The 72,089-nt window shown below is 31.6% G+C and overlaps 5 protein-coding genes across 5 annotated transcripts; 2 read left to right on the top strand and 3 right to left on the bottom strand.

Annotated features, from left to right (window-relative positions):
- Positions 1-24,565: 24,565 nt before the first annotated feature.
- LOC115695993 (WRKY DNA-binding transcription factor 70) lies at positions 24,566-26,775 on the bottom strand. Its single transcript, XM_030623110.2, has 3 exons — positions 26,042-26,775; positions 25,722-25,826; positions 24,566-25,228 (listed from the first exon to the last, which is right to left on the bottom strand). The coding sequence occupies exons 1-3, from the start codon at positions 26,545-26,547 to the stop codon at positions 24,682-24,684; spliced, it is 1,158 nt and encodes a 385-aa protein (XP_030478970.2). The 5' UTR covers positions 26,548-26,775; the 3' UTR covers positions 24,566-24,681.
- A 22,025-nt stretch (positions 26,776-48,800) lies between these two features.
- On the top strand, positions 48,801-50,866 carry LOC115724557 (CASP-like protein 2C1). Its single transcript, XM_030653864.2, has 3 exons — positions 48,801-49,062; positions 49,203-49,329; positions 50,472-50,866. Exons 1-3 carry the CDS (start codon positions 48,902-48,904, stop codon positions 50,733-50,735), a joined length of 552 nt encoding a protein of 183 aa, XP_030509724.2. The 5' UTR covers positions 48,801-48,901; the 3' UTR covers positions 50,736-50,866.
- A 3,595-nt stretch (positions 50,867-54,461) lies between these two features.
- Positions 54,462-55,886, top strand: LOC115694819 (nicotianamine synthase-like). The gene has a single exon (XM_061116894.1). The coding sequence runs from the start codon at positions 54,819-54,821 to the stop codon at positions 55,653-55,655; it is 837 nt and encodes a 278-aa protein (XP_060972877.1). The 5' UTR covers positions 54,462-54,818; the 3' UTR covers positions 55,656-55,886.
- A 1,019-nt stretch (positions 55,887-56,905) lies between these two features.
- LOC115725615 (xyloglucan endotransglucosylase protein 7-like) lies at positions 56,906-58,587 on the bottom strand. The gene is made up of 3 exons (XM_030655199.2): positions 58,177-58,587; positions 57,884-58,077; positions 56,906-57,529 (listed from the first exon to the last, which is right to left on the bottom strand). The coding sequence occupies exons 1-3, from the start codon at positions 58,519-58,521 to the stop codon at positions 57,112-57,114; spliced, it is 957 nt and encodes a 318-aa protein (XP_030511059.2). The 5' UTR covers positions 58,522-58,587; the 3' UTR covers positions 56,906-57,111.
- An 8,302-nt stretch (positions 58,588-66,889) lies between these two features.
- Positions 66,890-69,113, bottom strand: LOC115725617 (xyloglucan endotransglucosylase protein 7-like). Its single transcript, XM_030655201.2, has 3 exons — positions 68,667-69,113; positions 68,392-68,585; positions 66,890-67,506 (listed from the first exon to the last, which is right to left on the bottom strand). The coding sequence occupies exons 1-3, from the start codon at positions 68,964-68,966 to the stop codon at positions 67,101-67,103; spliced, it is 900 nt and encodes a 299-aa protein (XP_030511061.2). The 5' UTR covers positions 68,967-69,113; the 3' UTR covers positions 66,890-67,100.
- Positions 69,114-72,089: the final 2,976 nt, after the last annotated feature.

The following is a 72,089-nucleotide window of genomic DNA, read 5'->3' as shown; positions in this document are numbered from 1 at the left end:
TCTTCATGGGCTTTCTGCCAGAGTCGAGCATTCCTATTCCTCCATATTTGGTACAAAAGAGCAGCACAAGCAGCAGCAAAAACCTGCTTCCGGAAAGCAGAGTATGATCTTTTTTCTATTACACGCACCAAGTCCCATAAAGATGATGCTGGTGTCTTCCATCCCAGCCAGTTCTTGATCTGTTGTAAGCAATCTGAAGAGAAAGGGCATTGAAAGAACAAGTGCTCACAAGTTTCAGCATTCCCCGAGCAAAGCAAACATGAAGGATCTGTGATGATCTGAAATCTGAGCAGCCTATCTCTGGTCTTTAATCTATTTTGAATGGCAAGCCAGAAGACAAAGCTGTGCTTTGGGGTATTCAAACGATTCCAAACTTCATTACTCCAATTGACCCTTGAAACCGTGGGGCAAAGCCACTTGTAACCATCTGCAACAATGTATTTTTTCAGAACAAAGGTTGTAGGATCAACTAGGTTCAATAGTAGGCCCTTGAGAGCTACAATCTTCCTCCAATACCAACTACCTGTTTGAGGAATCTCATAGCTCCACCATTCTTTATCTTTAATGTATACACTGTGTATCCATTTTACCCACAAGTTATCCTCTTTTGTTGCTATTGCCCATATATACTTAAACATTGCAGCTTTGTTCCATTCAGCAACTTTTTTGAAACCAATCCCCCCAGTAGCTTTTGATTGGCAAACATGTTCCCAAGCAATTTGCCCAGCTCCTATCATCATGTGTTGACCCTTCCATAAGAAAGCTTTGCAAATATTTTCAATCTCTTTGATCACCTTCTTTGGAAGAAGCATTACCTGGCTCCAATAAGTGTGTATTGCCAAGAGAACTGAGTTGATTAGAACAGCTCTACCTGCAAATGAGATATGGCGAGTACTCCATGCTCTGATCCTCTGTGTCATCTTTTCAACCAAAGTAGAACATTCCTTCGGTGAAAGTCTCTTAGGGCTGATGGGAATCCCTAAGTAAGTGAATGGAAGCTCTCCTCTCTGGAATCCTGAAGCATCCAGGACCCTTTGCATCTCTGAATGATGCATACCATGGCAGTATATAGCGGATTTAGAAGGGTTTGGTTGCAAACCTGAGGTCTGTGAAAACAGTTTGAGCCCTTGAAGCAAGTAAATAATGCTCTTGTAGTCTCCATTGCAAAATAAAAGCACATCATCCGCAAACATGAGATGATTCAACTTCAACTCTTTACATCTATGGTGAAAAATGAAATCTGATTTCTGCCCAATTTTCCTCATGATTCTTGTTAGATATTCCATACCCAGTACAAATAGTAAGGGAGACATGGGATCTCCCTGTCGCAGACCTCTTTTAGCTTCAAAATACCCATGTGAGGATCCATTTATCATCAAAGAAAATCTGGGGGTTCGAATGCATAACATCACAAGTTGAATGAACTGAGTAGGAAATTTCAATCCTTGCAACATTTCTTCAATGAACTCCCACTCTATTGTGTCATAAGCCTTTTGCAAATCAAGCTTGATAACACAACTTGGCTTTGTCTGCTTCCTTCCATAATGTCGTATCAGATCCTGGCATATCATAACATTGTGTGCAATGAATCTCCCTTGGATGAACCCTCCTTGGTTATCAGCTACAAGTTGAGGAAGCAAGCAGTTGAGTCTTGAGCAAATCAATTTGGTGGCTGCCTTGTATATCACATTACAGCACGCAATGGGCCTATAATCTCTCACTGTGTTAGGGCATTTCAGCTTGGGTACAAGTGTGAGAGTAGTGTTATTGATTTCTCGAAGTAATTTCCCTGTTTTGAGTAAACTGATTATTGCTTCCGCTACATCAGCACCTATGATACTCCAGTTTTTTTGAAAGAACGAACTCCCAAAGCCATCTGGACCTGGCGCCTTGCAGCTGGGGATGGCAAATATTGCTTCTTTAACTTCCTCATGTTTGTAATCTCTCAAAAGAAAACTCCTCTGTTGTTGTGTAAGAGTCTCTCCTTCTCTGATTATTTTCTGTTGCACCCTCTTCCTGTCGTGTACCTTGCTGCCCAAAAGTGCTTGATAATACTGAATAAAAGCTTCAATAATAGCCTTCGGATCTTCCATTCTTACACCTTCAGCATTCACAATAGTAACCACTTGGTTATGTCTTCTTCTCTCTCGAATACTATTGTGAAAAAATGCTGAGTTTTCGTCACCTGCCCTTGCCCAATTCAGCTTGGCTTTTTGCTGCAAAAAAGACATATAACTCTTGAAAACATTAGAGTAATGACTGCTGAGTTCCTTCTCCTGCTGGTGTAGATTTTCATTAAGTGGTTGCTGCTGCAATAAGGCTTGGCACTCATCTAATTTTGCTTTGGCAAGGCACTCCTGCGCACAGATGTCAGCATAATTGTTCTTATTCAATTCCTTTAAAACATTTTTGATACCTTTAAGCTTGGAAACAATTCGGAACATCAAAGTGCCACTGTGATGTTGTTGCCACTGTTGTTGAATAAGTTCATCATATTCGGGATGCGATTCCCACATGGAGAAATATTTGAAAGGCTTCCGTCCACCAATTACATTATTGCGAAAATTGAGGACTGCTGGAGTGTGATCGAAAGCAAGTTCATTCATAAAAATGACTTCAGCAGTGGGGTGGGCAGCCATCCATTGTTGGTTTGCAAGCACACGGTCAATCTTTGAATATATTCTATCATCCCCAAATTGCTTATTGCACCAAGTATAGAAACTCCCACTGAATTTGACATCCTCCAACCGGCAGTGAGCAATACAATCCACAAAATCAGTAGAAGTTGAGAATCTAACTCTCTTACCAATTCTCTCCTCCTTTGACAAAATGTCATTGAAATCCCCCATTACTATCCATTGCTTCAATGAATGTAGCTCTTGAAGCTCATACCAGAGCTTCTTCCTTCCATTTTCATCATTAAACGCATATACAAAGGTAACATAAAAAGATTCCTTCATATCTATAGTTGAGACTTCTAAATGAACCAATTGACTAGAGCACTTCAAGATATTCACATTATAGCTAGTTGGTTTCCAACTAACTACAATTCTCCCACCCGGGTGCCAAGGATTATTCGAGGTAAAGCACCAACCACTAAATACACTTGAGTATAAGGCCCCAAGTTTTGAGGCCTTAACTCTAGTTTCGAGGAGGCCAACCAAACCAATTTTTTGAGAATGAATAAATTGCTTAACCATTTGTTGCTTTTGTTGGTTGTTGACTCCTCGAACATTCCAACTAGCAATTTTATCCATTGGGAAGAGGAGGTTCTCCCCCTCCTCTAGTGTTCCCAATGATCTCTTTACCTCTTTTTTTTTCAAGCAAAACATTGTTCTCTCCTTCAACTTCCCCATCACTTTCCTCTTGATCAGTAACATGTTGCAGTCCACCAAAGGTATTAGCCACTGCTATAACCTCTGGTTTTTGTGATTCAGGTAGTTTCTCCTTCCATATTCTCTTTGGTAGAACAAAACCATCCTCATCACTGATTGGTTTCACTCGAGCCTCCACAGCAGGTTTCTTGATCACCCACTCAGTTTTGTTTCCTTCTTTCTTCCTGCAATTGATAGCTACATGTCCAACACCTTTGCAATGAGTACACACTGTAGGTTTCCATTCATATTTCACAAAAACTGAAATGTCATCTCCATATTCATCTTCAAACTCAATTTGTTCAGGAAATTGTTGATCTAAAGAAACTTCAATAAGGATTCTCGGATAGTTCAGTTTCTCCTTCGCTTTGGTAAAAGAATCAAGCATTACTGGGTCACCAATTTGCCTTATAATTCGGAACAAAACATGCTCACCCCAATATTTCAATTCTAATCCCTGCAATTGAACCCAAATCGGTACAGAATGAATATCCTCTTTCCTGAAATTTTTGTTTGGATCCCATGCCCTCATGATCACTGGCCGATTGTTGAAGAAAGTGTATCCACCAGACAAAATCTCATCACGATCTGCAATGGACTTAAATCTGACCAAGAAAACACCATAGGAGATCGTTCCTACCTTGTCAACCTTGTCTTTCCACACCCTTCTAACATATCCATCTAAAATTGACATTGGGGGATTGGCCCCAAGCACATAACACACAATAGAAGGGGTCCAATACTCAACTTCTTCCTGTATATCTTCACTAGTAATTTTCACTTTTTGTTTTGAGGTAGAACCAGAAAAACGTGATTCTAAGTTTCGGATTATGCTACCAGATCTCAGTACAGGGGGAGTAACATTCATACCTCTTGCAACCTCAGTTGCTGAATGCTGCTGAGCCTCTCGAAATTGCTTCATTTCCACCAATTGTGCGAAATCCTGCCTTATACTATCTCGTCGTGCATCCTCTTGCCCTCTTTGAATCACATAATCGTGCCCAGTATCCTGTTCCTCGTCACCCGATTCAGAGGCGTCCGAGAAGAGTATCGGTTCAATCCCTAATACCTCATCCATAGACTTGGTTTTCTTCACTTCGGAAGAGGAACCAGGTCCACGCTTTTTCTTCTTCTTCGCCGGAGTCCTTGGCTTGCCCTGCTTCGTCGCCCTCGTCTTCGCCATAGCAACCGCTCAAAGAGCAGAGAGAAAGCTAGAGAGAGAAAGCCTTATTCTTTTTAGGCGATTATATAAAGTATTATTGAAAAATTATAAAAAAAAAATAATTAAAACAATAAAAAAAAAATACATATATAATTTAGTGATTAAAATGAATTGTAAAAAAAATGTAAAAGTAAAGCCCTATTCCACCCATATATATATAATAAAATGATATGATTTCCATTTATATAAAAAGGGCCTGCTTGAGTAAAGTATGGTATGAGTCTGAGTCTGAGCACGGTACAAAAATATAGGCTTATAAACTTACCTTTTAGAATATTGGCACGTTACGGTATGGTCCATGTCTTTTTATATGCCAGTACGACACGATCTATATTATTGCAGGTCCTTCAATATATGGGTTGGATCGGTACATCACGCACGTATTTACAGTTATGCCCTAGCCTAGGTGGGCCCAAGACACAACCTTAGCCCATTTGATAATACCCAATATATTATAATTAGTACATTTAGTCTTATACATTTTGATTTAATACGTAATATATAAGAGTGTTAATTAATTATTCAGCATCACATCTTTTTGGTATTAATAAATACATTAACGTGCGAAATAATAATGTTGTTATAATATGCATATGCATGTTTCTAACACATGCATACATGTATTATATGAGAGCTAGCTTCCAAAAATTGTTAAATCTAACTAATGCAGTAGCAATGTGGGTAAGGTAAGCACTAATTAAAGTTAATTTATAGCCCCAACAATGCATGTTGGCCAACACAAATAATTAATATACATGTTATATATAGCTTAGCAAGTAAATATACCTTAAGATTTTGAGAATATATATATCCACCACTCTGCTCATGATATATTAATTTTATTACCAAGTTTATAATCATATACATATTGTGTGATAACTCTTTTGTGATAATGTTTCTCTTGGAATACCCCACTACTACTTCCACTCATGATGTAAAAGCCTCCTAATTCTTCATTTCTAATCAAAATCTCCAAATTTTTGGTATACATCCATTAAATCAAAGTAAAAATATATAATTAATAAATATAAAAGTGTTTATACTCATATATATTTATATATAATTAATAAATATAAAAGTGTTTATACTCATATATATAATTAATAACTTTTATCCGGCTAAAATACTCATTATTTTTATAAATATTGTATATTTATATTTAGATGTAAAAATACAATTTTTTTAATTAAAACATCATTTAAAATTTAAAATATTAACAAAGTGTACTAGTTGCTAGAGGAAAAAAAAAAGGTGCTAAAGTAAGTATATTTTAGAAACATTACATATTATTAGTAGCTACAAAAAATTAGAAACAAATGTAAAAAAAAAAAATATTGGCTATTTTGAGTTGTATTTACTCTTTTTATATATGATTAACTTCACCATTAAGTGACATAATTTCACAGGAAATCAATTAACACCTTGTAAGGATCAATTAAGGTCCTTTCAACTAATTAATGTTCGAACTGAAATATTGTCTTCTTCTTAGACAACAAAATAAAGTTTTAACTGTAAATAATGATAATAGATAATTTTTTTTGTTTGAAAAGTAAAATCGATCATTTTATCATATCAAACTTCAATTGCAATTTATTTACACAGAAACACATCTAAACTTGTATACCCTTGCACCCCATATACCGTAACACTATAAAAAAAAAATTACTTTTAGTCAAAATAAAATTTGTTATTAAAGTAAAAAAATTATGATTAATTATAAATTATCTCGGAAGTGACCTCTGGAATGACATTAATGATAGGATCCATATGAGTAAGCTCATACTAACCTTATTGACCAAGTTTGTGCAGAAGCAAAGTGGAGCTATCTCAGACTTGAAAAATGAAGATCTGAAACCGTATGTTAAGAAGATCATAGAGGCTCCGCTACCTGAAAACTTCAAAATACCACAAATGGAGATATACAAAGGAAAAATAGACCCCATGGCCCATTTGTCCAAGTATAACCGGCTAATGCAAGTGACTAAAACTAGTGATGATGCCAAGTCCTCTATTTCTCATTGATGCTAATCAAGTTCGCTGAAGATTGGTAGAGAAGTCTCCCATGCGGATCAGTTCATGGTTGGAAGGATGTACAATCCACGTTCATAAAGTAAATCATCACTACAAGAGATTATGATGGGGAGGCCGGATCCTTGACCAATATTAAACAATAAGAAAAGGAGAGCCTTAAGAAGTTTATCCAAAGAATAATGGAAGCAGCGACCAAAATGAAGGTGAACAATGACTTAAAACTCGTGGCCCTTCAATTTGGGTTAACTATTGGCTCTTCTCTCTAGAGAAAAATGCAAAGAAAAGGGCTAAAACTCTACCATAGTTCATGTCCAAGGCCCAAGGAATTATTAACCTAGAAGATGCTTATGTTCAAACTTTTAGAGTTGCTCTGGCATTAACTCCACATGTTAATAACACGAATTTTACTTTACATTTCTCAGCTCTGCCTGTGTTAGCTGCCGAAAGTGAGTACATAACTCCTGCAGTCTACAGACCCAACGCCTCAGGGTAAGCACCTACGTAGACTAATTTTTTAAACTATGGAGTGGTACAAATGTTAGGCTATATTTTTAGCCTAAGTTTTGGGTCACTTTTTAGTGTTGTTTTCGCCCTTTTGTTTTTACTTATAGGACGATTTATGCTTGTTTCTCTCTGTTTTAGGTTCCCAAGGTGTTTGAAGAGAAAGTTTATTAAAGTTCGAAAGGACAAAGTCAGAGGAAGCGAGATGAAAATTCCAAGCTGAAATTGCAAGCTCGTCGCGACAAGCTTATCCCTAGTCAATTGTAACTAATTATTCTCGTTGCGACGAGCCTTATTTGTCGTCACAGCGAAGAACTTTCTAGAACTAGCATCTTTAGGCTTTAAATAGTCACCACGACTAGACATTTCGTGGTCGCAGCGACGACTCCAGTGCAAAGTCGTGGGCAGTTTTGTAAATTTGAGATTTTTAAGTTGAAACCGATTTTCTTCTGATGAGGGTTGTGATTTTGGAGTTTTTTATTCAAAAAATTAGACCTAGAAACAAATGAGAGATCCTCTAGAGTGACTTATGGCGATCCGAGCGATATATCCACTAATTTCTTTCTTTACTCTTTTGGATTTCTTATGTTGATTTCTGTTTTAAGTTTAATTTTGAATTTGAATATGGAGATTATGAACTAAACTTTCTTTTTAGGGATTTGATGAATGTTGATTGAAATTATACCATGAGTTAATATTATCTGTTATTTCTTCTTTTTTGATTGTGAATTTATTCATATTTGTGCTTAACTACATGTTTGAGATTGATCACCTTAGGCATGATTCATGATTTCAATACAAAATTTGAAAAGTGAGTATTAAGAATGCTAAAATTGAATACATTTTAGTCTTTTAGTTATGATGTGAAACAAGAGTATTTACATAGCATTTATGACATTTAGATTATTGTTTAATGTGGATTGTATGTTAGTCTATCTCGGAAATACAATAGATGGCATATGATTTAGGACCTAAAAGATTTTAAAAGAGTTAGGTTAATTTTATAATATGTCATTCACCTAAAGAAAGAGGAATAGTAATTAGCATTAACAATTGGGTAACTGAAACAACATGATTTGTGTCCTAATTTCTCATCCTTTGATTAAACACTTTTATTGCTTTATTTTATTTTCTTGTTATTCTTTACTTTTATCTTTATCAAAATTATTGTTTACCAAATAGAAAAATAAGTCTAATTTAGTGGTATTCAGTTCAATTTCTTGTGGGTTTGATTTCATTTATGTGAGTACTACTTGATTATGCGCACTTCCGTAGTTGTTTATAATTTATGTAACAACAAATCGGATATAGTGTTGCTCCCAGACAAACGAATCAACAAACAAAAGTCCTGGAATCCAATGTGAGCCATTCATATAGCAAGAGAAGCGAAAATAATCAGTTATGGAGTAAGGCTCTCACTACAAGAATTTCCATCAATAGCGGCGGGCCTATTAGCGGCGGAGCTCCTCCGCCGCTAATAATGGGGCTATTAGCGGCGGAGCCCCTACTTGGCCGCTATTGGGTGGAAGTTTTTTTTTTTTTTTTAAATATTAATAGCGGCGGGCTGTCCGCCGCTAATGCCCGCCGCTATTACTATTAGCGGCGGGGTCCGCCGCTAATACCCCGCCGCTAATAGGTGGGCGGGAAAAATCCCGCCCATATTGATTCAAACTATTAGCGGCGGGGTATTAGCGGCGGACCCCGCCGCTAATAGTATTTTATTTAAAAAAAAATAAAAAAATTAATTAAATGTTATTAGCGGCGGGGTCCGCCGCTATTGCCCCGCCGCTAATAACACTATATATACCCCATCAGACCCCTCATCCCCATTTTCCCATTTTCTCTCTAAAAAATCCCAAACCGCCTCCTCCTTTCCCCTTCCCCTTTTCTGAAATTTCCACCGCCTCCATCTCCGACGCACCACCACTCCGACGCACCACCATCCCGACGCACCACCACCCCGACGTACCACCACCCCGACGCACCACCGGTTATTTTAGGTAAGTATTGTTTTTTTATTATTATTTTAGATTTGTTATTATATAGTTTTAGGTTTTAGATTGGTTTATATAATGTATATTTAAATTTTGAATGTTATATATTTTAGGTTTTAAATAATCTGTGTAGGTTTTTATATAGAAAAATCTGTGTATATAGAAAAATGTAGGTTTGTATAATCTGTGTAGGTTTTTATAAATGTAGGTTTTTATATAGAAAAATCTGTGTATATATATATTTGACCGCTAATACTATTGCTCCGCCGCTATCAATAGTATTAGCGGCGGACCATGTTTTTGGCCGCTAATACTATTAATAGCGGCCAAGCAATAGCGGCGGACCAATAGCGGCCGAGGTCCGCCGCTATTGCCCTTTAGCGGCCACATTAAGGAGCAATAGCGGTCGAGGGGCCCGCCGCTATTGCTCCTTAATGTTGTAGTGCCTGAAGAAAGAAAGAAGTCACTATGACACTCGAGAGAATGTGTATAAGGCTACTTGAAACATGGTCCACTACAAAAATCTACCTAAAATGTTCAAAGAAGAAAAGCAAAAAGAGACCAAAGCAAGAGGTACGAGTACCACGACGACATTGAAAAAACCAATGATCTCCAATAGGTGAAGTTTTTTTATCGAGTTGAATCGCAATTGGGAGTAAATTATTGTTGAACAGATATTATGATCCAACAACAACGATGACAGCACCAACGACGATATTTTGAGCAGGTGGAGCAGCTGGTGGTCCTGTGTTCATGGCCATCAGCTCTGATACCAAGTTGAAGCTATAAAAAGCTTATTTTGCAGAGAAAACAAAAATAAAAGAAAAGATATATATTGAGAAATAAAAATGTAAAAATGGCTCTAGTTTTGAAATAAGGTGAGATTTTCTTTTATGTATATTCAAAAATTTCAGCTGACATACAATGAAAACATAATAATAGAATTTTATTAGAAAATTAGGACAAAGTTAATAACTTGCCTAATTTTAACACTAACTGTGATACACTAACACTAACGCGGTAGGTATACTATTCACTGTGGCAAGTTCAGGAAGGATCACGATTCAATGAACTGGGATGAATGGATGGAGCCAAAGACACTATTGTGTTGGGGACAAATATTGTGATACCTAATCCCAATTCAGGTCAATATATGTTGTCCAAGACCAAGGCTTTGTCTTGGCCCACAATTGTGGACTCAAGTCCTCAACATACCTTAGCAACCATCAATCATTGGGCTCAGTATGGTTTACAAGAGCCCTTTGACAGTGATACGTGTTCTTGGTAGAAAATACAGACAACATATACATACATAATATACATAGTTTATATGTATATTATTTTGTATAGCAACAGTAGACTTTATATATCTTATTAGCTCAATTCATCATCATAAGAGAGCTCTCATCATGATGATCATATGAGCGTTTTGTATATATTTTTCAAACCCAAGTATGATTACATATATAAGAGTTTCATGTGAGAGCTAAGATTCTTTCTCTTTGAAAGTAACACTTCACAAAATTTGGACCGAATCTGCTTTCATTTCATGCAGTATTGTCACAATCACATAAGAAAAGAAGAACAAAAATTTGCAAGTGTACTTGGAAACTTTTGTTAACAATCTTAGTCTATATGCATGCACAAGAGAAAAAAAGAGACTATATTGTTTGTTATTTATCTATACAAGAAATGTCAAAGTACTTAGAATATGCAAAAGTAAAGACCTTATGGGCTAACTAGGTAGTCCTAGCTATTTTCTTGTAATTTCTTTTGAATTATTATCTTTGAAAATTGGATCGCTCACAAAAACGACATTAAAATACCTAAACTATGATGTGTGTAGTGTACGTACGTACGTGCATGCCTAGTTCCACGGTTGAAACTCGAAAACGACAACGTATATGTATACAAAGTCTGCTTTGGATTTTTTTTTTAAATATTAAAATAAACAATTATTATTAAAATTTTATCTTCGATACAAAAAAAAAAATTTATTTTTGATCACAATAAAATTTTTGACTAGTAAAAAAATTATGACTAATTATAAATTATTATTAGTATTATTAATATAATGTTGTGACTAAAGGTTTATAGTTAAAAGTATAAGTCACAAAAATTATAATTTGTTGTGATTAAATGTATTTTTAGCCATAATATTTATTGTAACTAAATGTATTTTTAGCCACAATATTTATTGTGACTAAAATTAAATTAGCAACAATTTGTATCTAATTAAATACTATGTTTTAGTCATAAATAATTTTTTATTGTGATTAAAATTCACATTTAGTCATAAAAATTTATATTGTAACTAAAACTAGGGCTGCACATGGGTCGGGTGTTCGGGTGGTCGGGCTCGGGTTTTTGGGTGTCAGGTATTTAAAATGTCTAACTGAACCTGGTTTCTTGATTTTCGAGTTCATGCGGGTTTCGGGTCGGGTGCACCGGATTCTGTAGGGCGGATTCAGATTATAATGGGCCAGATCCGATTGAAGGATTTTTGGGCCCAAATGATATTTTGTTTTTAAAATTACCATTTAATTTCATTCCATCAAGATTTACCTAAAATTAAATGCACAAAAATTAAAGTTGTATGATCAGAATGGAACATCAAAAGACCTACGAAATCAAATTAGCTCATAATAAAATAGAAAAAGCTGTCTAGGAATAGACCACCTTGAAAATAGATTTCGGACCTTCGATCATATACAATACATATAAAATCTTTTTTTAGAAGGAAAATTCATTAAAACAATTTGAAAGAAACTAAACATTTTACAACCATCAAAGCAAGAAATGAGGAGAAGAAAAACTCGCTGGACTGAGCCGGTCACTGGGTTGAGAAGAACTCACCGGCAAAGGAGAGGAGACGAGAGTCAACAAGGGATACAATTGGGATTTGGAAGAAACCTAGGAGCTGAGAAAGGGAGAGAATAGGGATACGAAAGGATTTAGGTGTTGAAGTTTTTGCTTTTTGGTTTTAACTAACTAAGTATTAAAAATAAAATAATATTTAAAAAAGTATATAATATTATAAGTATTAAAAGAATATATAATATTATATGTGTTTAATGTTTGTACTTTAGCAATTTAGTATATACAATATTCGAGTCTCGGATTCACAGTTGAATCCTATTTAGCAGTCTTCTCAAAACCCTAACCCAATACCTGATTAATGCATTTTTCATATTAGACCTAACCAACGGTCTGGGTTTTGTTTTTTTCAATTTTTTCGGTAGCAAGTTGGGGCGGGTGGTCGGATTTTCGAGTTTCTGAGTCTAAATATTCAACCCTAACTAAAACTTTGTTACTAAAAATAATTTTTTTTAGTGGTTGAATATAAATGTCTTCATAAAAAAAAAAAAAAAACTGACATTATTATCATTAAGTAAAACACGAACATAGCTGAGGGGCTAATTTTACTTTTGAATATTATTGGGGGTTATTTTTTAGAATATATTTTGGGGGAGAAGAATATACATATATGTATATTAAGTTGATGTTACATGTAATGCACGTATAATTAATTTTTTTAATTAGGTGATGTTTAGCGCAATATATTTTTTATTTAGGTAAGTTATTTTTTTTAAAAAAAAAATAAATGGAGTTTGAGATTTCGATCTTTGAGAATTTTTTTTAGTTATTGCAGCGACATTAGTGTTCTTTTTGGATGTGATTATATATATGTATTTTATATGTGCAATAAAATTCAATTGAGATATCGTAGTAAATTGTTGTATGTCCAATTTAAGTGGAATTTTATATATAAAATGTCACATTCTACAAAGTTAAAATACGAAACGGAAGAATTAGCTTTGTTTCAAAAACAAACAATACTTAGAAACGGTTGCATTTGACAGATTATTGTACTTTTAATAGAATATACCTAATGTATTGATCTTTTTGATTGATGCCAAAGTTTTTCTCATTCCCACATCAACGTCTTCTTCTGTGAGGAGTTCAAGAGCAGTCGTCTGAGAGTGGTTCGGTTCGGTTCAACAACGTCCTCCGTTTTAGATTTTTGTTTTCATTTATTAATTTACTATTATTAGTTTAATTCCAATTAATATTTTTATGGGGTTAGAATTATAAGTCGTTCATTCCTTAATTAATTTTAATGCTGTGATCGTTTTTATGTGTTGAAACTAATTTAGTTTTTCTATTAGTCTTGTCTTTTGACATGGTTCTAATTTAGTCTTGTCTTTTGACATGGTTTTTTAGTCTTTTCCTTTTAGTTTTTTCTGGTTCGAGTCTTGTCTTTTGGCATGGGTTGTGTAGCTTAGAATCATCATGGTGCTATGTAAACATTCAAGAAGTGGAAGATTGGATGTGTTCAACCCGAAATTGCTGAGATAATAGGCATTAAAGAAGCATTAAGTTAGATTGCAACTCATTCGTGGGATAGAGTCATGTTGGAAACAGATAGCTTGGTGTGTGTCCAAGCGATTCAGAGTGGTATTTCATGCCTTCACAATTTGTGTTTTGTAAAACGATCTGTAAATAAGTTGGCTCATTGCTTGGCAAGAGACTCTTATTTCTTTACAGGTCGTGTGCTTCAGTTGGAAGATTGTTCCTCTGAAGTGCGTTTTATTATTTTGAACGAATTTATTAATTAATAGATTTTATGATTTTTATTCGAAAAAAAGTACAAAACGGAAGTGATTTTTTTTTTAATATTATTAAATATTTAAATTACAAAAAAATAGCACTGTAAATTTAAAAAGTACAATTTCTTTTTAAACAAAAATTGAAAATAGATAGTGTGTAACAAATTCTGTAACAACTTGTAACAATTTTTATTTAGGGTTAATTTCACAAATGCACAAAAACAACAAAAATACGAATTCACAGAATTTTAAACATTTTTACGATTTTTTTGATTTTATTTGCATAAAATACGGTCTTTTATGTTGAAAATTTGTTCATTTGTTGTTAATTTTTTGTTATATGCATGTTATTTTTTGTTTTTTTTTGTTGTTATTTTGATGTTACTTTTATGTTATTTCTTGTTGATTTAATGTTGTTTTCGTGTTATTTTTTGAAAAACCGTAAAAATGTAAAAAAAAAAAAATATATATTCTTTGAACGTAAAAATGTAAATATTTTACAAAAATTTGTGCTTATGTAATTATTCCTTTTATTTATTCTATAAATACTGTTTACAAAATTATCAAAATGGTTACAAACTCTAAAACTATGCCTATAGAAAAATAAAATTCGTATTTAATCATGTCCCTGCGTATTTTTTTATTATTTTTCCCGGATTCTATACTTTTAGTATTTTTAAAAATTACAGCACTATAAATTTGAAATTTATAAGGGGTTTTTACAGTACACCACGTATTGAAATTTTTAATTTTTTCACTTTTTTACTATAGGGCAGATTTTTTTAAAAAAATATTGTGTATTTTTTATACTGTGTATTATGTTAAGTTTTGACTGTTGTTCCACGGTTGTTTTTTTTTTTTCCACTGTTGTTTTAATTGTTCTGTTTTCTTGTTTTACAGTTGTTATATAAAAAAACAGTATTTGTGTAAAAAAAAAAAAATTGTGTGATAGTAAATTATAAATTTTTACCTAAAATATAATATTTTTGAAAAAACTTTAATTTATGCGGGCTATAAACTCTTTGTTGGATAATATTGTAGAAGACGCAAAAATAAGGAGTTAGTTGAAAAATACCCCTTTTTTTATCAGTTAACAAAAAATAGCCTTATTTTAAATTCAATTGAAATGTACCACTTTGATAAGTCTATTACCGATTATACCCTCACATAAGGGTACAGTTCAGGAAGGTGGGGAAGATTTTTTTCATTACATAAGTATATAATCGGGATATAATAAATAAAAGAGTGTATAAATTAAATATATAAAAAAGAAAAGTAAAAATAAAATGGGTTAACAAAAAAAATGGTATAGGGTGTAATTTCCAAAAAAAAAAAACAAAAGAAACAGCCCAAGCCCAAATGGCCCATACGTATATTGAACTCACAACCATTTATATAACTGGGCTCATATAATTTGTGGTATATAAATAAAGGGTAAATAGTTGCATAAGTACTTAAAATTTTATGTTTGTAAGCGGCATAAACCCAATGATTTTTTTTAATGGCATAAGTACCCAATGTTTATAAAACTGTAATTTTCTTTCAGTTTCATCAGTACAGACTCTGTTATTGTCTTAAACAAGATACATATAAGACCCAAATTTTAGATTATTTGGTCTGGACGAAAAATATGTAGTATCAGTTATTTCCAAATATTTTCTTAATAAATTTAAAATGGAGTCTGTACTGACGAAAATAGAGAAAAATTACAGTTTTACAAACATTGGGTACTTATGCCACTAAAAAAAATTATTGGGTTTATGCCGCTTACAAACTCAAAACTTTGGGTACTTATGCCGCTATTTACCCATAAATAAATAAAAGTAATTTGCGTGGCTTAAGTTTAATTTTTAAGGGTAATAATAGTTATATTTTTAAAACTTTCGGTAGTACCTAACTGTTAAGTACTAAGTCATTATTCACGTGTTATTTTCTTTTTGGTGTATCTAAATTAATTTTTGAATAAAAAAGAAAAATTTAATAAACTTGACCAATTGGAGACTGACACGTGGTCATTAATTTAACATTGAATGGCCAGATACCTACGAAAGCACTAAAAATATAATTTAAGTATTATTATTATAAAAAATTAAACTTAAGTATTTATCTAACCAGAATATCAATTTATGCTACAATGATTTGTTAGCATCAAATACATGCTACAAAGAGTTTTTTATCAGGAAATTACACTCTATACCCTTTTTATATTGTCCTCTTTTATTTTTATCCTCTTTTTTAAAGTCTATCATTTTTACTTTTTTTTAAAAAAATATTGTACCAATTTTGCCCCTGTCACTTTAAGATACTCTCCATGTGACTCTCTTATGTCAGGGTACTTTGGATACAATACATATAAAAAGAGGTATGTTTCAATTAAATATAAAATTATAGGTAAATTTAATTAATTGATTAATAAAAGTGGTATTTTTCAACTTACCCCTATTTAATTTGATCATTAAACATAATATTGGGCCGTAACCAGCCCTTACCAAAGTGGCCCTTTCTTTTCATGAAGATCTTTTTGAATATTTTTTTAAGGGAAAATTACAAAATTATTGAAATTTAGGTTAACTTTTATAAAAATATTGTGACAGAGAAATTTTTTCAAAAATATTGTATTTTTATAAAACAATGGTAGAGCACAAAATAGAACAATTAAAAACAACAGTGTAACAATTAAAAACAACAGTAGAACAACAATGAAAACTTAACACAGTACACTGTATAAAACTTAGACAGTATTTTTGAAAAAAAAAAAAACACAGTAGTTTTGAAAGAAAAAAAATCCGCCCCACAGTATAAAAGTAAAAAAAAATTAAAAATTTCATTATGTGATGTAATTATTCGTTTTTTTTTTGTTTTTTTAGCTCAAACCTCAAGGTGTAGTTATTCCTTTTTTTTTCAATAATATTAGTACATATTAGTTATGATTTCTTTGATTTTGAGAAATATTTAACAAGTACAACTTCAAATTTCAGTCATATAAAATAAGCATTATTGCAAATCAGTACTAAATATGCATTATAATAAAATACATATATAGGCTACCAAATTCATTGGGATAACTACACAAAGCATCTAAACAAAATTTATATTTTTATGTTTAAAGTTTTTTTTTTTTTATATTTTTACGGTGCTCTATAAAAATAATACAAAAATAACAAGAAAAATAAATAAAAGTAACATGAAAATAATATTTAAGCAACATCAAAATAACAACAAATTAATAAGAGTACAACATAAAAATACATCAAAAGACCGTATTTTCTGTAAATAAAATTATAAAAATCGTAAAAATATTTAAAATTCTGTACAATTATATTTTTGTAATTTGTTTGTTATTTTTGTATATTTGTGAAATAATCCCATAAATATTTACCACTAAAATAAAGTGCTTTAAAGAGTGTTTCTTAGAAAAATTAGGTTGCAGTTAGAGAAACCTAAATTATGTTTTATTAAAGTCCATTATGTACAGTATAAACTACCTCAAATGTTCCACACACCATAAAATGTTTCAAAACAAGCTATTTTTCTTATATATAAATATATAATTTATTTTTATGAACATTATTGATAGATACTAGTAGTGTAGTGTAATGTCTAAGACTATTATGAGTTAACGGTAATTATTTTTTTTATAATAATTATTAAATTTCATAATTAATTATGATAATAAAAGTAGGGAAACTTACAAAAATACTGGAATTTTGGTTAACTTTTACAAAAATACTGTCACACGGAATTTTTTTCAAAAATACTGTGTTTTTATAAAACACCAGTAAAACACAAAGCAGTATAACTCAAAACAACAGTAGAACATTAGTAAAACACCAGTAGAACACCAGTGAAACTTAACACAGTATACTGCAGTATGAAACTTATAAAAAAACACAGTAAAAAAGTAAAAAATACCGCCTGGCAATATTTTTGTAAAAAAATGGCAAAAGTTAGTATACCATGTAAATTTCCCTAAAAGTAAGGGCTAATCTTGAAATAAGGCAACTAATCAAGCCTGCTTCTAGAGCCCACATAGCTTAAAAGTAGGGAGAAGTTAAGGAACACTCTTTTTTTCTTATATATTAACTAAATTTAACTTCAAATAAAATTTAATTTAAATATACAATTTTTATGAGTATTGTACCTAAATTATCATCACACACTCACATAACTAAGACATAATTTTAAATGTAATATATTTTATTCTTTGTAAATAGATGTGTAGGCTTGTGGGAAAGTTGGGGCAAAATTTTGATAAGAGAAAAATAAAAATTATTATAAAGTGATAGATGTAAAATTGATAGAATAATTGAAAAAAAAGGTAAATATAATAAATTTTGAAAAAAAGGGTAAAAATTTAAAGACAACAAGTTAAAAGAAGTATATGTAGTGTAATTTTCTCTAAAAGCCCTCAAAAATTTTCTTTTAGAAATCTATACATACTTTTTGAAATTACCACACATTTCTTTGAAAGTCCAAAATTATTGTTTTTATTAGGGCCCAAACAATATTAGGGCCTACCCACTTAGCACTATAACACTTTCTATTGATGCTTCCCCAATAATATACTTTTTTAAAATTTTGGATTAGAATGGAGAATGTGGACCAACAAATTAGGATTATTTATGTAAGACATTTGTCTCTATCCATCCCCATAAAATAAGTTGGTCCAACTTTAATGGCACGAGGTTGGAAAATTGGGACAACTAATAAATTACATATCAAATACAAAATCTATCATATTCCCTAATATTTCCACATTCACACATACATGTATGTACATCACATCTTTTTCCAACCAAAAAGAAATGTTCAAGAAAACATTGGTGATCAGTTTAACTTTTATAAAATTATAGCCTATAAATATCAACAACCACTACAAAATCAAGTGAGGAAAAAAAAATACTACTTTTTAGAGAAATGCTAAAGGGCACCACTGGTGCCTAGCACCCTCCTACGTGTCAATATCGCTATTGGTGCAATTAAGTATCGGGTCCCATATAGTTTAATATAATAATTTTTATAGAGTATCGCTAGCCAATTGCAAGTCGACACATTTAGAAGGTGCTAGGCACCACTGGTGCCCAATAGCAATGCTCTACTTTTTAAGTGTAATTTTTAGAATAATTTAAATAATGTAGTGAGAAATAAAAATCTTTAAGAAAGAGAAATAATGGTTCCTAATTGACGCTACACTTTAGAGTTTTACTTTGTCAAAAATATTTGTTTTTTTGTAATTTTGTTTAAGTTATAAGGAATGCTAATTACAATTTCTTAGTCAATCTCTACGTCTAAAATTACATGTCGAAATATTTTTTTTCAAATTTTTTTTATAGCGGTATTCGTTATAGTTACAGTATTTTATCCCTGTAAATTTTTGAAAAATTCTGAATAGTTTATAGTACCAAAAACAAAGTTCTTGATATTTCAGTTTACTACGCGCGTTCAAAAAACTTCAAACGTATTTTCGGCACTGTACACTATTCGAAAATTTTCAAAAATTTACAAAAATGATGTTATAAGCATAACAAACACCCCCGTGAAAAAAAAAAGTTGAAAAAAATATTCCGACATGTGTTTTCAGAATGGAGGTTGACTAAGAGATTATAACAGGAGATTGATGGTAGCACTTCTCTTAGGTTATTAGATCATGTAATAGTTTAGCAAATATCATTTGATGGGAGTGATCATATTGTTCTAAGATAAAATAGAAATTCTTACATTGATTCTATAAATGAACAGAAATAAACAAATTATAGTACTTCATGATAATTGACAATATTATACATATGATTATATGCTTAAATGTGGTAAATATTGTCAATTTTTGGATTGTTAAAGGAATAGTAATACCGTTGGAATTTCTAGTTAACATTTAGATTTGGGAGATTCATATTTAATAAAACAACAATTATGAGGGAACATAAAACAACTCTAGGTTTGACAAAATTCACTTTAAGATTGGATAGAGATTATATTTTGTTAGAGACAGTTTTCTTCGAATTTTTTATGTTGTTGTAATTGACTGATTTTAATTTATAAAACAAGAACTTTTCGAAAGAAAAAAAAAACAATAATTATAATGTAATATACTAGATTATTATTTAGTATTTTGTGTATTATTTGTGTATTTTTTTTATATAGATTTTATTTGTGTATTGAAATTATACTTTTGAGGAAAAAATAATTATGTTGATCAAATTAGAGATAGAGCTTTTCAAAAAAAAGAAAAGGAAAAAAAAAGAGATAGATAAATATATACCATTTCAAAATATTTTATAGGATACCACATAAATAATTTTAAAAATACAAATTATTAAATATTTTAGAGTGCGTTTGGTACACTTTTTTTTAAATATTTTCTAAAATCATGTTCTATAAAATATTTTTACGTTTTAATTTTTTGATTGAGAATCAAAATTTTAATTTTTTTTAAAAAAAATCACTTTCTAAATTTTTTTAAATAATTTTTTTTCTTAATTAATAATATTTTAGATTCTGACTCCAACCTACACCTTGGAACTTGAAACCCGACTCCAGACCTAAACTCAACCTCTGATCACGGCTTCGAACCCAAACCCAACTTAAATAAAATTAACAAATAAAAATAAAAATAAAATTTATAAAATACACTTTTATAATCTATTTTTAAATTAAAAAATAAAAATAGTTATAAAACGCATTTTTATTTTTCAAAATTAAAATTTTAAAAACAAAATTTCACTTTTATTTTTGTGATTTAAAAATTTAAAAATAAAAGTATTACCAGACATTACCAATAGAGTATAAAAGAAATAGGATTCACAAGAATCAATCTCTCCTCAAGAACATTATATAGCGAAAGTACTCTATCAATTCTAGCAAGACGAGCTAGTTCATCAACAAAAAATATTTTCTTTTGCCAAACAAAAAATTTTAAGAATTAAAAGAACCGTTGATAAAAGGAATCTCCATGAAAAAGCATGTAGTCTCCAATTCGGATAGGATTTTCGATCTAGGGCATGGACAACAAAAAGACATTCAGAGAAGGTATTCACCTCATTCTAATTAGCTCTTTTGTCCAAGGTAAAGCCAACAAAATCGCTTTAAGTTTAGAGTAAAAGATAGAGTTTGTAGATAAATTATTAAAATCAAAATTAAAGTTATATTTTTTTTCAACTTTCAGTGTAAATTAAATAATTTTTGTTGTGGTGGATGTCATATTTTAAATAAAAATACTATATATAAGTGTAATTTCATATTAAGTTTAAATTATAAAAAATATATAGTTAACTATTTGTGAAGAGAGTTGTTGGAACATCAAATATTATTCTATATTTTAGAGTCATAAATCATAATATTATGTGACATTATAAATATAATTTCTAAGTAATAAATATATATGGTTAACACACTAAGCTTGGCTTTTCATGTCATTTAAGATCAAATCAAAGTCTCCTCATTGACCTATAGTACGGACAAATGCATGCACCTATCTTCTTATATTCCTAGTAAAAGCATCATATATAGTTTCCATGTCCAAGTAATTTGACCACTATTTTAACCTACTTTACCACTTTATTTGGAAGTGTTTTATTAGTTAGCTTATTTAATTTATTCATTCATAGGAATAAAAATACATTATTTTATGTATTTTATATAACATATAAACTAATATTTTCATAATGCTTTTTTTATTTTTTTAAGTTCGAGACATATATTGAGTAAGAATTGGAGGTATTATGCCACAAGAAACAATCCTATATATGGTTAAATTATTCCATAAAAAAATAACTACTAAAATTTTATTTGTTAGTTTTGATATGTACTAAATTGTGTATTTAAATTTTTTAGGCCATTAATTTTTTTTTAACTATTCAGATTGTTAGATTAAATAATATTTGTTTAATTCAATTCAATTTTATTAACGTATCAATTGTTTAAGTACTAAATTGTGCCCTTAAATTTTGATATGTATCAAATGGTCTCCCTCAAATTTCCATATATATCAAATTTTACCTTTTAAATTTTTATCAATATCAAACATCTGTTAGTAAAATTAGACGGAAGTTCTTGAATCTAATAATTCTCAGTAGTTCAAGAAGCACGATTTAATACCTATTAAAGTTCGAAACCAAAAACTATAATTAGCCTAACAAAAATTATTTTTTTAAATGTTGCTATTTATTTAAATAATTAATAATTAAAACAAATATTGTTATCTTATTTTTATTAATTTTTATAATATATCAATAATTTAATATATTTTTTTTCTTACATCATATATATAGTTAGTTTACATTTACTCGTACATGTGTTATTTAATCCCATTTAATTATGTAGACCTAATAAAAAGTTTAAGGAACTAGGAAATCTATCATGTCTTTCCTATTTGTTTTTCCATACCTAATTATATTTATATACTCGAACAAATCTAGTCTTATATAGGACTTTCCATTCTCTTACCATTAAAGCTATTTTGAGATTAAAATAAATTATATATATAAAAAAACAAAAGGGTCACACTCACATCTAAATTATTGAATATAGTATTTTCATTTTCCCATAAGAATTGAATATATTTGTTGGTTTGTTTGAAAGAAAAATCTTTATCCCATGTGCTTCATATGTCCTTCCCTTTTCAACTTTCCATGAGCTATAAAGAAAATCAACTACACCACCAAAGAAAGTACTAAGCACCTTTGCACATATCTCACAACACCCAATCAAAATATAATATATATACTTCCAAATAATATGATTTAGTTAATCTAATGATAAAAACAATGTTAGTGTTATTGTTTTTGTTTTTTCCATTTATTCTTTTCTAGGAAATTTTATGGTGCTCTTAAAAGTAGGTGTAGTAATATATACTCTATTCATAATTATTTAAGATTTTATATATAAATTTTTAAAAATTCATAATAATTTAACAATAAGCTGTTTAAATTTTATTATCTGTATTGTAAATAATATTTTGAATTTCTCATTAATATAAATCATTAATTATATAAAAAGAATTATAATTTTAACTAGTCATATATATTAAAAACACAAAGGAATATTATTGTATATGTATGGTCCACATATTTTGGGATAAATCACCTTATATCTTTTCTTATATATGTGAAATGGATAATTCATATATTTATATGATCACAATAAAAGGTGCAATATATGATGATTGAACATAGATATGACTTTATGATGACCCACCTTATTTATTGTTGTTCTTTCCCCACTTAGGAAGAAATATATACTTTTTGAAGAAATTGGTGTAATTACATTTAACTTAGGATCATAATCAATTTATGTACCCAAAATAAATTAATATCATATCCATATAGAAATATAGTATTACGTACCAAAGAAGAGAAATGTGTCGGTGATATATTGCTTTTATCTAAAAAAAAATGACTAATCTTTAATTATCTTTATTATCTAAAAATAGAATGATTAATCTTCAAATGCTTTTTATCCCATGTGATTATTAATTACATGTCCCTTGGACCTTTACCACTAACTACAAAAGGGCTCTCAACTTTAGTCACTATAATTTATTTTTTTTAAAATGTTGGATCCTCTTCCAAAAAAAATAAGAATAATTATATAAAATATTAATTTTAATTTTTGTTTTATATTTTTACATTTAAAATAATGTTTTTTTTTTCTATATTTTTACAGTGTTTTATAAAAACACAAGAAAATTATATAAAACTAACAAGAAAATAAAATCAAATCAACATAAAAAAAATAACATATAAATTAAATAATAAAAAATAATAATCAACAAAATAGCAAGAGTATAACCTAAAAAGATAATATTTTATTTAAATAAAATCTAAAAAATCATAAAAATATTAAAAATTTCGTACAATTCACAATTTTTGTAATTTTTTATTATTATTTTTATGTTCTTTTTATTTTTGAAAAATAAAAATGTATTTCAGATAAGGATTGTATTGTTGTTGGATGGAGGCCTAATGTGAGAATCTGTAAGAAATATCCTTTAAGTTGATGTGGTTGAACTGTGGAAAGAAGTTGAAATGGCCAGTAAAAATGATTGTTGTGGAAAGAACAATCTGATTCAATATCACTTGAATGGCAGTAGATGGTGCAGTGACACTAGTAGCAAAAATGGAGCATGAAACCCGAATGTCATTGATAAATGGAAAACAAAAAAAAATAAAAAAAAATTGGAAGCTAAAGTTTTGATAAGTTGCAAAAGTGAAATAATGAATGAGCTTGTGAAATCACAAGAGCTTTGAATTGAATATATTTAATTAGTATAATTGAATTTTGTTACATAAGAAAGAATACCAGTTGATGAAAACTTTACTTAATCACACTCAGAACTAACTAAAGAGTAACTTTTCACTAACAACACACAAATGATGCTTGATATATATATATATATAATAGATTATAATTCAAAGATATATATTTAAATAAATTTTTTAAAGCAATTTATTTTTAATTTTTGTTTAAATAATAAAAAATAACATTTTTTCACCACACCTTTTCAGATCATCAATATTGCTAAATTACTAGTCAGTATTCTCATAATAATAATAATAATAATAATAATAATAATAATAATAATAATAATAATAATAATAATAATAATAATAATAATAATAATAATAATAATAATAATAATAATAATAATAATAATAATATTTGTATTTCTTTTTTGTAATGTATTTGAATTTTGATTAATTTGAAATTGAATGCACTATATATATACTTCATTATGTTTAATAATTAAACTATGTGTTTTCTCATCAACTTAAACCACTTACATTGTGAACAAGTACACATACATATAGACAAAATTTGTATAGTAAAACCAGATAATAAACAAATACACATTTCAACAAACTTATTATTATTGTTATTAATTTCTACATCAAAAATAAAAAAACAAAAACCCTAAATATATCATAGAGAGATCTCATCATCATCATCTTCAGTCAAAATTGAAATGAACTCAATACATCATCAAATAAGTCCATACCAATCATGACATCACCATTAATGTGGTGATGGCCGTGATGATGATGATGATCATCATCAGATTCCAAAGCAGGCGATGATCGATGATGATCGTCATTGATCATACTCATCATCAAATCATCATGATCAAAATGATGATCATCATGATTATTATTATAATCGGAAGATGATGTTTGGTTGTTGTTAGTATTATTATTATCGTCATTAATAGTAAACCGATCATCTTCCTGCTTAAGGGAATGATGATTAGAGAAAAAAGGATGAGTAATTTGTTGTTGTTTGGAATTGTTGTTGTTGAAGCTAAGAAGAACAGAAGTGTTGCTTGGGCTACTTGGACAATCCAAAATTAGGTCATGGTGAGAACCTAATAATTTGTTGTTGTTGAGACTTGAACAAGTATGTTCTCCATAATATGTAGTCCTATACATTTCATCTTCTATTTTTTGAACTTGTTTTGTTGCTTGACATCCTTGATCATATTTATGAGTGCACCTAAAATAGTTCCTGAAATAAATTATAGCATAAAATAAATTAATTTCTTCAATATCATATGTTAGTTGATCTATTCCATTCTTCACTAATTAATTTTAGTTTAATAATTTCTTTTACCAATAATCTCGTTAATTTTATACTTTCTTAATTATTTTGTCACAATATAACAATACTATCATTGTCTTAAAGGTAATATTGTTAATATTTGAGTGAGAATGAAATAGTTAAAGGTTTTTGTTTTTTTTTTTAAATAAAAAAAGTATATAAATATATTTATATCTATTTATATATAATTATTGGTAAAAACTAGATATTTTCCTTTCCCAAATGATAATATGTTATAAAAAAGGAAAATACAAAAAAACCTCCCACAAAGTTGGAAATAATGATTGGTAACTAAATAAGGTATTTATCAATTTGATCTGAAAAAACTTGATAATATTTACTAATGATAATATGTTATAATTAATTGTAAAAAAAAAGTCATAATTAATAAAAAAAATACCTTGGATATTTGGCATTGAGAATAATTTTCTGGCCATATTTTCTCCATGCATGGCCATCGTCAATCAGAGTAGAGGTCTCTTTCTTCATTGTGTGACAAGTCTTTCTGCAATTATTTTAACCAAAAAAAAAAAAAAAATCACAAATGGTAAATAAAGTAGGGGATAAGGGGTATAATCGTCATAAAAGATAAAAACAATTACAACTATGAGTTGGAATTTTGAAGCAGCAAATAGGTAAGCAGCATTAAAGATTACATCCCTAAGAAAAAGACGAAATTACCCTCCCATTTATTTTTCTTATTTAATAAATAATAATTACCTTCTCTTGTAAGAGCCTCTGCGATCCTTGATCAAATGTTGTTGATGATGATGATGATGATGATTTGTAGTAGTGTTTGATGAAATTACAGAATTAGTCATGGAAATAGTACTTTCCTGTGAATCTTCATAATCAGATTTAATAATCCTACCCTCCAAAGCAGTGGTTTTGGACCGTTGGATTTTAGAATCAACGTCGTAGATCTCATCATCAGTTGCATCAGCAGCAGTGGAAATAACGGTATTATTTTTTTTCAACATGAGAAGGGTATTGGTGAAAGAGTCCATTATCTTTGTGAGGAGATCTTCTGCCGAAACGGTGTCGTTTTGATAATCAGATGCGGTAGCGAGCAGGGTGTGGAGTTGATTAGCCAAATCACGGCCTTGAACTAACTCATCAATGATCATGATTTTTGTCTCAGCTGTAGAAGAGGAAGATGAGGATGAAGAGTGTGCATTATTATTATTATTATTATTATTATTATCATTTGAAGAAAGAAAACCCATTTGGATTTTGGGGTAGAAATAATAAAAAGAGGGTTTTTTTTTTTTTTTTTTTTTTAAATTAGTAGTATATGTGAACTAGGTCTGGATTAGTGATGAATAGAAAGAAAAGAGAGAATAATAATAAGGTGGTGTTTTTGTTTTCATGATCTGAATAGGGTTTTTATTAGATATAGTGTTATATTTATATATATATATAAAGTATTGTTATGTTATTAATATGAGTATAGTATTGGTGATTTGATTAGATGCGAATGGATATACATTGGAAAATAATGAGAAGGTAAGTGGAAAATTCCTGCCCTTTCACACCTTCAATGGATAACCCCACGCGCAATCATCCCCACCTCCCTCCCACACCTTCCACCTTTCAACTAATTATATTTTACAATTCAAAAATCATACTATAATATAGAGTATTATTAATTGCTATAATCTTTACTAACTAAAATAAGTAGGATCTCATATTAAATTATATAAATAGTTTAATTTAATATAATAGCGGAGTAAATAAATTAATATGTATTTAAATTATAAGAGCTAGTAATCAGCGATATATTCATATTAGTAACGTTAATATTATATCTTATAAGAATGCTAGACATCATAAGTGTTCTTTAATATTTCTCTATAATATAAGGTACTTCTATAATTTAACCTATGTATCATTTATTGTTCGGCATTTCAGAAAAAATTTAATCTATTTTTTATAGTCATATACGTTATAGTCAGTGACAGACTCACTACTAATAAAAGTGTGGGGGTTATAGAAAAAAAATTGCATTGAAAATATTAAATACTTTTTAATTTGATAATTATACTACAAAAAAAAAAAAAAACCCTACAAAATTAAATAAAGTAGACTTAGACATTTTTTCTATGATAACTAAGTCCTCACATAGCAAAAATTTTAGGTCCGCTTACTATAGTTATTTAAGATATATTCTTGAGAAATTTAAAATAATTTATAATATAGAAACAATGTTTAAAGAATTTATTTCACACTCGTATAAAATAAAAGAGTTACGTATGTAATAGATTGTTTGAATTTATTTTTAGCGTGTTACATTTTTTTGAATTTTAAAATTTTTAAATGACTGTCTTAAATAACCATAACGTAGAGAACTATAATAAAATAAATTAAAGTAGAGAATTTTAAAATTTTTGAAACTTTGACCTCTAACATATATATAATTTCATTAAACCAAACTTACTTTAGCTTAATATTGGGATGAAATTCCATAATTTTTATATGTAAGAGAAGTGTTATTTATTAAGATTTAAAGAAAAAAAAAAAGTTAAGATTTTACCGCTATCAATTTACAATTTTTTTTAAGATTGAAGTATCTATATCAATTGCTCTATCTAGATTTGTAATATGTTATCAATAGGCATTTTTTTTTCCTTGTGTAACATCAATAAGCATATTCTAATGTAAATTATTGAGAGATTTATATGTTTTTCTTTTATTCTCATTTTGTCACATCCTAAAATGGTTTGATTTTCTTAAAAAATTAACAACTTATAACAAAAAGAAATGAATGAAATTAATTCTAGACTAATGTAGAAGCAACAATCAAAACAATAAATAAATAACAAAGAAAGAGTGGAAAAGGTGAAAGACACGCGCCTGGGTTGGAAGGTATCTTTGGTGTTACGAATGATAAGTGATGCGAGGAGATGACGTCATGCATGTTACGTCATGTTTACCAATTGTTGTTTGCCACATGGTGTTTTTAAATTAATTAGTGTTCAAGTTGTCCTTAATTATAATTATTATCATCTAATTTTACCTTATTTTATGCAAATTTGTCGTTTTCTTTGTTTTCAAACAGTTCCCACATGAGCTGTCATCCACCCAAATAAATAACTCAATTTATTTAATTTCTTTTTTCTTTTTTCTTCTTCTTCTTCATCACATTTTTATCTTTGCTTTGTTCATAATTTATAGCCAAATTTTCATGATTTTTGCTCATTAATTTCATGTGAATTTGATCAGATGAAAACTTATAATATATAAATGTTCAGAGAGTAAGAATTATTTGCAAAATCTAAAAAAAGAAAATAATAAACTCTATAGGTTTTTATCATAATTTCCTGCATATATTTGAACCATTTCTTTTTTTTTTTTTTTTAATAATAATATTCAGCCATTTTTCTTTTACTTTTTTTTTTTTTTGTTGGTTTATTTAGAAAATAATGTGGTAATAATTAAACTTGAAATTTGAGATAAATTTATTTTATTTTCTGGAGTGTTCATTATTATAGTATGATCAGTTTCATTTCATCTTTGGTGCAAATACAATATATTATCTTTGAACACAGTTTATATTATTAGAATCTAACTAAGCATCAATGAAATTATCTTCATTATTGTTCCATATTTCAAGGTATTTGTTTCTCTCATTATTATTATTATTATTATTATTATTCCTAGCTAGTGGGATGGATATATATAATTAGTTTAAACATATTAAAATAGTGGCTTCTGTATTTTAGTTTATTTATTTAATTTTACTGTATTAATTAAGATGTTATTTCATGAGAAGTCTTTCTAAATGAAATGACTATATATATATATATATGATCAAGAGTTTAATTAATTAGGTAAGAGCCATTACTAATTTGGTGAGCAAATTTTAGTAATCAGTTAAAATAATAATCTACAATTAATTCAATCGGAAAATTCCCTTTAATTCGTAAATCCAAATCATGATATTACCAAAATTAAGGCAAGGTATGAGAAACCCTAGATCAGAAAGAACAAGTACCAATGAAAATGTCTCACAAAGATATTTGTACATAAAATAATGGCACATAATTATTAATTAACAATTCCAAACTCATTCCCACAAAGTGGGTTTAATTAGTTCAAATATATACATATTTTTATGTTGTATGTACGTTAAAATAATTGAGTCTAAATAATAATGTCGTTCTTAATTGGTGATAAGTAGAATGATTTAAGTTTTTATAAATAGTTTAATATTTTTACATTTAATTCATATAAATTAATAATATTCTCCAATAATATCAAATGTTCCATTCTTCAAATGTAAATTTTGGTCAAAAACAAAAGTAAAATGCGAAGCGTCTTTGCCTTTGATTTGTAATTTATATAACCAATTTTTATTTTTATAATCACACCAAATATATTATTTATCCAATTATTAAAATAATATCAATTACAACATATTACGTACAGTGCCAACAAAAATAATTTAATAAATAAGAAGAATTATACTTTTAAGGAAAAAAAAGAAGAATTATATGAAATATGTTTTATTTTCTTCCCTATAAGTTTGGAGAAAATAGGATTTTAACATTGTACGTTTTATTTATTTGGCTTTTCTTATTATTTTTTTTTTTTGAACAATTGGCTTTTCTTATTATTATGTTCAGATTTTTGCATGGGAAATATTTTCACATATTCCTTTTTATTTATTTATTATTATTATTATTATAAAAAAAAATCATGTGGCGGTAACCAGTTACCATCATATCAATGACAAAAGTAAGAAACTGATAATGGTAACTGGTAACTAATTGCAAAGAAAAATAAAAGCTAATATATAAGAAACAAAGACCATAAAAGTCTTTAAAAAACTGAGAAAGCCATATTTTCGTAGCATTATTTATTTAATCATTTTATAAAATCTAAGTTTAAAATTTATCATATTTTTAAAAATTTGCTCAACCAAATTTGGAAATTAAGTAAACAAGTTTTGTAATATAATTTTTATAACATATGGAATGGGGTAAAATATCTAATAATAATATCATAGATATTAGGTCTATTATATTGTTTGATATTCCTTAATTAAGATCTTATGGCATCACATACTTTTTAATTTTTTGCTAAGAAAACAATGAGTTTTATTTAAAAACACTATAAGTTCACTGATCACGCAAGATCGATGAGCCCTAGATCCTCACCCCTAAAAACTTGCAGTATGAGCAAGCCCGGCCCAAGGCCCATCACCTTGGTTCAAAAATTTCTTAAGCCTATTTTGATTTTTTTTAAAAATACCATATTTTGATTTTTACCACTATTTATCTTAAAACAATTATTTTTTATTTTTCAAAGTTTCTTTTTAAAAATATGTATATGTATGTGCGATTCTACAATGCACTCCCATACAAGGAATGTACCGATGTACCCTATTTGTTTCGTATTCAAGATAATTTTTTAGTCTAATTTTTTTCCTAGTTATATATGTTATAGTTATTTAAGATATTCTGTAAAATTTTAAAAAATTTAGAATAATTTATAATGTTAAAAGTAGTGTTCAAATAATTTATTTCACACGTGTATAAAATAAAAGAGTCACGCATGTACTATTTGAGCCCTATTTTTGGCGTGTTGAATTTTTTAAAATTTTGAAATGCCTTAAATAATTACAACGTACATGATCATAAAAAGACATTAGACTTAAAAAAATTTCTGGATGCTGAAATAAATGGGAGTACATCGATTAACCCATTTTCAAGGGGTGTATTGTAGAATTTTCGTAGATGTATCTATAATATTTTAATTTTTTTTCACGTATGTATCAAAAATACATAAAAAGAAAAAAAATTCCAACTGAAATTTTTGTGAAAGACCCCCAATTAGCTTTGGCCGTGTTCTCTCCATGAGAGATAAATCTCCATTCATGAAAAGCTTCCATATTATTAAATGATCATCCTTATTCCCTGGCTTAAAAATTATACTTAAGAGAAAACAATTGTTTCAGTTTCTTGGAGTTCCATTGAAAAAAATCCCTATAGGGAGTAGGCCACAACTTCACTTGGGAATCTTCTACATTAAGCGTCCTTATTTTTTTTTTAATCTAAAATGGAGCTGGATGAATACATAAAAGTATATTATATAAAAATTTTAGACCATGAGTTTGGTTGGGCCTTAGGCACCATCCTAGACCGTCTTAGCTCAAGGCTGGCCTGTCCTTTCTCCTTAATGTGGCTCATTGTGCAAATATTTCTAAGTCACCTCTATAGAAGTATTTGTTATGTGAGAAGTGTTGAGGTGTGAGAGTATTTAAAACTTGGTATATTTTTTTTATGTAAGAGTGTGGTGGGTCCCACTTTTAATGGGTAATATGAAAACCTTTCCATACTTGAGTTTTATATTCTTTCACATGTGATTCACTTGCTCGCACCTTGTGCAAACCATAACTTATATAATGGCATGGGTAATATGAAAACATTTCTACAGTCGAGTTTTACATTCTCCTACATGTGATTTCCCTATGGACCATGAGATTACTGTTTACAACATTCCCAGTATGCTGCAGCTATTTCGGAAATGCCTGCTTTGTCTTTTGACAATGATCAGGTGAAGGTATTGTTTGATGGCTCCTTTAGTCGTGGTCTAGGTGCTGCTATTGTGGTTGTGTTTTTATGCGTGGGTGTGCTATCCTAGGCCTCCAAACTAGTGTTGTAAATATGGGTCAGACTTTATTTGACACGACACAAAATCGGTAAGAGCTTGAACAGCATGAGCACGACCAGATATGAAAAAATACGGACTTAGGCACGACACAGCATGATGCTACATATTGGCATGATATGTCACGAAAAATATGTACTTAAGCATGACACGACACTACAAGTATCAGTGAAACAGCATGTAAGCATGAATAAACTAACCTGAAATGCACGACATGAGACAAGTTTAAAAAGCACGACACGACTCATCAAACAACCTTATAATTTAATAATATTAGATGTGTAAATAATTTAAAATAATAATAAAATTTAAATATAACATTAAATATTATAAATCTATAATCAAAATTATTAAAAAATATGAAGTAAACTATGAATTCGAACCCAAAACAAGCTGACTCATTTAACAAAAATAGACCAGTACGAGCAAAGCATGATACAAAAATACTGGGCCTAGGGTTGTGCCAGATTTATCCTTTAAAAAAAGGGAAATTTACACCACTTACTGTTTTTTCCTATTTTATTTTAATTTTACTGCTATAAGGAAAATATTACATTTTTACTGTATTTTTTATACTATGTGTATTGTTTTTTTTATTTATTTTTTTTTTTACTTTTTTACATGTCACAATTTGCCTATCACATTAAATAAATATATATATTATATAAACTGTAAAAAAACGTGTGGGAGTAGGTTTGTTTTTTTGTTCTTTTTTTTTTTTAAATTTTTTTTTAAATTAAAATTATATTATATTTTAAATGTACAAAAGTGTGATGTGACTTGTGTTGTCACTTTAGTGACATATATTTTTTAATTAAAATTGATGATAAAAATATATTACCTTAAATATTTAATAATCATTTCTATCTCTTTAATCTCACTTCCCCATTATTCTCTCTTACTATTCATCATCTTCTTCATTTTTTTCACTCTCTACTTCCTCAAGTTCTCTCTATTTTTCTCCATCAATATATAAATATTTTTATTTTTTTTCTTGTTCAGTTCTTCTTCTTCTTCTTCTTCTTCTTTTTTATTTTTATTTTTTTTTTATTTTTTGAAGTTCTTAGTTACATTTTTGGAAAATATAAGAGTTAGTGTGGTTTTTTTTTTTGTTCTAATTTTCTAGAACTTTCTTGCAAATATAGTGTATTTAGTATTGAGGATGTGCATAAGATAGTTAATTTTTGATCATTTTTCTCTTTTATTTTTTTTATTTGTTTTAGTGTTGTTTTAGTGTTGTTTTTCATGATTTATTTATGTGATGTCGATTTCACTACTCTTGCTCAATCTCGCTAGAATTAATAGGTATTTTCTGGGTGTTCTCGTGTTGTTGTGGTGGTTCTGTCTGTGGGTGTGGAAGATGGAGGCTATAAATACATTTCTTCTTCGTTCTCTTTTGTAAGTGTCGTGTTTCTGTGTGGCAAATTAGTTATTACTGTTGTTCGGTAATTCTGAAATTGCATTTGCTTTTCTAACATCTTATCTGTAGTTAGTTGCATCTGTCTTCACTAAATTCATTTTAGTGCCATGTCAGCTTTCTGCAAAGTTGTTAGTTTGTGCCAGCTGTACATTGCTGGTTGTTTAGTTAGTTAGGTTTATTATCTTCAACATATAAATACTGTGAGATCTGTCATACTAACTAACTCTCTTCTGTTAGAATCTTCTATTGGATTCTTGCTCTGCTAGGGCTTCTTTTTCTGTGTTTGTTTCTTGAATGTGCAGATTAATATTTCGAAGATCTTCTTGTGGTCGAAGATGGAGATTGAATCTGCCTGATCTGAAGAGAGTTCAGATCAATCAGCTGAATGAGATTCAGCTGTCTGAATATTCAGAGTTCGTGTTTTACAGAGATCTTTTGGTGATTAGATCTTGATACTTGAGTGTGTTCAAGTATTAGGTAACATTGTATAAAAGTCAATTTAGATTACATTGTTTGATTTGAAGAATCAGAACTGGAATTTGTAATTGAATTGATTTTATAGTGGATGTTACTTTACCCGGTTCAAGGGAACCCAAGCACTACTCGGTTGGAATGCGTTTCCAATGCGGAGGAAGCTTGTAAATTCTGTGTTCTTGATTTACTCTTCGGTTAATTCACAGATATAATCAATTTAGGTAATTTGTACTTAATCAATGGTAATTAGGACTTTCATTTGGTATCAGAGCCTACTTTTCATGTAAAGAAATTGTGATCTTGGTTGTGTCCTAATTTCTAATCTTCATTTTCCTTCTTCTGTCTATCTGTATCTTCTGTGATTTTCTGGAAAACTGACCCACTGCGAGTCTCATCTCGTTGTGCATCACAGTTTCTTGATTAAGTGTGTGCAGATCAACAGGGTATGGAAATGTTCAGAGAAGGAGGATCAACTTCCAGACCTCCCATGCTAGAGGGGTCCAACTATCCCTATTGGAAAACAAAGATGAGGGCCTTCTTGAAAGCAGTGGATGAAAGGGTCTGGATGGCTGTTGCCGAAGGTTGGTCACCCCCTACTGTTGTTGACGAGGGAGTAGATAAGGTCAAGAAATCAAGTGAATGGACCACTGATGAGATGGAACGAGCAAATTTCAACTCCAAAGCTTTGCATGCTCTATTCAATGCTGTGTCCACCAATCAATTAAAAGTGATCTCGAATTGTGAAGTTGCTAAAGATGCTTGGGAAAAGTTGAAAATCAAGAATGAGGGAACTGATGCTGTTAAAAAGGCTCGTCTTCGGTCGTTAGCTAAATCCTTTGAAAATTTGTCAATGGAGGAAGATGAATCCGTCTCAGAGTTTCATGCTAAGCTGTGCGACATCTCGAATGAGTCGTATGCTCTTGGTAAGACTTACTCCAACAAGAAACTTGTGAGGAAGCTTCTTGGTGTTCTTCCTAAAAGATTCATGTCCAAAGTGACTTCGATCGAAGAAAGTAGAGATATTGAAGCTCTTGATCTAGATGAATTGATTGGGTCTCTCCAAAATTATGAGTTGACTCTTGAAAGATGGGAAAAAGGGAAGAAACTCAAGAGCTCTGAGAAAGAAAAAACCGAGATGGGTGTTGCGTTCATTCATAAGGAAGAGATCTCTAAAGATATTGATTTGTCCGAGTCCTTTACAGACTCTAATCTGGCTCTTCTTGCAAAGAATTATGCTCGTTTTCTAAAAAAGAACTTCAAGAGATCTAATCCAGGCAATAAAGAGAACTTTTCGGGGAGGAATTCCACTAGCCCTAACAGACAGTCTCAACAAAATGAAAAGAAAGGGAAGGGAATACAATGTCACGAATGTTCAGGCTTTGGCCACATTCAGGCAGAATGTGCTAATACTCTCAAGAAGAAGAAGGCCTTGGCTGTTACCTGGAGTGACAGTGAAGAAGAAGAGACTAGTGATGAATCCAAGGAGGATAAGTCAGTGATGGCTTTTATGGCTAGGGAGTCTGTTCCTGAAGATTCTGAGGGTGAGGATCTTAATTCAGATACTGAATCTACTATTGATGAAAAGAACAAAGCCTATGAGGAGATGTTTGCACAATGGACCTATATGGCTAGGAGAGTGAAGGAATTACAGGAATTGAACAAAACTCTTGATGACAGCAAATGTGAACTTGAAGATAAACTGAAGAAACTCACATTGGAGTTGTGCTCTAAAGATAGTGAGATATACAAGTTAACTGCAGAACTTGTGAGAGCCAAGCAATCCCTTTCCCATGTCCCCTCGGGTACTGCTGCCTTGAATCAAGCTCTTCAAAATCAGAAACCTTATGGAGATAGAACCTCTATAGGATACAAACTGCTGTACAATCAAGGTCATGACCTGTCTATTGATGATAACTCTGCCCCATCCTCTAGTGACAAAATAAAGTTTGTATCTGCATCATCAACTCCCAAGGATGATCAACCTGAGAAAGAATCAGATGAATCTAAAAGAGGTCCAGTCCGTGAAAAGCTAGCTGTCAAGCAAACTGATCGATTTGTCCCAGTATGTCACTTCTGTAATAAAAAGGGTCATATCAGGCCAAGATGTTACAAGCTTCGAACTTACTTGACCAACATCATCAACAGGAAATCGGGCCAGAATAAATTCCCATTTATCCCTCAACATGGACCTACGAAAAAGAAAAAAGCCAAACGTGAAAATCTTGCTCTTGTTGCTCACACCTCCTTGTCTGCCATGAAAGATAATTGCTGGTATTTTGATAGTGGATGCTCTCGTCACATGACAGGTTCCTGCAATGGTCTACGTAACTTCCATTCCTCCAAAGAAGGATTTGTCACTTTTGGTGATGGTAATAAAGGGGAAATAATGGGACAAGGCGACCTGGATCTCTCTGAATGTTTTCCCCTAACTGGAGTTTTATTTGTAAAAGGTCTAAAAGCCAACTTAATCAGCATCAGCCAACTCTGTGATGCCAACTATGATGTGAGCTTCACCAAGACTCAATGTTTAGTCTCATCTGAAGGAAAATCAGTTCTCACAGGAAATAGAACTGCTGATCATTGCTATGTACTAACCAACCAAGTGAAATGTCACAGAGTTTTCTTGGATAAACCAGACCTATGGCACTACAGACTTGGGCATCTCAACTACAGAGATTTGAAGAGAATTGTCTCCATCAAAGCTGTTCGAGGGATACCAGAGTTCAGACTGGGAAAAGATCGGGTGTGTGGTCCATGTCAACGAGGTAAGCAAATCAAGGCTTCTCATCCTCCTATTAATGCTCTACTCACATCCAAGGTGCTTGAGCTATTGCATGTCGATTTGATGGGTCCTATGCAAACAGCAAGCATTGCGGGAAAAAGATATGTCATGGTATGTGTAGATGATTTCTCCAGATTTACCTGGGTAAATTTTCTTAAAGAAAAATCTGACACCTTTGGGGCTTTCTCCTCTCTCTGTCTAAAGCTCCAGAACGAAAAGGATGCCACCATAGGTAAGGTCTATCGAGTCAGAAGTGACCATGGGAAGGAATTCGAAAATGAGATCTTTGCTCAATTTTGTGATAAAATGGGTATTAATCATGAGTTCTCTGCACCAAAGACTCCACAGCAAAATGGGATAGTGGAACGAAAAAATAGAACCCTTCAGGAGATGGCTAGAGTGATGCTGTGTGCAAAGGGGGTTGCAATTCGTTTTTGGGCCGAAGCAGTGAATACTGCATGCTATATTTGTAATCGGGTTCATTTGAGAACTGGTGCTACTCAAACTCCATATGAACTGTGGAAAGGCAAGACTCCTAATCTGAGCCATGTACATATCTTTGGGTGTATCTGCTATATCCTAAATGATCGTGATCATCTTGGGAAATTTGATGCTCGAAGTGATGAAGGGGTCTTTCTTGGATACTCCACTAACAGTCGAGCATATCGAGTGTACAATAAACGAACTTTCACAGTCATGGAATCAATGAACGTTAAGTTTGATGACTTGGAAGTGTCAGACAATGGATCTGGTTCTGGAGAGGAAGAATCTCAGGACCCATGTAGTATGTCAATTCCCTCGACTCCATTGAAACAACATAATCCTGAGATAACTTCATCTGAAGATCAACCAGACTCATCTGAGAATGAAACTTCACCTTCTGCAGAATTAATTGAAGATGAGGCCATCTCCGTCCCTCAGTCTACTAGCAAGGACACAGTGTCCTCTCCTCACTCTCGGTTATACAAAAAAGGTCCACCATCTTGGATTCAAAAAGCTCATCCTCCTACCATTGTCATTGGAGACCCAAATGCTACTATGGTCACTCGTCGCAAAGTGTTAAATGTCATTGCTTTTGCATGTTATGTGTCTCTGGTAGAACCTCAAAATGTAACAGAAGCTCTTCTGGATGAGTTCTGGAATAATGCTATGCAGGATGAAATGGGACAGTTCAAAAGAAACAAGGTGTGGATCTTAGTTCCTAAACCTGATGGAGTAAACATCATGGGAACTAAATGGCTCTTCAAGAATAAATCAGATGAGTTTGGGACAGTGGTTCGAAACAAAGCCAGACTAGTGGCCCAAGGCTATAATCAAGTCGAAGGAGTTGATTTTGAAGAAACTTTTGCCCCCGTGGCCAGACTTGAATCAATTCGACTGCTGTTGGCCGTGGCTTGTTTTCTGAAGTTCAAGCTTCACCAAATGGATGTCAAAAGTTCCTTTCTCAATGGTCTACTGCAAGAGGAGGTATATGTGAAACAGCCAAAAGGATTTGAGGACCCAAAGTTTCCTGATCATGTCTATAAACTCAAGAAAGCCTTATATGGGCTTAAACAAGCTCCGAGAGCATGGTATGACAGGTTAACTTCTTTCCTTCTCGACAATGGCTTTGCCAGAGGTACTGCTGACAACACTCTCTTTATTAAACTTCTGCAACCAGGTATCTTTGTAGCTCAAATTTATGTTGATGACATCATTTTTGGGTCAACTTGTGAAAAAGAAGTTGTCAAATTTGTTGACCTTATGACTAGTGAATTTGAAATGAGTCTTATAGGGGATCTAAGTTTTTTTCTAGGCTTACAGATTAAGCAAACTGATCAGGGTATTTTTATCTCTCAGTCCAAATATGTTAGAAAAATGCTTGAGAAATTTGGCTTAGATCATACTAAACATGCCCCTACCCCGTTAAGTACTACCACCAAACTTAGCAAAGACGAGTCTGGTGAGTCAGTTGACCCCACCCTGTATCGAGGAATGATAGGTAGTCTTCTTTACTTAACAGCCAGTAGACCTGATATTTGCTTTAGTGTAGGGTTGTGTGCTCGATATCAAGCTAATCCCAAACAGTCTCATCTGTCAGCTGTTAAGCGTATTTTTAAATACCTATCTGGCACTTCAGAATTTGGGTTGTGGTATTCTCAAGATACCAACATGTCCATTGTTGGATACAGTGACTCTGATTGGGCTGGGAGTCTTGATGATAGGAAAAGTACCTCGGGAGGGTGTTTTTACCTAGGAAATAATCTTGTGTCATGGTTAAGTAAAAAACAAAATTCAATTTCCCTTTCTACTGCAGAAGCTGAGTATATAGCAGCTGGTAGCTGTTGTACTCAACTGATCTGGCTTAATAAGATGGTTACTGATTATGGATTTCCCCAAAACTCCTTGGTCCTTTACTGTGATAGCACAAGTGCCATTAACATTTCCAAAAACCCAGTTCAGCACTCACGTACCAAACACATAGACATACGATATCATTTTATTCGACATTTGGTTGAGTCTAAACTGCTGACTATTACTCATGTGTCTACAGGTGCTCAACTAGCTGATTTGTTTACTAAGGCTCTGGATGCTCACACCTTTGCCCATCTTCGCAACTCCATTGGAGTGTGCACTATCTAATCCTATGAAAGTTACATCTTACAAGAGGCAACTACCTTTGGCTGTGGTAAGTTAGTCAATTTTATATGTACAAGGAGTTCATATATAGTTTGGATTATTGTTGTATGTGTTTAGGGATGAATCCTCAGTTACCCCAGTTGAAAAAGCTACCTTTCACGGATGCAATGGGAAGAGCTATCCTTGTACCTTTGAGTGTCTAGAAAAGTTTGCTCCTTTTTGAGTCACTCTCAGAGAAAAATCCAAAGGATGACGGCTACATCTCCCTGAAAGAGTGAAAGCTTTAACTGGTTGGCAAAACCCAGAGAGTGTTGATTTATCAGAAAAAGGGCAATCTTTCCATATTTGTCTAAAAAAAAAAACAATAAACAAAACAGACAAAGGGGGGAAGTCAATTATCCTCTTCAATTCATATTTTTTTTTAGATGAGTGAAGTGCCTTGATTCATCTCTTGGTGCTTCACATGAGGTCACATCACACACAAATGGTAGCTTAGTGATTCATCCTTGATCATGTGTCAATTATAGTCCCTTCTAGCATATGATTTTGCTCCTTCATGTTCTCATATTTTAATTGACTATCTTATCTATGCCAAGAGTATGGTTGTCTTGTGTAGTGCCTTTCTCAGGCTATTTGTGCACTGGTGTGTGTGTCCACTAAGCATATATTTTTTTCTTTCTTTCTTCACTGTTGAGCTCGTGTAGTCCATGTCGTATATTCACAGTTTTAAAATTACCATATGTGTTCTCGTATTGTGTGTGTTAAGTTGGTGCTAATGGGTTTTTAAATCTGCTAATGGGCTTGGGCTTTTACGTTGGTCACAAAGGGTAGTTTGGTCTTTTCCATTTATCAGTAATAAAAATCTTGTTTTCCCATCATTTGAATTTCACCTACCCTGTCAGTGGCACTATTCATCTTCCCTTTGCTCTGTTCTCATTCGAGTGACTGTTCCTCACCGTGAGCCTTCTTCAGCCTCGCTTGGTTGTGCTAGGCCGTGTCAATATGGGAAAACGGGCTAATCGCCGTGTTAAAACCTCCGCTTTGATTGGAGATGATTCTCCGTCTCGCATGCAGTCGGAGGAACCAAGTGGGTCTCCCACCAGGATTGTCACTCCTCCATGTCCACCACGATCAGGTACACCTCCTTCCCCTTCTACTGTACCTAGGCGGTTTACTAGGTCTATGTCAATCCCATTTGCCTCGCCTAAGGTATCTACTCCCACTGTGTCTGACTCGTCCCAACCCCCAGTGTCTACGCATTCACCTAAGAGAAAAAGGGGTGCCTCGGATGATCCTCCCTTGTCTCGGTCTAAGAAAACTAAAATCCCTCCACCTTGTGCCTCTGAGTCAACCACATCTAACGCACCATTTTACTCAAATGATAAGCTTCTTAGGTTTCAGGAAAATGTGTGTCGTCGTCCCTTGTGGCCTGAATATAGGGTTAAACTCAAGTATTTTCCCAAAATACAAGAGTTGATTGAACGTCGTGGGTGGTCATTATCAGTTACTCACCTCCAAACCCCAAATGAGAACCTGGTTAGGGAATTTTATGCCAACTTAGATGAAAGCATTCTGAACAAGAAAAGTCAGTTTCTTTATCTTGCATATATTAGAGGCAACAGGTTTAGGTTTGCTCCCTCCACCATTAGCTGTGTCCTAAAAATCAAAACCATCTCACACCCTACATTTAATGATGAGTATAAGCCTGAGTTTAAAGAAGTTGGTATTGAGATTACTGGCAATCCCACCTTTGTGTGGAATGGGAAGGAGTTACCTGTCACTGTACTTTCAGAATTTTACAGAGTCCTTCATAAAATAGCTATGTCCAACTGGTGGGCTAATTCACATATCTCCACGATCAACTACAACACAGCTCGATTTTTGTATGCCTTGGGAACTGGTGTAAGTATTGATCTACCAACTCTTATGTATGATCGGATTATGAGCTCTGCCTCTGCCAAGAGTATCAAGCATACTCTGCCTTATCCCAGCTTGATCAACAGAATAGTTAAACGGGGTTCTCCGGTTGTTTATGAACAAGACAAAATCCTGCCTGTCCCATCCATTGGTAAATCCTTCAATCCAGTGCATAGCAAACCACTGCCCTTGTCAGTAATGGATGTCTCTGCTGTTGGGGCATCACTTATGGAAGATTTACCATCTGCATCAACTGGTCCGTCATCCTCTCGAGATGGTGCTGCTTCAACTCCTTGGCAATCTCTATTGCTCACCACAGTTACTGATCTGGCCACCTCCTATGCTCGTGACCAACTCAGGCAACGTCGCTTTGAAAAATCGGTCATTGATGTTCTCACTGCTATGGCCAATGTACTCAAGGAATCTGAAGCTTCTCCAGCTGTTCAGTCTCAGGGGATTGTGTCTAGCTCTTCTGCAGATGCATCTGACCAGCATCAGCCTGCTCCTGGTCTATCTCCATCTCATGCCGCCATAGACCCATCTGCTGGACAAAGTCAGCCACCAATGTCTGCAGCCACTCCCGTCCCTTTCTCTGCTGATGTTCAAGGTGCTCAGGGTGTCTCTTCATCAACTGGCATTGACAAAGAGATTGATTCCTGGTTTCAACAAGGCGAGGATATTGGGACTCGTATTCAGGGGGAGTCGTCACACACTGCTATAGTCCAGGGGGAGCCCTCAAATGTGGCAGCTGTTCAGGGGGAGCCTTCCAATGTGGCTCCGGTCTCTGCTCCAGATGGTGGTGACTCAAGGATTATTGGTGCTCCTCTGGTCTCATATTCCAGCAGTGATTGATTATGATCATCGAGGGGGAGTTATTTTACCTTTTGATATAAACTTTTATCTTACCTTTTGATATAAACTTTGTACACAGTTTTTTTTTGGGGTTTTGTGTTAATATTGTGGATATTGGCTGTGTGTTAGTATTGCGTTTAAACTGTTGCTGATTTCAGTATGGTTTGTCGTTGATCATAATTTGCCAAGGGGGAGATTGTAAGTGTCGTGTTTCTGTGTGGCAAATTAGTTATTACTGTTGTTCGGTAATTCTGAAATTGCATTTGCTTTTCTAACATCTTATCTGTAGTTAGTTGCATCTGTCTTCACTAAATTCATTTTAGTGCCATGTCAGCTTTCTGCAAAGTTGTTAGTTTGTGCCAGATGTACATTGCTGGTTGTTTAGTTAGTTAGGTTTATTATCTTCAACATATAAATACTGTGAGATCTGTCATACTAACTAACTCTCTTCTGTTAGAATCTTCTATTGGATTCTTGCTCTGCTAGGGCTTCTTTTTCTGTGTTTGTTTCTTGAATGTGCAGATTAATATTTCGAAGATCTTCTTGTGGTCGAAGATGGAGATTGAATCTGCCTGATCTGAAGAGAGTTCAGATCAATCAGCTGAATGAGATTCAGCTGTCTGAATATTCAGAGTTCGTGTTTTACAGAGATCTTTTGGTGATTAGATCTTGATACTTGAGTGTGTTCAAGTATTAGGTAACATTGTATAAAAGTCAATTTAGATTACATTGTTTGATTTGAAGAATCAGAACTGGAATTTGTAATTGAATTGATTTTATAGTGGATGTTACTTTACCCGGTTCAAGGGAACCCAAGCACTACTCGGTTGGAATGCGTTTCCAATGCGGAGGAAGCTTGTAAATTCTGTGTTCTTGATTTACTCTTCGGTTAATTCACAGATATAATCAATTTAGGTAATTTGTACTTAATCAATGGTAATTAGGACTTTCATCTTTGACTATTTTTATGGTTTTTTTTTATCCTAGTTCTTCTATAAATACATTTGGCGAGCTCACTCACAAGAGAGTTTTGAGGTGTATGGTTCTTTTATGTTTTTCATAGTAGTTATATTTGCTTCATTTGTTTTTGTGTTGTTTCAGTGTTGTTTTAGTAGTTTTTTTAATTATGATTTTCTAGGAATAGACTTGCAAATATAATTGATTTTGCATCTGCTGCTGAGGTTGTGCAGCAGATTATTTATTTTTTCAATCATTTTTTTCTTTTGTTTTGTTTGATTGTTTTAGTGTTGTTTTACAGTTGTTTTGTCATGATTATTTATTTGACGTCGATTTCACTACTTTTGCTCAATTTTGTCGGAATTAATAGTTGTTTTCCGGTTGTCCTGATGTTGTTGTGGTGGTTTTATCTGTAGTTGTGAAAGATGGAGGCCTCATACTTTTGTTTTGGTATTTACAGTATAAAAGAAAAAAAAAGGGGGAGGACAGTATAAATATAATTTTTGCCGTGTGGCAGTAAAATTGAAAAGTATTACTCCAAATCCAATATTTTTATAAAATGCCCTTAAAAAAATTGGCACGATACAACACAACCTATATATTTTTATGGCATGAGAAGACATGGCTCATATTTTGAAAAGTACAGTATATGGGTCAGGCCACCGTAACAACACGCATAAATTTACAACACTACTCCAAAATGAATTGTTCCAAGTTTCCTGGACTCTTGAGGCCGAGATCATAGCAAGAATTTAGGGGGTCATGGCACCCTCCGATTCTCCTTAGCTCAATCATTGACTCTATTAGAAAGGAGAATGGGGAAGCCAATGCTTTCACTATCAAGCTATACTTTTTCATTCTTTGTGGGAGTTAACGCCCAGATCCAATGTTGTTAACATAACACATTTTAGTTTTGTTTGTCTTTGAATAAAGTCCCTTTTCTCAAAAAAAAAAAAAAAAAAAGTGTATTATTATCAAAATCAATATCTCAGCAAAATAATTGATTAATGTATATACTTCAACCTTCTTCTTCCTTTAACTTTTTTAATCTTGAAATATAATTTGAATAAAATATTCCCACTATAAATAAATACGAATGATTTTTTTTTGTTTTTTTAGTAATGGTGCCTATGCCCATGCCAAAATAAATTATTATTTAAGTTAGAATTTTACTTTAATTTGTATTTTGTAGGGTTATATTATGGTAGGGTATTAATTATAAATGCATAGTAGATGCAATAATGTTTTGTATAGCTATTCCATCCCATTGATCGCGGCTCCTAATTATATAGAATTTAGAAAAATGATAAAAGATACCAGTAATGTTTAGTACTTTTCTACATATTAATATTATTATTAATCTAATTAAGTATTGAGTCTCACATAGTTCAATGTAAATATTTTTAAAGAGTATCGCTAAGTAATCGCAAAACGACACATCTAGAAAGTGTTAAACACTGTCTAATAGCAATGCTCTAAAATTTATGTTGTTCATTTAGGAATAGGTTCTATGAACACAATTTTTGAAACAAACTATAAACCCTTAGATTAGAATCAATCCAACCATGTATATTAAAACAAATATAAATACTCAATTAATTAAGAAAAAAAAATATATCAAAAAAATTCATTCTTTCCTTTCTAGTTTCACCTTTGTAAATATATTAATGACTAACAATAGACCTATAGTTAATTAAAAAAACAAAATACAAATCACCTTTAATTTATTAAAAAAATATAATACATCTTTAAAAAATAAAATAAATAAGAAAAATTCACAAGATAGACCAATTTTTTTTTTTTTTAAAAAAAAATACATAAATACTTCAACACGAAATTTTTTGGATTTTTACTCTTGAAATTTTTTATTTAGAAAAATACCTATTCAGTAAAAAAATAATAAACTATATTTTTTTTTGTAATATAGTTCATTTATAATTGTATTATAATTGTCATGAAATTATTTTTCTACAGTTGTTTTACAATTTATTTATAGTTGATTTATAGAAAGAGAAAAGATTGAGAGGTTGAGAGAGAAAGGTATAGAGAAAAGAAAGAGATTAGGTTTGGGTTTTGTACGTATGAAGAATCTTCTGTAGATGAAAAAGATTCTTGGAGTGTGGGAGTTGAAACACTTTAAGAGAACTCATTAGAGAATCGATCTCGACTGTATTGTACATGTTCTTGCTCAATCAATAAAGAGAATTTGGTGGTGTTCTAGAACTGAAATAGAGCCATAAATCACATCGATCTATCGGACTTGAACCAGTATATATCTCTGTGTTGATTTTATTATTTCTTGCTTTGTTTTCACTTTAGGTTTTTACACTCTGTTCATCCATGTTCTTCTCTGATTATTGTACCTGATTTGTAAATCTTGTCATTGCTAATTGTCTGATTGTTTAAAGTCTAGTTGATTTGATTTTGCACCTTTAGTTGTAATTTTTCTACAATACATATATTATTTATCGAGTAGAATCAACAAAAATAGGTTAACTAAGCCATTGAAATAAAGTAGGACAAAACCCCTAATAATATCTTCAACTAAATAGCCCATAAGGTGCCAATTGTGAAGTACTAAAACAGTATGAAGAATACTAAATTTTTATCGCGAATGAACATGTGACAGGTAACACCTATCAATGATAAAGAGACAAAGATCTTCCAACAAAAATTTAAAAAAGACACCCTAATTATTCAAACTAGAATAAAAGAGAATAACAAACTACACTATGCCAAGAACAAATATAATAAAAGATTGATTCATAAAGAAAGAGGTTAATACCAATCCATGGTCCCCCAAATAAAATTACTGAGCATAGAAACCTTACACAGAATAAAAACTATTACTCCCATTAGACCAATGGGATAGTGACAAACCACCATTATTAGCAATATAAAACAATAAAATAAACACCTACAACAATTAAAAATAGGAAAATAGAAAAGCAAAAGAAGATCAAAGAAAAAACCAAATACCCCCACAAAAGAGATTTAAACCACAACAACCATCAAGACCACAGACTCAAGGGAAATACCACGACCTACTAGAAATCCACCAGAAACACAGTCGATGAAGGTCAAAGCTCCCAACCCATATCCGCATCGTGAGGGCTGAGTTAACCAATGACCAGACAAAATTGACGACAATCAGCTCAGTTCTGCACTGTGAGGACTGACAAAAGTGACAACCGAACAACGGACCACAAGCCCCTATGACTGATCTCATTATCCTAGTACAAAGCCCTTCCTACGGAACCAACCTTACACCAAAAACTACGAGATCTGAGCCCGATGGCCACGAATGGGGTCTCTCAAAACCTAAAGACGAACAATGCCCACAACTAAAAAATTCACTATTCACATCAGTTAACGCGCTATTCATCACGGTTGACTGACGTGAATGGTGCCATATTAAATGGATTCGTTGTTTTGTAAATGGGCCAAAGCCTATTCTACAAACACTAAAACAAAACCCTACACTTAAATATATCTTATTCTCTTTCTCTTTCTTCTATCACAGATGCATGCATCCATCTCTCTTTCTTCTTCTTCTTCTTCTCATTCTGTCTTTCTCTTTTTCATTCTCTCTTTGCCGTTTCTCTTTCCCACCATAGCCCCCAACAGCCACCTAAGTGCGATGGATGCCAATCCCGATGATCAACCCCTATATGCGCTCCGACTGTCAGCCTCCTAGGCCATGTGAGACTCGACCATGAGCTCTCTTAGGATCTCTCTTTTGCCCCGTTCCTTAGGTGGTTGCCACTGTCGAACTCACGTTGCACCAAATGTATAGTTCTACCTCTCTCCCTTTCTCTCTCGATCTCTCTCTATCACTCTCTCTTTTTTAGACCTGGAAATTTTGTATTTCTTCTGCAGGTTTTGTCGTTGATAGTGAGACCCTAATAATGTTCGAGCATTTTTTTAGATTTTTTTTTTTGTAAGAATTGTATTTTGGTTTGTTAATCGATATTTGGGTTTGAAAATTTTTTAGACATGTTTTTGGTTTGTTAATAATGTTTGGTTCAGATGGTATCTCAAACATAATTTTTTTAAGGTGTCAGTACAAAATTGACGAAAATTGTATAAAATATGATTTTTATACAATTCTCGTCGGTTATAAAGGAACGTGATCTTTTGATACCGACTGTCCAAAATCAATGCAAAAATACATCTGTTTATGTTTGCTGTATATACGTTGGTTATGAAAACTTACATGAATAGTATAAATGTCAGATAAAAACCGATAAAAATTAGCCTTTTTATAGTAGCGGCCAACCCCCTTCAAAGACCTTCTTAAATATTCTTCCTAAGAAAATGAAATTTTGTCTAATCTTTTTTAGACCAAAGTATGTACATATATATTATTTGGAGTTTTTACATAAAATTAAACTATTGTTAATTATATTATTATTATTTATGTGTATTGATTTAAATTGAATTACCAAAAATGAAGAAAAAAAATACAGCGAGCTTCTCTAAAGCACTTTTGTAAAATGGGTGCACCGTTACATCTTTATTTGTTTTGGTATAAAACAAAATTAATCTAATTTTTTATAGTCATGTACTTTTTAATTATTAATTAAAGACATTCCATAAAATTTTAAGAAATTTAGAGTAATTTACAATATAGAAAATAATGTTCAAACAGTCTATTTCATACGCGTATAATATAAAAACGTCACACGTGCAACAAATAATTTGAACTTTGTCAAACATGAAAAAATTGAACTAATAAAACCCTTGGAATGCCAAAACAGATAAAAGTGTATCAGTGCACCATTTTTAAGGAGGTGCATTGAATTTTTTTTCAAAGATATATGTCAATTAGTTATAAATACGTAATTTAATTCTATAAATTATACTATTCAATAAATATTGTTATTAATATTGTTATTCTATAAAATATACATTCGAATATAATTACTCAATCGACATAAATATTTTTGCTGAGTACTTTCTAGATGTGTAATTTCATAATTAATTAACGATATTATTTAAAAGTTATTATATCAAATTATATAAGACTCGAAATTTAATTATATCAATAACAATAATATTAATATGTAGGAGGGTACTAGACACCCCTTATACTTTTTAACATTATTTTTTTTATATATATATATATATATATATATATTTACTTAGTATAATAATTGTTGAATTATCACCAACCATGGCCCAATTTTAATGCACTGAATTATTAATAGCATTTCTAATTAGGATGCTTTAAAAAATATTTGATGACATAAATATATTCTTAATATTTTTATCATTGGAGTCAAAAAAAAAAAAGTCAAAAAAATATTATTGTATGATATCTTTATATCTTTTCTTTCTTATTTTATTATTATTTTTTTGTAATAAAGTAAAAAAAAAAATTATTATTTAATATATATTAAAAAAAATAAAATTATTTTAATAAATTTTTAGAGCTACTTATTATTGAAATATTTTAAAAAAGTGTCAAATATAATGTGAAAAAAAATAAAATATTATATTTTTAAATAATTTGTAAATTTTTAAACAATTTAAGAATGTCACTGTTGAAGATGTTCTAATCGTCGAACTCATCTACCAATCATATGTTTAAAAACACGTGATCATTACTGTTTACATTAATTATATTTGTCAGAACGAATTTTTTTTTAATTAATTAATACAATAGCAACATTTAATTGATAAGTCAATATACAATAATAACGTAAGGCAATGTATAACGTGGACAATTCCTATCCTTTAATTGATTTCTATAGTGACTATACATTCGCTGTATTAATTGTTACTCAAAATCAATATATATATAAATACCAATGTTATACACAAATATATGAAACTTTGTTTTGCTTAAATTTCTTGCTTTATATATATATAAATATATAATATTATGAAGATGAAGTTTGAGAATATGGTGAAAAGTGAAGGTGTTGTTAGGGTTTTAACAGTTTTGATTTTGGGTTTGGGAGCTTGTTTGGTTGGTTCTAATTCTCAAACCAAAGTAATTCTCATTAGGAAAACAGCTACTTTCAAGGACTTGGAAGCTCTCTAGTAAGTATTTTTATAGAAAACAAACCCTAATTAATTTGATCTCTTTAATTATCATCATGTAGTTCTTCATTAGTAATGAAATGATCCATATATATATTAATTTAATTTAATTATTGGATTAATTGATGATGTTGTTGTAGTATTTCACTATACATATATTGTATTGGGGCTGCATACAATCTACTTAGGGTTTGTAATAATTGCTTCCATGGCAACTTCAAAGGACCCAACCTCCCTTTAGCATGGGCTGCTCTCTTCTTCGATCAGGTATATAATATTTATATATATATGCACTAAATTTACTTAATTAATTTGAGTATCATATTAATTATAATAGTAATTACTTTTAATTATTAACTATAGGTATTTTGATATTTTTGAGTAAGTTTTATTATTATTATTATTATTATTATTATTATTTAATAAAGAATACAGATCTACAAAAAATGATTTTATGCTAGTTTTAATTATAACAAAATTTGTAATAAAAAATGAAAAAAATTGTGATTAATTATAAATCATCATTTCTATGTTGTGAATAAAAATCAGTGGTTAAAAGTATTTTGTCACAAAAATTATAATTTGTTGTGATTAAATTTATTTTTAATTATAATACTAGTTGAGACTAAAATGTAAATTAGTGACAACTTGTATCTAAATACTATATTTTGGTCACAAGTAACTTTTTGTTGTGACTAAAATCATATTTAGTCACAAAAAATTTATACTATTACTATAATTTGTCACTAGCTATGTTTTTTGTAGTGATAGTTAAATTGATCCATATAAACATATAATATATATGTAATAAATTAAAAATAGTAACTAATTAAAAATAATGGATTAACTCTAATTAAAAATCATGGATTAACGTATCAAAAAAACTAATTAAAAATAATGGAATTTTGCAATATAATGTTAGTTTCTATTAATCTTTTTTTTGACACATGCACTTGATTATATATTCGATCTACAGCATATATATCACAAATTCTTAGTTAAAAAAAAAATGTAACTATTGTTTGGTAAAACAATTAAATTCATAATTTCTTAAGAAAAGTAATATTCAAAATTTCTATTTTCAAAAAATTTCTCATAAAAAAAAAATCACAAAAAAGAAAAAACTAAATTCAATAAAAATACATGCATTTGACCTCTTAGCTTAAAATAAAACTATTTTTATCACTATACCAAACAATATTAAATATATATTTTTATATTTTATTATTTTATTTATATATTAAAATATTTTTTTTTTACAATTTTGAGATCTTGAACGTTTGGAGGCTAGCTCGAATGCATGTTTGGCTCGTCTACCCTAAGAATTGAGCTAGGCCGGGCCAACCAATTATTAATAAATATAGTTATATATATGGCCCTTATAATTTATTATGTATTTAAATGTACAGATTATGGTTTATTTAACGTACGGAGTAACAACAGCAGCGACTCAAGCATCAATCATAGCGATAACAGGTCAAAATAATTTCCAATGGATGAAATTATGTAACAGATTTACAAGATTTTGTATCCAAATGGGTGGAGCCATGGTGTGTGGTTACTTAGCTTGCTTTCTCATGATTTTAGTCACATCTTTCTCTGCTTTTAATTTATTTTCCCATTATTCACCAAAACAATTTCTCCTCTTAAAGCCCATAATCTCATCTTCATGATCTACTCACTAATCCATCATTATTATTATTAATTAATTACATATTTAATGTGTATGTACATGCAAATTGCAAAGACTCTCACATGATCTATTCCATCTATGTATAATTAGAAGATTTGCTTATTAATTTAATAGCATATGATTGAGTATATAGAGAAAATGATTTGCATAGATTGTACTAATTATGTAGGGTTCAAAAATGTTTAAATGCTTTAAGGGCTCGTTTGGAACGCCGTATTAGGTCGTATTGTATTGTATTGTATTATATTGAATTGTATTTTATACAATATTTTTATGTAAAACTATATGTGGTATTAACTTTTATGGACACTTAAATACATAATGTTTTAGTATAAATAAAAGTTTAACATAGTATTATATAAAAATATAATACGTAATCCAATTTAATATAATACAATACAATACAATACAACCTAATACGACGTTCCCAACGAGCTCTAAGTGAATTAATTAATACAATTATGTCCTTAATAATTGTTTTTCATATACATATTTTTTTGTCAGAAGTTGAATTTATAATTAATTATTATTTTCTTTTTGGTAGAAGAAAGTGGAATTTAATTGCATCCAACTATATTGATGTAACATTCATATCAATTAATTTTGAATTAATGTATAGCACTCTAGCTATGATCTTGTGGCTGAAAATTATAAGTTCGATCATCAATACAATTATACAACTGTGCCATCAATTGATAATATAGTTTGGCGTTCTCAATCATAAATACTAGATAAATAATATTTTCTAGACTAAAAAAAAATGAAATAATATAAAAAAAATTAAATATGTGAAAGTTTACATTAGATTATCTCCAATAGTTATACCATTTTGGGTTAATTTTTCACCAATATAATAAAAAAAATTAATTACTTTTAGTCCAACAACTTCAATAAATATTTACACTAATTATATCATACTAAAAATTGCAAAAGTGTGAAATGATGAAATGAGCTTGTGAAATCACAACAACTCTAAATTGAATATATGTAGAATGAATTATTACAAAAAAAAATTTACTTATAGTCACAACTTAAAAAAATTATAACTAATTATAAATCATGATTTTTATGTTGTGACTAAAAAATTTGGGGCTAAAAGTATTAGTCACAAAAATTACAGTTTATTGTGGCTAAATATATTTTAGTCACAATACTTATTGTGACTAAAACTAAATTAGTGACAACTTGTAACTAAATAGTATATTTTAGTCACAAGTAACATTTGTTGTAACTAAAAGTCACATTTAGTCACAAAAAAATTATATTGTGACTAAAAGGTTGTTACTAAAAATAACAATTTTTTGTAGTGAATATATAAAAATAGTATAATTGAATTCTGTTACATAAAAACAATACCAATTGAGACGAGTTAGCAAACTCTGCCTAACCTTCAGTTGTTTACTAACTAACTGATGTGTAACCTTCACTAACACTCTTCTCAAGCTCTACTTAACATGTTCTAAGTGTAGCTTTGTGACAAAGAAACTAAAATAGTAAACATATCAACTGCCTGATCAGTTCTGAGAATATAATGAATTTAAAGCTCAATGTGCTCGGTTCATGAGTGGAAAATTGTATTGTGAACAAGAGGTTGAGCACTTTGATTATCACACTCTGTAAATGATATTGTAACTAATTATAAGTTGTCATTCATACGTTGTGATTAAAAAGTTTGTGATTAAAAATATTAGTCACAAAAATCATAATTTGTTGTGACTAAATATGTTTTGTGACTAAAACTAAATTAGTGACAACTTTTATCTAAATACTATATTTAGTCTTAAATTTTTAATCACAAAAAAATTTTGTTGGGACTAAAAAATTATTATATATAATATTTTAGTGTAGGTACTGATGTTATATTGTTTTATAATATAATAATAAAGTAGATTAAAATGTGATAAATATATGTGAATAATATATATTAAGTGTATGGTAAATAAATGTGTAACCTATGATTTTATAACCTACACTTTTGTAACCTACATGTTGTAACTTGGAGAGGAGTTACAATTTGTTGTCACTTGTAACTCATGTGTTGATCACACATTATTAGTGTAATAAAAGGGTTATTACACAATTTGATGATAGGATTCAAATGGTATGAAATATAGTTGTTACAAACTATATTAATACTCATTTATATGAGAGAAATGAGTGTTGTGTATTTTGAATTCTAAGTGATCACCTATACATTATAAAAGGAGGTCTTTGGTGCTCATTTTGTAAGAGATGAAGTTTTCTATCAAGAAAGCACTTTGCTAGAAAACCCTAAAAGGCTTGATAATTCCCAAAGCTATTTCCTAGAGAGTTCCCTTAGTGCTTAGAGATAGGGGGAAATAAGCTTTTGGACAAAGGTGTAATACCTTGTTCAAGCCATGGTGATCCCCACTAATCTACACTCAAGGTTGTGAGTGAGTGTTTATATATATATTATTCTCTTGTTATATATACATATATTATATTACATGCATGTGTTGTAATCTTCTCTTCTACCTTTCATATATATATAATTTATAGTGTATATATATGTATTGTAACATATATTTCATCAAATCTCTTTTATTGTCCTTGTATTATTTTTACAATTGAGTTGTATATATCTTGGTTTATCTTCCATTGTAATAAAATCTCTAACAACTGAAAATTAATTAATATAATAACAAATTAAGTGCATGTGATGTTGCCGACGGGCCACGGCATTTCTCATGCCTCAATTTAGAGATTCACATTTTCAGCAAAATATATATACATATAAATTAATAATAGTGTGAACATAAAAAATTTAAAGGATCATCTTATTATTTTGTTAAATCACGCATATATATGATACATATAGATAGTACTATTATTAGAAGACACGTTGTGTGGAATGAATATAAACCATATATATATATAATATTTGTAGTGACTTCATGATGGGTTCTAATAAATATATAAGCAAATTATTAATTACTTCTAATAAATATTGCATATTTATATGATATCAAGGCCTATAATATGGGATACAAGAATATTAAACAAATGATAAATTTGATATGATACATAATATATATTGAATAAAGAATGTGGATGGCATGTGGCTGAACAATTAGCAAGCTTAATTAATAATAACTTCATTTTTTTTAATTATTAATTTTTTTGCAATGATTTTTTTAAATTATTATTATTTTTATTACCACATGAGAGGGAGCACTTTATATTTCACAACAACAAATGTGACTTTCCATAATACATCAATGTAATAAAAAAAATATTATGACAAAAAAAGCTATAGGTAGATAATATAATTACAAATAAGTAAAAAAAATAAAAATCTTGAAAGGAGGTTGGAAAATTAAAATATGGTTCCTTTAACAAAAAAGTACTGTGATCTAATAATATGTTAAATACTGATGTAAATTTAATACATAGCAATATATTATACTAAATTTGGCACAATTATAATAAGTTTGGTCGCAAATTATGTTTAATTTTTTTTTTTCAAAAATTATAAAAAAAATTAAGACAATTACCTCATATACTATTTTTTTAATTTTTTTTTTAAAATTTATAGTTTGGGTTTTTAAAGTGGTTGCAACGCTAGTTGCAATAGAGGTTTTTATACGATTTTTTGTTGCAAATTAAGTTGCAACGCTGGTTGCAATAGAAGTTTCTATGTAGAATTCCGTAAAAATACAAAAAAATCTATTTTAATAAAGTGTAAAAATAAAAAAGTCCCAAAAACAAAATGACGTATAATCATAACTTATTATTCATAATTGAAAAATATGAAAATAGAAACAATCATTATACATATTTATATAAACATGGGATTCAACGAAGATATATCAGTCAAAATTGAAACCAAAGTTGCATGAAGCAGCACGCTGACTTTATTACCAATAATAAGATTTATCAAATTATAATATACACACTTCCTCAAATCCATGCTTTATTCAAATTTCTTGAATCTATATATATAGTTGAGAGACCAACTTAAACTTCCATCAAAGCTCAAAGAACTCATCTTCAATATATATCTATAGCTATATATAACATCAAATTAATCATATTCTCCAAAATGGAAAGTCAAATGATCCCAGTTGACCTACTCATATCTTATGTGTTTCAAATCCACACTAACATATCAAAGCTCGAGTCACTTCGACCCTCCAAGCAAGTCAACGCACTCTTCACTCAGTTGGTCAACTTGTGTACCATTCCTTCTACAATCGATGTTAGGGTTTTGCCTCAAGATCTCCAACTCAAGAGAGAGAGTCTCATCAACCTTTGTGGCCAAGCCGAGGGTTTAATGGAGCTAGAATTCTCTACTTTCATAACCAAAACACCAAAACCACTCAACAACCTCAACCTCTTCCCATACTATGGAAACTACATAAAGTTAGCTAAAATGGAGTACAACATCTTGGCCGAAAATGGCTCGATGAGCCCTAAGAAGGTGGCGTTCGTGGGGTCCGGTCCTATGCCCTTGACATCCCTAGTCTTGGCAAATAAACACATGAAAACTACTCACTTTGATAACTTTGACCTAGACGAGAAGGCGAATCGCCTTGCTCGTAGGATCGTTGCATCGGATGAAGAACTCGAGAAGAGAATGAAGTTTGTGACTAAAGATGTTATGGAGTTGAAGGAGTGTCTTGGTGAGTATGATTGCATATTCTTGGCTGCTCTTGTTGGATTGAGTAGAGATGAGAAGGTTAAGATTTTAGGGCACTTGAGGAAGTATATGAAGGAAGGAGGGTTGTTGCTTGTGAGGAGTGCCAATGGAGCTAGGGCTTTTTTGTACCCTATTGTTGAGGTTGAGCATGACTTGGTTGGTTTTGAGGTTCTTTGTGTGTTTCATCCCAATGATGAGGTTATCAACTCGGTTGTTCTTGTTCGAAAGCCCTTTACTTAGCTAATTAAATTAAGTTATGACAATGATATCTTAATAATAAGGTAAGGTTTCATGGAGCTTTATCTGTAATAGTTGCTTACTTTGTAAGAGGGGAGAGAGAGAGAGAGAGAGAGTTTATTCCTTTTTTGTGTGTGTTTTTATTTTTAATTAGTATTAGCTCCATTTTCTTTCCATGATCTTGGGGAAGAGTGATTGTGTAGCCTATCTATATATGTATGTTTGCGTTTTGTACTTTGAATTCCTACTTATATATAGTAAACTTGTGGTTTTGGTCAATATATATATATATATATATATATATATATACCAGAGTTATGTGTGTATCTCCTTCTAATTAATAATAGGCTAAAAAAATTGTGTTATGTTAAAAATTTCTCCCAACTAAGATTATAAATTGTTACAAAAATTAATTATCATTATATTAAAAAGTAAAGTTTAGATACAAAATTATCACTAATTTAATTTAGTTATACTATATAAAATTTTTTACTTTTAAACGTCACAACAAAACTTGTGATTAAAAGTAAAAATAATTGTAACTAATTATAAATTATCATTTTTATGTTGTAACTAAAAGGCTTATGGCTAAATATATTAATTACAAAAATCATAATCTGTTGTGACTAAACTATTTTTAGTCACAATATTTATTGTAATCACTAAAATTAAATTAATAACAACTTGTATCTAAATAGTAACACGACAAAAAATAGCTACTTTTTAATGATAATTTTTTAGTCACAATATAATTTTTTTGTGATTACATGTGACTTTTAGTCACAACAAAATGTTACTTTAACTAAAACATAGCATTTAATTACAAGTTATCACTAATTTAGTTTTAGTCACAACAAGTATTGTGACTAAAAACACATTGAATCACAACAAATTGTAATTTTTGTGACTAATACTTTTAGCCACGAACCTTTTAGTCACAAAATAAGAATAATATTTTATAATTAGTTACAATTTTTTTACAATTTTAGTCATAAATTTTGTTGTGACTAAAAGTAAAAAAAATTTGTAGTGTAAGTCACATTTAGTTACAAAAAATTTATACCGTGACTATAAAACTGTCACTACTAAAGATGACCTTAATTTTTTTAGTGTTACAACAAATTATAATACTATTTTTAATTTTATTAATATTGTCAATTGCGAATAATATATTTTTAGCAACAAATTTTGTGCTAAGATAATTTTTGCAATAAATAAAATAAGCCCAGCACAGACACAATACAATACTATATGAAGAAATATTTGTTCTCTTTTATTGAGATGAACATGATCATGATGATCAGCTCATCATACAATTAATCATGAAATTGATACAAAAATTAACAAAATATATAAATAATTAAAAGATCGATACAAGAGATTGCATGCAAATGAAAATTAAATATTGAAAATGATATATAGTGATGATGATGATGATGATCATATCACCATGAAATGACTAGTTGGAATATTGACATTCCTTGGGAAGGCCATTAGGGAAACGTTTCCAATCTTTGCAATAATTGTAGATCATGTAATTGTTCTTAACCCAATTCAACTTTCCCATAGCACCATTGGTAAGTGATTTGAACAACACATCAGGACTAGTCCAAAATGAGAATATTGATTTTGAAGGTGGTGAGCAAGAAGCATATCCTCTTGACCAATCACACTTATATTTTTCAGCTCTGAATTCTTTGAAGGATGCTTTGAATGGTGCTTTTGACCAATCAGTCTTGATCAAACCACCTCTTGTGGCCCAATCATCAGCATTCCAAAGGCTTGAGTAAAGCTTCATGGCTTGGTCTTTAGGGAATGGAATACCCTTGCTCTCCATGTTCTTGTATTCTCTAATTGGGGTGTCATCAACCAACCACCTAATTACACAAACAAATTAATCATCATTATTTAACTTGAATAAAAACAAGTAAAGGTAACTAGTTACTTTAGAGTAATCAAATGGGTAATCAATTATCTCTTTAGATCCGGCAACTAGTTACTTTATATTGTTTTTCTTATATTTTCTTTTAATATTTTTTTAAATAAAAATTCCCCCATATATAAACTCAAATTTTAGGATCATTACATTGGATATTAGCTAGCTATTGTAAGCCCTTGCTATAAAGTGATCATGTTAACTATTAGTATAGTTTATAGATATATATCTTACATATATAATATATATGAGAGAATATTGTTACAAAATTATATATATACATATATAGACTTACACAATGTGATGAGGACTCCAAAGAATGGAGTATTTGTGAAAATCAGCAGTGGGGTCAAACCAAAGGTGGAATTGTTGCTCTCTTTTACCTTCTCCATCACAAAACACATTAGTATGAACTGTGTAAGGTTGTCCACTAACATTTCCCAAGAATTCAAAATCAATCTCATCATGTCCTTTTCCTTGTGAAGACAACTGATCAATAATCATAATTAACAAAAGATTATTAGTATAATCATTTAATCAAATATATATAAACATTCAATCCAATCTAATTTAATTAAAAAAACTTACGAAGAAAGCAGTGACAGTGCCAGCTGAGTTACCAGCGACAAGTTTGATTTGCATATCGATCCTTGCAAAGAGATATTTGTCATTTGACTCGAAACCCGAGCCTGAAACTTTGTCAAGCATGACATTAAGAAGCTGGCCATTGTTGAGTATCTTAGATCGACCATTTCCCCATGTGCAGTGAAGATCATCAAAGAGATTACCACCCAAAACACCAATGCATGAAGAGCTAATAACACTTACAACAAAAACCAACAAAACCCTAGTCGACATCTTCATGGTATGATATTGATATCCACTTAAGTTGTTGTTGTTAATGTTGTTGTTTGATGAGTTTTGTTTTGACATATTGTAAGCTTGAAATGTTTCATATTTATAGGTTATAATTATGACTTGATCATGGGCTTTCACTATCGATCGTTATAATTATTATTATTATTATGATTAATTCTATTATTGAAGATTTTTATTAGTTGTGAAGTAGTAGTCTAAATGACTTAGAACAACAACTCTTCGAATCCAGCTAGCTATATATGCCTCACCACTAACTTATCATTTAATATATAATGAATTAATTAATAAATGAAAGAATGAAATCCTATTTAATAGTATTTTACTTCATTTTTCAGATTAATTTTTGTTCAATATACAATCCAATAGTGTCAACGACAGAAATATAATGTGTATATATAGATAAATTAACAAAATTCTCAACGTGGTAACCATACGTTCACGTAGGAAAACGCCACCTACTTTTCATTTAAAAATTAATATATTAATTAAAGAGCATGTATGACAAAGAAATTTACTTTGAAAAATGTATGTACGACAGTAAAATTGTTTGTACGACATTGTAGTTTTTGTTTCGTCAATTGGGCCTGGACTTGTTATAGTAGGGAAATTTTCAAAAATACTGGAATTTGAGTCAATTTTTACAAAAATACTGTCCTATGAAATTTTTTTCAAAAATACTGAGTTTTTATAAAACATCAGTAAAACACAAAGCAGAGCAATTCAAAACAACAGTAGAACAATTAAAAAACACTAGTAGAACACCAGCGAAACTTAACACATTATACTGCAGTATGAAACTTATAAAAAAATATAGTAAAAAAGTAAAAAGTTCCGTCTGACAGTATTTTTGTAAAAAAATAACAAAAGTTAGTATATGATGTAAATTTCCCTTCTAGTATCAGTCCATTATTTTACCACCTTTTTAGCATCTTTTGTGAAAGTATCAAAATTAACCACTTTATGATCTAACAAAAAAGAGAGAACACTCTATTTTAATTTATTTAAGACTCACTCAATCCCATCATTGAAACCTCCCCTACCATACTATAGTACATACACACTGGTTTTTTTACGTGTGTCAACATGTCGATCAATGCCCAAAATTGATATATACGAAAAGACCATTCTAAAATTTTGTATAAGTTAGGGACTTAAATCAACAATTTTCGATTTTGCGTCGGTTTAAAACAAATGCTTTAGTTTTACAATTTAAACTGATGCAGATGAGATTATTTTTATAACTCTCTTTTACTACTCTTACTCACTTTCTCATTCTCTCTCTCTCTCTCTTGCAAGTCATGCTCAGCTTACAACGATCCTCAACCCTAAAGGTCTTGACCTTCACTGGTCGTCCCTCACTTGGATTTCCACTGTGTTAAAATATATTAAACTTGATTTACTATGGTTTATTTCTAGAATTTTCTTCTAGTTTCTAGAGTGCTCATTCAATTACTAAAATTTTTAGAGTCTTCATGTATTTAGTAGAGTTTTTTTTATTAATAAGTCTTGAATTTTCTAAAACTATTTCATACTAGTTAGTAATAGGAATGATATATTTGTAGTTAGTTATTATGGTATAGTTCCTCCAAACAAAAAGGTTTTCGCAATCGTTATCTGCGGTTGTCAGTCCCAAAAGAGTCTTGTGAAATGATAGTCAAGTCGGGAGGGTGTTCTCGGATGTCTATCATCTCCACTCTAGGTCCTGTCTTCAGGATAGCTAATCATTTCCTAAAAAGGAGTTCCAGTTAGCTAGCTATATTCCTCCTAAAATGACAATTCCAAATAGTCGACTACAATGCCTTCATCCTATGTAGAAGTAGGCAAAGGCCTATGGCCCTCGTATCTGGGAGCTCGTTTATATTCTTGAAGGTCATTACACTTAAGCTGACGTGGAGACTTCGCTCAAACAGGAGTTGGTTAAGTTAGTTGTTTTTAACTAACTTAACAACTTTATTTCTTCCTACTACTGACTTTAGGATCTTAATCCTAAGCCTATAAATACCACCTTCACTTATTATTTAAGGACACAATAGAATTTTGGAGTTTGAGAACTCAATAGGATGAGATTGAGAGTTTGAGAAAGAAAAGATTGAGAGGTAGAGAGATTCTTAGGATTATGTTTGGGTTTTGTAAGAAAAGTCTTCTGTAGATGAAGAAGATTATTCGGTGTAAAGTGTGAGAGTCGAAACACTTTGTGAGTACTCAACAAAGAATCTCGTCTCAATTGTTTTGTACATTTTCTTGCTCAATCAATAAAGAAGGATTATGATGGTGTTCCAGAACTGGAGTAGAGCCATAGATCACATTGATCTATCGGTCTTGAACCAGTATATATCTTGGTGTTAATTTTTTTATTTTTTGTATTTTTTATTGTCTCTAGTTTTACATACTCTATTTGCCCTTGTTTTTATTCGATTGTTGTTCTAGATTGTTAATCTTGTCACTACTAATTGTTTGAGTGTTTAAAGTTTTGTTCATCTTAATTCTGCACTATTAGTCTTAATTTTTCAACAATTATTTTAATTACATTTCTAGAATGATCTATGAAATCCTATAAGGGTGTGTTTGGAAGTAACTGTGTAATTATTAGGTAGTGTAATTACTACAATGGTAATTACACAGTCCAGTAATAACACTATATTTTAAAGTACAAGGTGTGTATTTAGATATGAGGTGGTAATTACATATGAATTTATAATACGTTGTTTGACAAAATAGTTAGTAATTACACGGGAAAATTGTATGTTTAAAATGAAAAGTCTAGTAATTACACTCAATTCTCATAAGGGCCATGAGAAATGACTAGTAAAATTGGAACCCCTCAATTACTTACAATTACACAGTTACAGTGTAATTACATGATCAAACAAATATGCCAAATTATAGAATTACCTCCAATTACACTAAAATTTTCTAAACACGCCCTAAATACAGACATAATCCCACTATTTTGTACGAATCCTAAAATTACATAAGTTGAGTTATAAACAAAGTCTCTTCCATCACAAATATTCACTGCAAAACTCTTCTTATATACTTCTCATACCAAACAAAGGATTGGAGAATTATGTTCTTTCCTTCTTAACTTACCAAACAACCATTTTCATTATCTTCTCTCTTTCCTAACTGACCAAGCAGCATAAAAGATTTTCAATCTTCTCTCCATCCTTCTCAATTAATCTATATCTCTCTTCCTCTCCATTAGAGAGATTATAATACTATTGAGAAATACAAATGCTCAGCTCAAATGAGACTGAGGGAGACGAGTTGTATTTATAGCTTTAGGGTTACAAATATTTACAGCAGGGAAATATACTCTGTCCAGCTGGCAGAGTGCAATGATATGCAAATAATACAATCCTAACAGAATTGAAAAAGACAAAGCAGCATAACAGAAAATAGAACATTCTCAGCCCCTTCTATGCATAAGCTTGATTAATCACTAATCCCCTGATTACCCAAATTGATCATATCTTAACACCACCCCTCAAACGCAGGGGTGAGCTTGTCACACCAAGTTTGTCCACCAGCACCTGAAATTTGGGATGAGTTAAGGCCTTCGTGAGACAATCTGCCACTTGTTCTTGTGTTGATATGTGTCTTACTTCCACTTTCTTTTGTAAAACTCTGTCCCGAATGAAATGTATATCGAGTTCGATGTGTTTAGTCCTTGCGTGGTAAACAGGATTTGAAGCTAGAGCTATGGCGCTCATGTTATCGCACCAGATAACTGGTGTGGAAGGTAAGCTGAACTTCATTTCCTTAAGCAGAGATTCCAGCCATGTTATCTCTGCCGTTATCTGAGCTAAGGCTCGATATTCTGACTCGGTACTTGAGCGTGCTACCACGGTTTGTTTTTTGGATGACCAAGTTATCAGCGTTTCACCAAAATACACACAGTAACCAGATATTGATTTCCTATCGTCTGGGCAGCATTCCCAATCTGCATCACAGTAGCCAACAATGGGAAGTTTGTCACTGTATTTAATGTGTATGCCGTGATGTATAGTACCTTTCAAATAGCGAAGCACTCTCTTTGCGGCTGTCCAGTGAGCAGTAGTGGGACACTTCAAGAACTGACTTAATTTATTTACCGCAAAAGCGATATCTGGCCGTGTGTGTGTCAAGTATTGCAATGCCCCTATTACACTCCTATATTGAGTGTGATCAGTTAACTCCTCTCCATCTTGCAAGGACAGAGGTTTTCCACCTGTCATGGGAGTAGGACAGGATTTAATATTGGTCATTTCCACTCGTTTAAGCAATTCAGCAACATATTTCCCTTGAGATAGGTACATCCCTGTTTCATCTCTGAAAACCTCGATTCCAAGAAAGAAATTAAGAGCTCCCAAGTCTTTTAGAGCAAAGGTCTTGTGAAGATTCTGTATGAACCGATTCAGTTCATTTGTGTCATTTCCCGTGATGACAATGTCATCCACATAAATGAGCACCATAATGACATACCTGGATGTTTTCAGCAGAAAGAGAGAAGTATCAGCCCTAGAGTTTTCAAAATTCCATTTGAGAAGAGTATTTTTCAGCTGGTCATACCATGCTCGTGGGGCCTGCTTCAAACCATAGAGCGATTTTTCCAACTTACACACATAATCTGGTTTTTGTTTGTCTTCGAAGCCTTGGGGTTGTTCCATATACACCGACTCTTCTAGTTCACCATTCAAGAAGGCGTTGTTTATGTCAAGTTGTCTAACATCCCACGCATTTGCAACTGCTATGGTAAGAACCACTCTAATTGTTGATGCTTTGACAACCGGACTAAACGTTTCTCCGAAATCGATTCCTGGTCTTTGGTGGAAGCCCTTTGCAACTAAACGAGCTTTGAGCCTTTGAACTGAACCATCAGCATTGTACTTTATCTTGTACACCCACTTGTTACCAACAATATACATGTCTTTCAATCTTGGCACCAGCTTCCAGGTCTTATTTTTGATTAAGGCAGTATTCTCCTCTGTCATTGCTCTATTCCACCCCTCGTGAGCCAAAGCTTCTTGGACAGTAAGAGGTTCGGTTATATCACCCTGCCATCTGCTTTGGGCTGTGTAAGTCTTCGGTTTAAAGGTGCCAACCTTGGATCTGGTGATCATTGGATGGCATGGCTGAGTAGAGGCAGCAGTGACATGATCTTGTTGTGTTACTGTCATATCATCATCTATTGTTTCTGTGGGATCAATGTCTAGCTCAACAAAAGAATTATTAGAGTGATCTACCTGATCCGTGGGTGATTGGTCCAGCCTCAAGGATGGTGATGTGCTGTTGTTTTGCTCAGACCTGTTTGTATCAGTATGGATTTCAGAGTTTGAGGACACGGCTGGAGCATTGTTTGACTCATGAGAAGTTGTTTGTTGAAAGGGAAGTTGAAACCAGGTACTGGGAAGTGAAAGATTAACTTCAGACTCCTTTTTGAAGTTGTTTAGGAAACCATTTTCGAAAGGAAATTCCTCTTCATTAAATACGACATGCCTCGAAATATAGAGTCTCCCATTGGAACTTAGACATTTATATCCTTTATGAAACTCACTATATCCTAAGTTGACACACTTAGTTGAGTGAAACTGAAACTTGTGAGTTTGATAGGAACGAAGACATGGGTAACAAGCTGAACCGAAAGTTTTTAAGAACTTATAGTCTGGTTTCCTCCTAAGTAAAACCTCAATGGGAGACTTCCCCTTAAGCACAGGTGTAGGAAGCCTATTAATTAAATAGACTGATGTTTGAAAGGCATCAACCCAATACCTTAGCGGCATATGGGCTTGAGCAAGAAGGGTTAAGCCCATTTCGACAATGTGTCTGTGCTTTCGTTCAGCACGACCATTTTGTTCGGAGGTGTGAGGACAAGAGTGCTGAAAGAGAATTCCATTCTCAATAACAAGATTGCTAAAGGCTTGGTACTCTCCCCCCCAATCGGTCTGAAGCTTCTTGATTTTACAATCAAATTGGTTTTCAGCCATAGTTTTGAACTGAACGAATGCTCCAAGAGCATCAGACTTGGCTTTGAGAGGATAAAGCCAAGTATATCTACTAAAATCATCCACAAAGTGAATGTAGTACCTCAAATTGGTGTTGGACATTACGGGGGCAGGCCCCCATAAATCCGTGTGGATTAACTCTAAAGCTTTAGTGGCTCTATTTTCAGATAATTTGAAAGGTAAAGAATGGGATTTCCCATATTGACAAGCCTCACAAAACATTAAATTTTCATTAACAGAAGTCTTTACACATGCACTATTCAGCACTTGATTCAAAACCCTTGAAGAAGGGTGACCTAATCTCCTATGCCATAGGTCTTTGGAGGAAATACAACTTTGATTAATTTTAAAGGGAGGCTGTGAACTAGACTCAACTAAACCACTAAACAAACTTGAAGAAAAACCAGAGGGTTCATGACTCGACAATGGTGAACCGATTGAGGAAGTTTGGCTTTGTGTAGTGTGACCTTCCAACTGATACAAACCGTCTTTAAGTTTCCCTTGCAGCACCACCATCTTTGTTGCTAGATCCTTCACAAAACACACATCAGAGAAAAACTCAACATAAACTTTATTGTCAGCAGTTAACTTTGAAATGCTAATCAGGTTTTTTGCAATATTAGGGACATGTAGCACATCAGTTAAATGCAAAGAGTTACCACAATCAGATTTAAAAATACCAGAACCAACATGAGAGATGGCTAGTTGATTTCCATCTCCTACTGTCAGTTTGTCCTTACCATTGTAGGTGGTCTTATTGGTCATGTTGTCTTGGTCAGAGGTAAGGTGATTGCTCGCACCAGAATCAGCATACCACCCTTCATGGTCGACAACTTCTGGTGTGGCTATAAAGGCACTAGGGTCCTTTTTCTCTTGAGCAGAAGAGTTGTTTCCTCCTGGTGTGAAACCCATAAATGATTCATCGTATCTGTTGTAGCAATAGGCAGCGGAGTGTCCATAGCGCCCACACACTTGACAAGTTGGTTTGGTGTTTCTTCCTCCATTTCTCCCTCGACCACGTCCAGAGTTGTTGCCTCTTCCTTGACCATTATTGTTGTAACCATAGCCTCTGCCTCCTCGACCATTGTTGTTGTGATTAGGATACCCGCGACCTGTTGGATGTTTGTTGGCAAGGGCAGCAGAGGGACCAACACCAGCTGAACTTGCATTCTTTCCATTAGACACCAGCAAGTTTAGGCGTTTGAGTTTACTGTCAAAACTCAGCAGAGTCTCTTGCAATTCCTGCCAGGTTAAGCCGATTTTGGCTTGAGCTTCAAGCTGGCACACGATTGTTAAGTACTCCGCATCAAGGCCGCTTAGAACGTTTGAAATCAGATGAGATTCGGGGTAAGGGTCCCCAGCAAGAGCTAGACTATCTGCAAGTGATCTTTTCTGTCGTAAATACTCCGCCATGGTTGTGCTTCCTTTGCGAATAGTCTGTATTTTTGTTCGAGTATCGTCCATCTTGGCCCGTGAGTGCGCTCCATAGAGATTCTCCAAAGCTACCCAAAGAGTTCTAGCTGAAGTGCACCCCATAACCTCTGTTGCGATTGCTTCAGTCATAGACCCGTAAAGCCATCCCATGAGGAGTTGATCACAAACGATCCAACGCTCATAGTCAGGATTTAGTTGTTGCTCGAGAACACCAGTCGACTCTTCATGACCTCCAGGAATAGCTATAAATTCTGTAGGACAGATCTTAGTTCCATTGACATATCCTTCAAGCCGATGCCCTCTGATGATTGTTGAGACCAGATTTCTCCAAAGTGTGTAATTATTCCTATCAAGTTTGATAGAAAAAGGTTGTGTAAGAGTATTTCCAAAAGGTGCGTTGCTGAAACCTGCAGATCCCATCTGAGCGCCATACTGAACATTACCAGTGGTGATCTGAGGGGAGCTGAACTGGCCTGGGGTGTTCTGATGTGCACCATCATCGACACCTGTGTGGTGTTCTCCTCCGCGTGGAGTTTGGCTACCGGTAGACATGGCAGTGGCCTATGTCGGCTCTGATACCAAGAGAGATTATAATACTATTGAGAAATACAAATGCTCAGCTCAAATGAGACTGAGGGAGACGAGTTGTATTTATAGCTTTAGGGTTACAAATATTTACAGCAGGGGAATATACTCTGTCCAGCTGGCAGAGTGCAATGATATGAAAATAATACAATCCTAACAGAATTGAAAAAGACAAAGCAGCATAACAGAAAATAGAACATTCTCAGCCCCTTCTATGCATAAGCTTGATTAATCACTAATCCCCTGATTACCCAAATTGATCATATCTTAATACCATTCCTTCCTCATCTCCATCCCAAACACCAAACATAACCTTAGTACTATATTCTTCCTATCCGTGCATTTTAAAAATAACTTAACAAATTAATTTAAAGTACATTGTGTGAAAATAATAATAATTAGTGGAAATAATTTTGATTCCAAAATATTAATTTATAGCCATGATTAACAAAGAAATAATTTCTTCATTCATTGTTCAAGTAACATAGAAATGTATGATAGATACGCAAATAAAGAATTATAATTCATAAAACTAAATTTAATAATAATAATAACAATAAGAATGTGAAAAATGGTTGAAATATAAGGGTCATGATTATCCCTTAATATCAAATAGTAACTAATTAATAATTAGTAGATATTCTTATAGTAACATTCCTTTGGGGGGCCTTGAGGGAATCTCTTGTAATCAGTACAATAATCATAGACCATATTGTCCTTTTGAATCTGTCTCATCTTTTCTTGATCTTTATGGTCAAGTTTATCCCAAAGCCTGTGATTGTTGCTAAATGAAGAGAATAGGGTTTTGCATGAGCCACCATTAGACCAGCTACAACCATTTTGGGCTTTGAAATTCTTGAAGTGGGCCGTGAATGGTGCTTTGGACCAATCTGTTTTGACCAAACCACCTCTTGTGGCCCAATCATCAGCATTCCAAAGACTTGAGTACAGCTTCATGGGCTGGCTTTTTGGGTATGGAATACCAACACCTTCTAAGTTCTTGAACTCTCTAATGGGCTCTCCATCTACCATAAACCTATAATATTTCTCAAAACAAAGAGAAAACTCCATAAGTATGTGTATTCATAGACCACCAATACCAAAACTACACAATAAAGAAAGTTCAATAGTAAAAATACACTAAAACATTTTTCAGCCAATCATTTCTGGTTAAATGGGACTCACAACTTAAAAAATGTTGCCACATATCATTAAGTTTCAGTGTAACATTTTGGTGCTTATTTTGTTTGTATATATATCATTACACTAATTAAAAATAGTACTAAAACTAAAGTAAAAGGGTAGGTTTATGGTATATTTAAAAGTGAAAAAAATGATGTTTTTCAAATATATATGTAAATTAAATTATTATCTTTTTAGAAGAAGAAAAAAATAAAATAATCTTTTGCATTTTTACATTCTACTATTAGTGCAAATTAGCATTGTAATGCCAAATTTAATACTGATTTGCACCAATAATTAAATGTCCCATCATATATAAATGTGAGGCATGTTAAAATGATAAACAAACAATGCAAGAAGAATTTTGAATTTCTTTAAATTTAGAAGAATTTTTATTTTTATGGATTTTACAGTATAAGTTTATAAAAATATATTTTTTCTCAAAGAAAAGTTATTTTATGTGAAAATTTTAGAAAAAAGTTAAAAAAATATGGAAAAATAACATAAGATACATGGTTACCTTTATATGGCAACTCATTACCTCTCTAGTTACTATAAGGGTATCTGGTTATTTTTACCTGAATTTCTCATATTTTTAAGTTTTTCTTCAATTTTTCCATAAAATAATATTTTTTTTAAAAAAAACCCTATTTTTGCACAAAAATATAGAAACCCATAAAATTTATAATGGTCTAACTAGTATCAATTTGTTAACACAAGAGGTAGAAAAAAGGCTTACAAAATGTGTTGAGGACTCCAAAGAATAGAATAGGTATGAAAATCAACAGTTGGATCAAACCACAATCGAAATTGTTGTTCTCTTTTTCCTTCTCCTTTACAAAACACATTAGTATGAAGTGTGTAAGGATCACCAGAAACATTCCCCAAAAACTCAAAATCTATTTCATCATGTTGGTCACCCTTCGAAGATAACTGCAACATTTAATTCATATACATTAACATTAGTAACTATACATTAAATATACGACATTAAATAAAAATTAATAAACTTACATAAAAAGCCGTAACAGTGCCAGCAGAATTTCCAGGAACAAGTTTAATTTGCATCTCAATCTTGGTAAAGAGATATTCATTCTTTGATTCGAAACCCGAGCCTGAAACTTTGTCAAGAGACACTGCCATAACACTCCCACCATTGATTATGTTGCAACGACCTTCACCCCATGTTACATCAAGATTCTTGTAAAGGTTATTGTTATTGTTATTATCATTATCATCACCATAACCCAAAACGACAATCAATGAGCTTACACCAAGGCAAAAAACCATCAAAACGACACAAGACTTCTTCATTTTTGTGAGTATTATGTTTTTAGATATAGTGTTAATTAATGAACCATGTATTTATATAGGACTATATATATAGTTGATGATGAGCATTAATAACTTTGGTTCATTATAATATAATTAAAATTATGTCATTGGATTAAGTCTAGGTGCTATGTTTTTCTTGAACACCATTTTGAGAACACAAAATATATTTTTATATAAATATGTTTAACCAGTATGTAAGCAAGAAATTAAGGTTAATATGTTATACCATTTTAAGGGATTTGTTATTATTATTAAGAATATGTTTAAGAAAACCAAAGTTTTAATTTGATTAAATGAGTTGAGGGAGGTCATGACCAAGTGACCAACTTATTATTAAAGTCCTTTTATTTATAAATATAATAACGTGATATCCACTAATTTGAATGAGCTATTAACTATTAAGATACGACAAGAGAAGAGGCACCAACTTTGTTTGAGAATTCAGAGTTGAAACTGCGGATTTGGGCCGCCGGCCTTTAATGGTCAATGCCCGGCCCACTATTATTTCATATTCATACAAGGAAGTTAGGCTATGTACTACTATTTGTACAAATGGCCAAAAAATAGGAGAAATTTAGAGAGGGTGACATTTTTTTTTATAAGAGATATTGATGAAAATATAATTTATTTTTGTGATTATAAAAGTCTCTTCCATAATTAAATTAGTGTAGGTGTTGATTGTTGAATTCCCTCAAGTAATACTTAAGAACTTTAGATTTATCACTAAGGTAAAAAGTAATATTTGATTGGGAAATTTACATGGTATACTAATTTTTGTTATTTTTTTTATAAAAATACTGTCAGACGGTATTTTTATTATTTTACTGTATTTTTTTATAAGTTTCATACTGCAGTATACTGTGTTAAGTTTTAACTGGTGTTCTACTGATGTTTTTTAGTTGTTCTACTGTTGTTTTGAATCGTTATGTTTTGTGTTATACTGGTTCCGTGTCACAGTATTTTTATAAAAGTTAACTCAAATTCTAATATTTTTGTAAATTTTCCTATTTAATTTATGTCGTTTTCGAGTTGTATGTCATAGGACCCATATTGCAAGCACTAAAAAATATGCCTCAATGACTATTATTAAGGAAATACTTTCCTACAGATTTTAAATGAAAATTACAGCTTGAAAATGGTTGTACCACACTAACGAAAATGGCCGACTTTAGTTATAACTTATGTTTTGTTCACAAATCCATACGACATATCTAAATGGGTTTGGTGCCGTTTCTTAATATTTTTTGTTTCTTTTAAATGTTTTATCACTTAATTATTATAAGTGATCATGGAAGACCAATAAATATAAATAAACATAAAAGTTGTATTATTATAACCCTCGAAATATAAGGTGCTTCGAAAATTTACAAGGTCCAGATAAACTACATATATGGGTGGCCATGTATACTCTAATTTTAGCCATTATTTATTTTTGAGTGATATATATAATATTACTTTTCATTGTATTTGTATAGTTATAATGATTAATTATATATTATTTTAGTATTTCGACTTGAAAGTGCAGGAAGGAAAAGTGTTTTTCTTTTAATTTGTAGGTACTAGTACTTGCTATAAACTCTCAGATCAAATAATTGTTTTGATTTAACGGCTACCGTAATCATAAAAAATCGTGTCCCTATATATATAGGTTTGGAATTGATCAGGGCAAACTTAGGCCTAAACATTATTAGATATAGTATAGATTATATGTAATTTAGTACAAAATGTGTTATGTTGAACTCTAATTTAATAGTAGTCTGTTTTTCATTTATTTATTTACTTGTTTTAACATGTGGATTTTTTAATATATTGATAATTAATCTTTTCTATATAACTTTTGTAACATCCCCGCTTCAAGTCTCTATTGGGCCCTTACACCCACGGAATAAATGGCTCTTATACACGAGTACGTCACTCTGGATGCTTCCCGGATTGATGACTGACCCTACAGACCAACACGAGTGTTTCCAGCGTGCTTTGTCCTCACTCACACACATTCTGGGAAAACTTCCCAGGAGGTCACCCATCCTGAAATTGCTCCAAGCCAAGCACGCTTAACTGTGGAGTTCTTTCGAGATGGGCTACCGAAAAACAAGATGCACCTTGTTGATATAGGTAGTACCAATCAATCCATTTAAGCTCTCTTCAACTATGTAGTCCCATACCTACATAGTCTCAGAATCATCCCACTTGACCTTCCCCAGGCGATGTGGGATTGCACCCTACCGGTATTTCCCCTTACGGATCACGGGACTACTGACTGTCACAATCACCCCCCCTTACGGGGTTCGACGTCCTCGTCGACCACACTTCCGGCTGGGTCAAGGCTCTGATACCATTTGTAACATCCCCACTTCAAGCCTCCATTGGGCCCTTACACCCACGGAATAAATGGCTCTTATACACGAGTACGTCACTCTGGATGCTTCCCGGATTGATGACTGACCCTACAGACCAACACGAGTGTTTCCAGCGTGCTTTGTCCTCACTCACACACATCCTGAGAAAACTTCCCAGGAGGTCACCCATCCTGAAATTGCTCCAAGCCAAGCACGCTTAACTGTGGAGTTCTTTCGAGATGGGCTACCGAAAAACAAGATGCACCTTGTTGATATAGGTAGTACCAATCAATCCATTTAAGCTCTCTTCAACTATGTAGTCCCATACCGTGTTTCCAGCGTGCTTTGTCCTCACTCGCACGCTTCTTGGGAATACTTCCCAGGAGGTCACCCATCCTGAAATTGCTCCAAGCCAAGCACGCTTAACTGTGGAGTTCTTTCGAGATGGGCTACCGAAAAACAAGATGCACCTTGTTGATATAGGTAGTACCAATCAATCCATTTAAGCTCTCTTCAACTATGTAGTCCCATACCTACATAGTCTCAGAATCATCCCACTTGACCTTCCCCAGGCGATGTGGGATTGCACAGCTTACCCGGTATTTCCCCTTACGGATCACGGGACTACTGACTGTCACAATCACCCCCCCTTACGGGGTTCGACGTCCTCGTCGACCACACTTCCGGCTGGGTCAAGGCTCTGATACCATTTGTAACATCCCCACTTCAAGCCTCCATTGGGCCCTTACACCCACGGAATAAA

Source organism: Cannabis sativa, chromosome 6 (assembly GCF_029168945.1).
Source record: "Cannabis sativa cultivar Pink pepper isolate KNU-18-1 chromosome 6, ASM2916894v1, whole genome shotgun sequence".
Lineage (NCBI taxonomy): Eukaryota > Viridiplantae > Streptophyta > Magnoliopsida > Rosales > Cannabaceae > Cannabis > Cannabis sativa.
This window is presented reverse-complemented; position numbering and strand designations above follow the sequence as displayed.

What these genes read in the sequence shown, in the direction of transcription:
- LOC115724557 (XM_030653864.2), top strand. Translation starts at nt 48,902, where the DNA reads ATGAAGATGAAGTTTGAGAATATGGTGAAAAGTGAAGGTGTTGTTAGG. An exon ending in AAGGACTTGGAAGCTCTCTA is followed by an intron (nt 49,063 to 49,202) that starts GTAAGTATTTTT and finishes ATGTTGTTGTAG; the next exon opens with TATTTCACTATACATATATT. An exon ending in CTGCTCTCTTCTTCGATCAG is followed by an intron (nt 49,330 to 50,471) that starts GTATATAATATT and finishes TTAAATGTACAG; the next exon opens with ATTATGGTTTATTTAACGTA.
- LOC115725617 (XM_030655201.2), bottom strand. Translation starts at nt 68,966, where the DNA reads ATGAAGAAGTCTTGTGTCGTTTTGATGGTTTTTTGCCTTGGTGTAAGC. An exon ending in GCACTGTTACGGCTTTTTAT is followed by an intron (nt 68,586 to 68,666) that starts GTAAGTTTATTA and finishes TAAATGTTGCAG; the next exon opens with TTATCTTCGAAGGGTGACCA. An exon ending in TGGAGTCCTCAACACATTTT is followed by an intron (nt 67,507 to 68,391) that starts GTAAGCCTTTTT and finishes GAAATATTATAG; the next exon opens with GTTTATGGTAGATGGAGAGC.
- LOC115694819 (XM_061116894.1), top strand. Translation starts at nt 54,819, where the DNA reads ATGGAAAGTCAAATGATCCCAGTTGACCTACTCATATCTTATGTGTTT.
- LOC115695993 (XM_030623110.2), bottom strand. Translation starts at nt 26,547, where the DNA reads ATGGGTTTTCTTTCTTCAAATGATAATAATAATAATAATAATAATAAT. An exon ending in AGAGGCTCTTACAAGAGAAG is followed by an intron (nt 25,827 to 26,041) that starts GTAATTATTATT and finishes AAATAATTGCAG; the next exon opens with AAAGACTTGTCACACAATGA. An exon ending in CTCAATGCCAAATATCCAAG is followed by an intron (nt 25,229 to 25,721) that starts GTATTTTTTTTA and finishes AATTTATTTCAG; the next exon opens with GAACTATTTTAGGTGCACTC.
- LOC115725615 (XM_030655199.2), bottom strand. Translation starts at nt 58,521, where the DNA reads ATGTCAAAACAAAACTCATCAAACAACAACATTAACAACAACAACTTA. An exon ending in GCACTGTCACTGCTTTCTTC is followed by an intron (nt 58,078 to 58,176) that starts GTAAGTTTTTTT and finishes ATTATTGATCAG; the next exon opens with TTGTCTTCACAAGGAAAAGG. An exon ending in TGGAGTCCTCATCACATTGT is followed by an intron (nt 57,530 to 57,883) that starts GTAAGTCTATAT and finishes TTGTGTAATTAG; the next exon opens with GTGGTTGGTTGATGACACCC.